Consider the following 62110-nt stretch of genomic DNA (forward strand, 5'->3'; position numbering starts at 1 on the left):
TCACTATTCTGCAAAGAGAATTTTGTTGACAACGTGTTTCTCCTACTTTCTACTCCCCACCCTTAGTGTTGGGATTCTCTTCCCCTTTTCAAATTTGAGTTACTAGAAAAAAACCTCAATTCACAAAACCTGTGTGGCGCTGTTCTCTCTCTCCCAGGGCCCTGAGAGGGAACACATCCAGTGTTGAGAAAGTGGTAGAATCAGAAACTTTAGCTGTGCAAGAGTCCTGATAGCTCCTGTCTGCCCTCCTCCTTTCCCAGATTAACCCTGGGGGCTCAGGGATGGCCTCAAGGATCTGAGGGGTCTGTTCCCATGCTTCAGCTGAGACCAGGTTCCTGAGGAACACACCCAGAGGCTCAGAGAGGATTCCAGACTGTGGAGCAGAGCAGAAGTCCCGGGTCCATTTTCTAACCAGCCTGACCTTGGTGAATTCCACAGTCTGGGGAGATTCCCAAGCCTGGAAGCTCACTCATGGCTGTATAAACTGGAGAAAATTTCTGGCCCAGAACTTCATCCAGAGGTAGAGACACTAGCTGTCTTTTAGCAGTGGTAGCAGGGTTGATAGTGTCCAGATTCTCGGCTAAGTTGAATCATCAACATATAGCTTCTATTTGCTATTTCTTTCATACAGAAATCCAATCTTAAAATCCTCTGAATCTTTCTGCTCATGATCTGTAGGAAAGCCAGCACTAGCCAGAAGGGAAAATCCAGTATGAGAAAACGAGAGTCAGTTCTGGGCAGCACTATAAAAGTTCTCCGTAGTGAGAACTATGTGTCAGCTGATGTGTTTCATATGCTGTATTTCTTTGAACTGTTGTAAGAGCACTAGGAGGTAGGTACAATAATTATGCACATTTTATGAATGAGGATGTTGAGATTCAGAAGGGTTAAAAAGGATCACACTGACAGTGGTGTGACAAGAGACTAGAATCAGACCCATTCTGTGTGATTTCATTTTTTTTATTTATTTATTTATGACAGTCACAGAGAGAGAGAGGCAGAGACACAGGCAGAGGGAGAAGCAGGCTCCATGCACCGGGAGCCTGACGTGGGATTCGATCCCGGGTCTCCAGGATCGCGCCCTGGGCCAAAGACCGGCACCAAACCACTGCGCCACCCAGGGATCCCTCTGTGTGATTTCAAAGCCTGTGCACTGGGCCAAATGTTTCCAGTTGTCTCTCTCTGACCCTCTCGTTTTCCAGATTTCTTCTATTTCTTATTCTGTCATTTTCAAAACCTCTATTAGAAAAGGCATTTGCCATAGACATTTGAGCCTTTGTGTGAATTTAAGTCAATATATTGCAATTCCAGGAAGATAGTCTCATTTTAAGGTCCTTCACCAATTCTGAAATAAAAGGCTTTATTTCATTGAAGGGGTTTGGGGCACTATTCAGTAGGTAGGGAGGGATGCATTTTTGGAACACTGCTCCTGAAATAATAATTCTTACTCCAGGGCTGGCCTTGCTAATAGTTACAGCAACAACAACAGCAATTATAATAGCAATGATTGCAACAACTATCAAACTGGTATGTGCTAAGTAAGGTTTAGGGTGCTATGCCATTGGTGTAAATCATTCCATTCAATCCTCACCACAACTCTTATAGGTGGGCCTTATTATACTTATTGATTTATAGATGAAGAAGCTGAGGTTCAGAGGGGTTAAAGAACTTGTTTAGGATCATACAGCCAATGGGGGTTAAACAGCTGGGATTTGACCTTAGGTAGGTGTGTCTTCAGAGACTGTGCCATACTGGAGAAAGCTAAGCATTGGGGGGGACTCTTGAACTAGGCCAGAGGTTCTCCTACCCTTCTTGCTTTCTGCAGATTTACCTGCCCTTCTGGTGCAGATGGGCCATGTAACATGAGGTTAGGTGGAAGCAATGCCTTGGCTAAATCTCCATCGTATAGAGGCAGCAATGGAATGATTCTGTTTCCAGCATTCTAGCATAGGGACTGCCAAGTCCTGTTATCACTGGAGCATTAGTTTAGCCATTCTATACTCTTAATTCTATATGTTGTCTCAGTGAGATGAGAGTCTCAGGCTCTTTTTCTATCTACATGGGGATTTATATTAAATAAATATTCCAAGGAGAATTAGGCCAAGGGCTGTCTTTTGTACATGCTCAACTAAATGACCCCAAATTGGAGTTGAAATGGTTTGTGGTCCCCGTGACTTCATTGGATAATCAGTCTTCTTTGTTTCAGGTCAAGCCCCTAAGACTGATACTCAAAATACACTTGGACCAATTATTCATGGTTTCTTGGAAGGAATCAGTTTGTAAAATATGAGAGAAAGCCTCAAGATCATGCTGAGTGTTTCACTGCCTCTTGAGATATTCCCTGTGGGTTCTATTGTAAGGCACAAGAAAAGGTTTGTATGTAATATACATTTGCTATACCACTTGTACAGTCTATATTTAGTTTTGTCTGTTTGATACTGTATATTTGATTCTTCTGTGGAAGATAAGAAAGCAAATGGGAAAGTAAAGCTCACAAGAAATGTTGAAAGTACACAGAAAGTGAGCCAACAGCTTTTGAGATATTGGTGAAACTCCTAGGATGTTATCTTAGGATGGTAAGTAAAGATACAGTGTAAGGAAATAGCTTGTGAGACAGGCAGAAATCATGCGATGTGTTCCACATAGACAGTAAATTAGCAATCTATAAAATATAGTAAAAAAAGAATAAGTGAAATATATGATGGGAAAAGACACGAATGTTACCTATAGATAGAAAGGAAAGGAGAGATCAAGTCATGATCGTGTCACCTCTGGGCCAATAGCTATGTCATCCCTAGATGGCTACCCATCAGTGACACCCATTTTGGTCCCATGTATTCTTCCCCCCAAATGAACATCAAAGCCAGAGCTTCTGTAGACTAATTGGGAAGCTATAGCTGTGGCCAGGTGAACTTGCCTGTGTGTATCTTTGATAGAACACGTGTGTGTCATTATCCCAGGGCACCTTCTCTCTGTTGGCCTCCTTGGTGCAACCTTATCTCTGGTCTTCATAAGCACACCATTTGTGGGATAGGCTGATGTGGGAGAGAGGGAGAGAAAGAGAGAAAGGAGAGAAAGGAAGAGAGAGAAGAGATACGAGTATGGTCCTCCCACCCACTTGGGTGGCCTTTTTCTGAGTGTGTTCAACTCTTTCCCTCTGTTTCTCATGATGTATTTTATTTTATTTTATTTTATTTTATTTTATTTTATTTTATTTTATTTTATTTTATTTTATTTTATTTTATTTTATTTTATTTTATTTTATTTTTTAAAGATTTATTTGACAGAGACAGAGAAAAAGAGAGAGAGAAGGAGAGGCAGAGAGAGAGAGAGAGTCTTAAGCAGGCTCCATGCTGAGTGCAGAGGCTGATGCAGAGCCTGCTCTCATGACCCTGAGATCAGGATGTGAGTAGAAACCAAGAGTCAGATGCTTAACTAACTGCACCACCCAGGAGCCCCTCTCATGGTGTATTTTAAATATATTTACTAAATCGTGCAATTTTCAGCATATTCAATTTTGAGGCTTTGAGCCTTTCTGTCTTGTGGCATCAGGGATGATTTGCTTGGTAGTGTTCTCAGAGGTAAATTCCCACCTGGCAACCATATTAGATTATTACCATTTGGATCTTTTTCACTCACATCATCTGTTTCCTTGGATAAGACTCCAATGGTGGATACTTTAACTCCATCAGAGGACCTAGGAAAAGAGCTGTGCCAACAGAGTTTGGAATAGAGGCAAAACCAATTTTGGAGAGCTCCAATGTGTCTTGAAAAAGAAAGCAATCACATAAATGTGTTGTATCACATCCTGAATATGGTCTCAGGCCCTCTGCCAAGGCAGTCAGTGAACATTTTTTATGAATTTGATTTTTTTTTTCATTAGGAAAATTGCTGAACCTCTAAATTACCCAGAGTAGCCAAAGAAGGACAGCATGGGCCCTCTGTCATTCATTCAGAGCACATTTGGGAGAAAGGAAGAATGGTGGTTTGTAAAAATCCATTAAATAACATAAATAACAAATGATTTTAGTGACTCTAAGTGACTTAGCTGCTCACAATCAGTGACGTCCTCGATATATTATTTATACCTTTTGTGTTTTTTCTCATATAACATCTTTTATATCCCTTCTGCTTACAGTATTCTGTTGTTCATGTATTGTGTTTTAACCACAAACTTTTTGCCACTGTCACATGGCTCTAAAATGAAATATAGATTATAAAAGGAAACCCTTTCCACACATTTATGAAATGGTTTCCAGCTGGTCTTAAAAGTGTCTCTGATTCCCCCAGGATGTAAGTGTTTATCTGCTAATGCTTAGCACTTGGGACTTCCCCTGCTCAGTTTCAAAAGTGGGAACATGGAGATAAAGCCAATGTTTTAAGAGATTAGTATCTGAGAAACATAAAATTGGATGAAATAAATATCACATATGTATAAGAAGAAAGTTTTGAGCACTATATAGTGAAATTATGCCTGCCCTCAAAAAAAAAAAAACACACACACACACACACACACACACACAAAAAAAAAAAAACTAAAGCAACAAGAACAACAAACTCACTGTGTCAGAAAATACAAGGCTCGGTCGTTTTGTGATCCAGAGGAATGGAGTGTCTTCAGAATGTAAAGATTATAGGTGTGGGTGATGAAGTCCCAAGTGATATGCCAATTCCTGCAGAAGACCCTAGAGAATCTTATAGGATTCTGAAATCCCTATAGAAAATTGTCTGTGTGCCAAAGGAAAAAGGACCTATCAGGTACCCTGGGTCCACTCTAGGTGCTCTGCTGTGTTAGTGGTTCCAAAGGTTTTTCATGCTGCCACATGTACTCAGGCCTTGGAGATGACTCCTTGGTGGCTTGCTGACAGGAAAGGAGTTAGGGAGTTGTCACTTCCAGGTAACTTTAAGGACCAGGGAGATCCCAGTGCCTGAATTTATAGGTTTAGATAAATGTTCATTTCCTTTTCATTACACAACTTGCCTTTCCTGCCTGTGGTAACAAGCTTTCATCAGTTATAGTACCCATTTAAATCAATCCAACTTTGGACTTCAACAAGATGAATGGTGGCATCTTCCAGGAATATAGTGGAGAAATCACTCTCAAAATGATAAAGCATTGATGTGCAAAGTAAGAAAGTCCAGAAAAATGCTCCATGTGATTACTTCAAAAAGTCCTCTGACTTCAGTGTATCCACCAATCATGGGCTACTTTTCCTTTATTTTAGCTATCTCTGGTTAAAATGGGTGGGGTGAGTCTCTTTGACAACAGTAGGCAGTTTCTCCATAGTTAATGGGAAAGTAGAAAGATTTATGTCAGGAAGACTCTCTGGAAAGAACAAAATGGCTTCCCAGAGACACCTACTTCCTTAGCATTAACTTTCTGGTTGAAGTCAGAGTGTACTTCTCAAACAGGATTCCCCCAGAACAGCAATAGTTGCTTAAACTGGTCAAAAAGAAAGTGTGAAAAATTCTGGGCTGAACAAATTTCAAGGAATTACTTTTCTTAAGGGCATCAAAAAATATTTAATGAATCACATGTCTTGGAATTAATGGTTTGCAGAACACAGTTTGCAGACACTGAACAAGGGATGACCTGTAGAGAAGTGGTCCATATCAGACAGCATGACTACGGGCATTATTGACTTCTTGACTGCTGGGCATTAGGTAGTGCCACTGAGCATCCCCAGGTGTGACTGGGGAATGGGTATGAGAAGGAGAAAAGGAAGCAAGATAAAAAGAGATGGCTAGGTAGTAGAGATACTCAGTGACTTAGGTTTCTACTTCTGTATGTCTAAGATTAGAGGCCCTTTTGGGTAAAAACCATCACTACTACTCTTGCTGTAGAGCAAAATTGACTTGATCTCACCAGGGGAGGATGGCATTGAATGCTATAGCTCTCTGTGTTCTCATTGGGGTTGAGTTCCTTCTCCACGATGGCTTTTCTTTTTCCAGTTATGTGTATGTTATAAAAATGTGTATATTGTAGAATTGCCATGTTTTATTTTGGCCATGAACTTATCTCCTGGATAGCACAGGGTTGTGGATATTTGAGTGTAAATCCATAGCAGAAGTTCACTGAGAAGAAAAACAAGGGGAATAAAGATATCCTGAGGTCAAGATGATGTGGTATGAAGTGAACAAAATTGACAGGAGACTTTTGAAGGCAGAGATGGTGAAGAAAAGGGCACACCAGAAGGGGGGAAGGGATAGGATAGTGTGAAGAGGCCAAGAAAGAAATTCATTCAAGATTTTCTGGAGGTAGAATCCAGCAAAACAGCTTGTGCCAAGTAATGTTAGAGAATGAACCCTAGAACTAGTTCGTTGTCATTATGAATGATAAAGAAGTATACAGCAGAAAATAAAAAATTCCTCCTTCATATCTCCAGAGCTAGCTATTGTTAACTTGCAATATGTCTTCCATTATGTGTGTGTGTGTGTGTGTGTGTGCGCACACGCGTGTGTATGATTATGGTCATTAGGTAACCATATATATCTTACATGATTAAAATCATACCATATATATAATTTGATATTCCACATTTAAATTTAATACTTAATACTTGTACTTTATTTTTTTAAGATTTTATTTATTTATTTTAGAACCTGGGGGGAGGGGCAGAGGGAAAGGGAGAGGGAGAGAACCTCAAGCAGATTTTCCATCTTCCCCACCAAAGAGGGAAGTGGTGCTTTCCCTTGACTTCAGACCCCAGGAGGGATTCAACAAGACCATTTAACAAGCTTGGAAGAGGGACCCATGGCACAATTCCTCTCAAGATACCTTCAAAAACCCTCCTGCTCCTCGCTCTCTCAGCCCTCTTTGAATCTCCATTGTGAGTCAGAAATTTAAGAGACTTGTATAACCAATTTTCAGCTAAATCCCTGAGAAATTTTGCATTTAGACTCATATCTCCTTTGGAATGGAGCAACTGCTGTGTCTTTGTGCTTCAGGTGAAGCATCAGTTTTTGTTCCTGTTACAAAGATGCTTGTACATATACCTCTGAATTTCTCTTAGGATGGTAATTTACCTTAAGATGGCTTCCCAGAAGGGGAATCATTGGCTCAAAGGATTTGGAACGAGTATTTTCATTCTAAATGCCTGGTTGTTTTCTTCACCTGTGAGACTGAAGGGGAAACGGCTGGGCTAACTCAGGGATGAAACAGGTTGTTATGGGCAAGCTAGACCCTGCGTTAAGTGGTGCCAGGGTGGGAATTGGAATTTTTCTATGTGCCTATAATTGGCTTATCAAGCCGATAGCTTGAGGTTCTTCATACGGTAGTTCTTCTAAGCAACACCCAATGCGGGAACAGTTACAAAGGGACCAGGCCCATGCCTGCAATAGAAATAGGAGACTCCTGGGTGCCAGTGATTAGTAAAGATTTAACTAACAATAATTAACATTTATGAAGCACAGAGCATGTGCCAGGCCCTGTTTTAGCTATGTTAACATGTTAATTGATTTAGACCTCACTCCAACTCTATGAAGACGCACTATTATTATTCTCATTTTACAGATGAAGAGGCTGTGGCACAGCCGAACATTGAACGCAGGCTGTTGGGATGCACAGCATATGTCTAACCACTGCATGGAACTGCCTCTGACACCAAACAAAGCACTATTATCCGCAGAGGTTTTCTTACCTTCCCATGAGAAAGACTGGAAACATTCTCAGAACTAACCTGATTTCTAGGGGTGACAAGCCTGAATGTGGATTCAAAATGAGGATTGCAGTCTAGTTGGCTGGGTACCAGCTCCACCTTGGTGGTGTCTGGCTTTGTTTCTCTTCCCCCTGATGGGGAAGTTGGGACCCACGACACAGCTGTGCTTGGTGCAAACGGGATACTCACTAAAGGGTTGTTGTGTGGCTGAATGAATGATACAGGGTCCACAAAGACAATGACACAAATGCCTGCTCTCTGTGTTTGTTTTTTACCTCATTATCATATTGAATCATCATAGCAAGGGTATAAGCTAATATGATTGCCCTTGTATCACAAATGAAGCTGAAGTTTAGGATAAGGGCTTTCACTTGTCCAAGGCTGTGCAGCTGGTTTCCAGACCACATCTGTCATGTTCTGTTCGCTGAATATTTGTCACTTATGTCCTATGATCTGTCACAAGAGTAACTTTAGGTATTAGCTTCTGTACTCTTAAAAGAGCCCACTTAAGAGATCCAACTAGTGTATCTCCATTTAGATTCCTCAAACTCAATCTTCCTATTAAGATATTTCCTTGTGTCTCCAAACTGATTGTTCATATCCTTTTCCTTAAAATTAAACCAGAGTAATTTCTACATAATTTAGAACACTGACTTTGTTAGAAAATCCCTGTACTTGCATCTTCCTTACATGGCATATTTTTAAATTAATTGTCCCATCCAATTTATATTCTTTCTGCATACAAGCCTAGCAGCTCATGGAGACATGTCCTGCTTCCAGCATTGCAAAAGCAAATGGCAGGACCTGGAGTCAGAAGACCTGAGTCCCAGTGCTATCCTGCTCCTCTACTAGACTGGAAGAGTATTTTAGCTGCTCTTGACTTTAATTTTCTCTTACATCAAATGAAGAAGTGTGATGGGTCAAGGAAGGTGTTAATTGTGCCCATCACTAATCTGTCCAGGAATTCCTCACCGCTGGCTCTCAATGCAGTTCTCAAGCATGCTTGATGGGTGCACTGGAGGTGGCACCCAAGGTGAAAGCTAGTCACTGTCTTGGTGAATGTGAACACTCAGCTCCCACACAAGCCTATGCCTAATGTTTGTGGTCTGGGATAAGAGAGCAAATGGAGGCTACATACTTTATGTCTAAATATTTAAGAGTTATAGCTCAAGCTAGAAAGGTCTTAAATAATGTACTTTTTCCTTTCTTATCTTGAAAAATATGGCTTCATTGTAATTGGAGTTCTCTTACTCCTCAGAATTCCATGCTGGAATGTGGAAAAACGGGGAGATCAGCCACTGGCCATGGTTTATCACTTTCCTTCTGAGACCCACAGGCAAATTATGAAGGACCTTGTGTGCAAGTGTGTGGTTGTATGCACTCCAATCTGTATGTCTAAGTTCTGCCCACACTGTTGAAAACAGCTGCTTCCCTGCCATCCCTCAGTGTTAGGTGTGATCACCCTGATGGTGGGCAAGAATTTGGGTAAGAGGATTGTCAAAGCCTTGGAAAGCTATTTGGCAAAGTATGCTAGGATCCTGGTCTTGGGCCTTGCAGACTCCTTACCCTGAGAGAAGGAACATCATTGAAAGGGGGCCAGAGTAGTTTCTCCAGAGTCCAAGTTTCCTCTGACATGATTGTTTTCCTCTAGCTACCATTACGGGTGAATTCATTCTTTTCACCAGTGATCATTTATGGTCATAAGTACTGATTATCCCTAATTTATATTTCCACAGAAATCAAAGGAGTACAGAGTTTCACAGAGGCAGAGTAGTCAACAGCATCAAATGTAGCAGAGAAGTCCAGTAAGCTAAGACCTGGAACATGTCTGTTGGGACTGGGAATATGGAGGTCATTGGTGGCATCAGATAGACAGGTTTCTATTTAAGAAAATTGAAAGGTGTTGAGAGATGAGGAAATGGAGGTAGAGAGTGAGGGCATATAATGAATTTTTCCAGGGAACGGATGTTTATTAAGACTCTGTGTTAGAAATTTCACATATTCTTATTTAAGTCTCATGATAATCCTGCAAAAGAAGCACCATTATCCTCATTTTACAAATGATAGGTCTACTTGCCTGTGACATGATGTGAATTTCTATATGAATGCAAATTTTCTTCCTGAATTCTAAAACCAGATAATGCATAAATAGAAAGTCAAATCATACAGAGGAATAAAAAGGCAAGTCAATAAGCAATAAAGCCTTCATAGCTGCCTTTAGTTTCTAGGCAATATTTGATTATACTTTCCCTGTCTCCTTTGTTTAATCTTGGCTCAGGGCCTATCTGTTTTATCACTTGACAGGTTTCAAAGTTCTATTTCTAACCTTCACCAGTAAAAATATTCAAATCATATGTTTTAAAGAAGAATTCATTTCAGATTGTCTCTCTGTGGGGAGGGAGATCTGATGAACTGGAAATACTGCATTGAAAATTAGAACCTCAAATTCTGGTTCTGGGTCTTGCTATTGACAAGCTACAGGATTTAGACAAGACAAAACAGCCAATCCTTGAGTTTCCTACCTTTTAAAACCGAGATAATACCTGCATTGCTTACCTTATAGGATTGATGCATAGGTTAACTGAGATGATGTGTGTGAAAAGGACTATAAAATGCTCTGCAGATGGCAAACACTGGTGCTTTTGAGTCAGGGGAATTCAGAGGCACATGTCATTCCCTCGGGCAATGTGGACTTGAAACAGGTTTATAAACCTTTATGTGGCACCTTTGTAGTCAAGCAAGTTTTAGAAGGGAGTAGAGTTTTTCTGATTTTAGAAAGGAAAGATAGTGCCTATAATGCATTTTACCTAACTCCCCCATGAGGTCTAGGGTAGCACCATAATGATCATTCACATTATGAGAGAGAGAGCCTTGTTTTCACGTGGGTCGTAGAGCAGGCTGAACAATGGCCACCCAAAGATACCATGTCCTAATCCTCAGAACCTATAAATGCTCCCTTACAAGGAAAATGGATCTTGGTAGATATCCTTAATTGAAAATCTTGACAAGTGACATTATCCTGGATTATCTGAGTCCGCCCTAAATACCACCAAATGCATAGAGCCACAGGAGAGAGTACAGCCTTGCTTACACCTTGATTTTGGCTCGGTGAAACGGATTTTGTACTCTGGTCTCCGGAACTGTGAGAGAATAAATTTGTCTTGTTTAAAGCCACCAAGTTTGTGGAAACTAATACAGTTAGGTTTTGCTGCAAAATGAGTTATGAAAAAAAGGCTAAGTTTTCAGAAATTTTGCATTTGGATATTACAAATAGATTGTGGACCTATATCTAGGACTGGTACCTAAATATCTTTCAAAATGATTGTTATGCCTGAAAGTGATATAATACTGTATGTTAACTACACAGGAATTAAAAATAAAAGTGGTTGTTACCCTGTCTTGCTCATTCATAGCCAGTCAGAATGGTGGTGGTGGAGGATCTGGAACTGCTGCTGGCACTGCTCACTGGGGCCACAACATTGAATGACAACGATGGCCATTGAGGTATTTGGGGGGTTAAGGGGGTGGGGCTTATCCAATAACAAAGTTCAAGCTGGGGTAGCAAGGTATTTTACCTAAAGTGCACAGCAATTTCTTGCCATGGATCAGGCAAATGGTTGGCTTCAGGGATTCAAGAAGTAGCAGTGTGTCTCCACTGGTTGATGATTCTCAAGGGTCCAGGTAAATAAGCACAGGTAATAGAGTCTGAGTCTCAGGTATCAGGTGAGATCAAGACAAGGGCAAGGGTATCAAGGAACATTGGTAGCAAATAGATTAAGAGAAACTTGGAAAAATAGCAACTGATGCAAAACTCCGTTGTATCAGTGTGTGTGTATGTGTGTATGTACGTGTGTGCACATGCAGGCTGCATCAGCTGGCTCCCAGCACATCGAAATATGTAACATTGAAGCACTTGTCATGGCCCAGAATGATGGGGACACTTGCTCAGTACTCAGCCCAGGGAGATTGGTGCTGAGGCCCCAGAGGACTCACACCAAGCTGGGCCGTAAACTGGGAGGAGCGGGATGTGAGTGGGCCCCGTAATAAAACCACAGGCCAATGAAGGGAAAATCTCTGGGTGGGTTGGGGACAACAGCTGCTGACGTTGTCAACATCTTTGTCTTTTTGTTTGTTTTAAAATCAACTTCCTGATGATAAAATGGTCCTTGTATCATAATGCAACCAATAGTCTCTGATGAAATTGCTTGAAATCTCCATTTTAAAACTCATTAAGTTTATCTGAAGGCAATTTAAGAAGTTATGATCTAAACTAAATGGCCAACCCAGGGCTTGGTTAAGTAAACTATGGGCATCTGTGCAGCCAAACATTTTATAGCCATTAAAATTATGTTTGTAGAGAGTTTCTAAAGGCCTGGGAAAATGTTTATGCTATAATGCTGTGTGAGAAAGGCAGGATACAAGATTGTTTATAGAGTACGGAGAAACAAAATAAAAACTGCATGAAAAACAATCCAGTAGGCAATCCATCAAACTATATTAATACAATGATAGATTCTGGGTAGCGGGGCTAAGAGTATTTTTTAAAATATCATCTTTCCAATTTTCCAAGTTATCTGTGAATCACCTTTTCTCTTAGCTGTTTTCGTGTTTTATATATATTACCAGTATAATGGGAAGGACCCAATAAACTTTTCATTCTGAAAGAGCTTGCGCCTAACTTTCTTTGATTTAATTCAAAGCATTTTGTGTTTTCAGGCCAATCATATCCACAAACAAATAATGGCATTGCACCAGTGTTTCCAATTAAATAAACTCTCGTTACAAAAGGGGAAAAGAAAAAATAAAAAGGATTTCCCTCTCTACCCTCATCAAGCTTAAGAAGAAATGAACTTAATGCTTTTTATTCTCCCATAAAGCCAGACTGGTAAGAAGATCCAGGCTGCAGAAAAGCACTTGGGGAATCATGATGTGGCACAACATGGCTTGAATTTGCCCTTTAAACACATTTGCTGTAGGAAGAGGCTGCTTTCAGAGATGGGTGTGTGTGGAAGAGGAGAAGCTGTCTTTTCCATTCCAGCCGGCAGACTTCCTCTAGGGAGTGAAGCCTTTAAGGTTCTTCCCAGGCACTATCTCTTCCAGGATGCCCTCCCCTCACCCGGCTCTGGAGTAAGTGTTCTCCTTGTTCTCTCAGCACCCTGTGTGTGCCTCTGTCACTGTACTTATCATATGACATCATTTCTCTGACAAGGCTGCACAAAGGTCTCAGGGGGGGCAGAGACTGTTTCACTTACGGTGGTCTTCACAGCACCTAGCAGATTGCATTACATATAGTAGGTGGTGAATAAATATTTGTTAAGTGAAAGGAGGGATTCTCTCAAATTGTGCAAGGAACTGTATTAGCTCCCTCAGGGTATCATGACCAAGCACAGTGGCTGCAGCTAAACACAACAGAAATGTATTCTCTCACAGTTCTGGAAGCCGGAAGTTTGAAATCAAGGTGTTAGGAAAGTTGGTTACTTCCCGAGGCCCTCAGGGAGTGTCTGTCCCATGCCTCTCTCATAGCTGCTGGTGTATGCGGGCCATCCTGGGCAGTTTTCTGGCTTGCCGCTGTGTGATCCAATCTCTGCTTCTGTCTTCACATGGTGTTCTCCATCTGTGTGCATGTCTTCTGGGTACTGTGTCCCTATGGTCGAATTTCCCTCTTCTTGTGAGGAGACCAGTCATATTGAATTCAGTAGGATCCTTATTCAGTATGACCTCATCTTAAAGTGATGACATCTGCAAAGACTCTATTTCCCAAAAAGTCACATTCATAGGTACTGGGGTTGGGATTTGAACATGTCTTTTGGGGGGACATGATTCATCCCATATCAGAAACTATAGGGAACCAGTGATGCAGCCAGCATAATACAATGACTAGCAGAGCAGGCACCTGAGACGGACTAGCCCTTGGGAGCCAAGAGCAGGGGGCTGGGTCAGCCTGGGATCCACAAAGCGCAACTGGGCAGGAAATGGAGCATCAGGAAGATGAGTGCTAAAAACAAGAAAGGAAGAAACTGAGTCTCAGAAGTTGGGCAACATTACTAGGCCAGGGAGACAGGAATTTCGGGTTTGTGAGGGAGGAAAGCAATTTGCCGAAGCCTACTCCCATCTTGTCCTAGGCTATTTCTCACATAACATCTGATGGTCTTTGACCATGGTATCTACTGAGCATCTGACCCCAGATGCACACAAGGAGTTCTGGCATCAAATGAAGTAGGTGAGAAGAAAAGTCAAGCATTCTTCTCTTCTGAGTTGTAAAAGGGAAAAAAATGTGTTGGCCCCAAGTATCATAACAGCACATGTGGGAAACACACTGAACTGCATTCTGCTATTGTCTTAATCATGCATTTTCTGACAAATAAAGCCCATAAATTGGTAGCATATTTGGCAAAGATTCCATTCTCATAAGTGGCTGATTGGTAAATTTTATGTACAATGTATGTATAGCACTGGGGTTTGAAGAGCAAAGAAGACATGCTGTCATTTCTCTTTGAAACTAAAATTAAAAAAATGTTTCCAATTCATTGTAAAGAGCAATTAATAATAACAAATGGGAAAGTATTTCAGTAAATGAATACCTCTGTGTGGAATGATTCCCATAAGCTACTCCTTAGTGAGAGTCACTTTTTCCTGAAGTCTCACATGAACTGTTCACTATTTAATCTGAGAAGACAGACTCTTAACATTTTCCATGATGAGAGACTTTACTCCTTATGTTTGTTATCTCTTACTACATATTTCTTGTCCAAGAATATCCAAACTTAAGATTTTCAGTCTTGAGCATTAGCAAGTGAAATAAAAAACCGATGAGTTTGAATGTTCTTGCTTTGATGAGGACCATGTCCTTTGAGTTTAGTATGGTTGAAGTAAACATATTATAAGTCGAGGAGAAAGACAAAAAAGGAGGTGGCATGCTAGAAAGCTGAACCCAAATAAGGGAGAAACCAGGGGTGTAGTTCTATTAGGATTTCAGGAAAGACCATTCACTTCCCTGCCTCTTGAACAGGAGACTGCAAAAGGCAAAAAAAAAAAAAAAAAAAAAAAAAAAAGAGAGAGAGAGAGAGAGAACTGTGCCTTGTCATGTGCAACAGTGGTTTTCAGTTACTTCATGCATGCTTTGAGTCCGTTTCGATAACCAAGCCTATCTTTTGTAAGCCGAGAAAAAAGGAAATATTTGTCCTACTGAAGGAGCTGGACTGGATCTAAGCATTCCATCCTGAAAGATAATTGAGACTCAAGAAGTTTTCTTCTTGAGCAAGAGTTCAAGAGAAGTTTATACTGACTTCACAATTGGCTCCAACCAAAAGTTTCAGCACCCTTTTACATAAGGTATTAAATTACTTGACCCCTAGTTTTGTACATGACACTAGTTAAGCAGAAACGGGGCAATGTGAAAACATATTTAAAAATCTGGTTTTGAACTATGCCTGGTATGCAAAATAGTTAATTCTTCAAAACTTGGCATTTAGAGATGAGGGTGGATTTAAATAGAGGTTGACCAGCTGGCTAATTACATGTTGCCAACATTTCCCTCTGGCTACTTACTGGATGAGTCCTGTTTATGTCAAAGGCTGACTCTATCCTTTATCCCCCTTCATGGCCAAGAAATGGAATGCCATGCATTTCACTTAAGATGAAATGTTCTGGTGAAACCCAAAGCAACAAAGCCTGTTTCACTTTCCTGGTGGGCCAGACGAGGCAGGTGGTACTAGAGAAGCAGTTGTGGAGAGGTTTCAGGGCAGCCAGAACATTATAAACAAGATTCCAGTTTACCATCCTCTCTGTGTTCTTTTACAGAAAGTAATTTTTTATCCTTAAGATATTATGAAGCCAGAAGCTATTGATGGCGGATTCAAGGTGGGATTTTTCAGCATGAAAGCAGAAATGGACTTCTTGAAGCCCCATCTGCCCAGCTGAGCCTGTGGATTAGGTAAGGATTGAGGAGTGTGAAGTAGGGGCGGCTTCTTCTCATTGTCTGATTTTTAAAAAAATGAGCCTCCACGGATCTCTGCAATGGATTGCTCAGAAAGAGAACCATGTATAAAATTGACAGAGCCTTGAAAAGAATGAGGTGTATAGGTAGAAGGCAAATGAAGGTATGTGTGAGGACCATGTGCTGGATGTATCACCTAAGCCCATCCATAAGAGGTTTATCAAAGAGGCCAACTCTAGTAGGAATTGCAAACTCAAATTCCTCTAGAATCTCCCTCCATCTCCCACTCTATCCTCAGGGGTTATTAGCATACCTCTCCTTAATCCCAGGCACACTGTGCTTGCTCTCTCCTATGTCCTCCCCAAACCCCAGTGGCATCATAAAGGAAGAAAGCCATCATAACAGTGAGCTTTAAGTCAGTTTTGTGAATAGGGCCGGAAGTTTTTGTTGATTAGAAGGAGAGATTACTTTGTTGCTTTGTATGAATAAATCAAAATAAATTCCTCCTAAAGTAAGTGCCCCTGTGGGGGAAAGCCTGAATGAATAAGATTTACAGTTGGGATAATAATATTGAGCCACGAACACAACTATGGTTTTTAAAATCCTCTAAGTCTCTAGAGCCTTATTTTTTTGACCTCTCACCTGAGAATTTCTCTCTACATCTCATTAGGGATATTCATTTTAAATAGCTTACCATGGGATCCCTGGGTGGCGCAGCGGTTTGGCGCCTGCCTTTGGCCCAGGGCGCGATCCTGGAGACCCGGGATCGAATCCCACATCGGGCTCCCGGTGCATGGAGCCTGCTTCTCCCTCTGCCTGTGTCTCTGCCTCTCTCTCTCTCTCTCTGTGTGTGTGACTATCATAAATAAATAAAAATTAAAAAAAAATAAATAATAGCTTACCATATGGTATATATTCCTTGAGCACATCTGAGGTTAAATGTAATTGTAGCTCTGTGCTACTGACCTTAGCTTACCCCTGTTACTATTGCAGAGTTTCCCAGGGTCCATTGTGGTCAGGCTGGAGTTTCCATGCATACCTTTCCCCTGGTTAGACCACAGCCTTCAGGCCCTCTGCTGCAGTTACACATAAACATCCATACCCCAGGCTGCCAGAGCAAAAATAGTGCTAGCAAGTTGTTACTAACCACTTGTTGTCCATCAAGTAGTTGTACATGAAAAGTGAAGTAGAAATATGTATCAGATGGCTAATGCCAAAAAGGAGGGCCATCAGCTGAGCTGGAGTAGAGGGTTGGAAAAGTAGATTGGAGCCGGCTACAGGCAGTTTTGCTAGCTGGGCTAAGGAGGTCAGACATTTTCCCAGATGTAGGGAGCCCTTGAAAGTTTTTGAGCAGAGAAGTGAAATGTGGAAGAGACTTTTTAGAAAGCTTAACTTGGCAGACATTCCAAGGTGGTTCCAGACATTCCAAGGAGGGAGAGACTATAGGCTTGGAAATCAAGGATAATAAATTCAAGCATTAGACCATCTAGAGAGTTACACTGACAATGAGATATTGAGTTATGAGGATGAATAGCTAACATTAACTGTGTGCTCTCCATGTGCCACTTACCTTTATAGCATTAATATTTGCAACAACACTTTGAGGTAGGTATTATTAAATATCCCTCTTTTTTAGGCAGGGAAACTTAACCTCAGAGCAATAAAGAAAGTTTCTCAGTGTTACCTGGTTAGGAAGTGTCAGAATTGGTATACAAACCCAGGTGGTCTGGCTGTAAGCCTTCATCTTCAGCCATGCTCTGCACTGCCTTTCAACAATTAGTAGGTGAATTTCTTGCTCCCTGGCCTTCCCCTGCCATTGTGACATGACTTGGGACCAAGCCTAGAACCATTGGTATGACTCTGCCTCATTGTTTGTTATGTTTGTACACAGAACTCTACCTCAGACAGCATGCTTGACCAGTTGTTGACTTTGAGACATTCTGAATGCTTGCCAATGCTTGTGTTGATTTCAAAGGAGACTTGTGAGCAAAGAAGGGGAATATAAGGCATGGATACTACAAAGATGTCACCCATGACTGCTCATCATATTCTAGCAGCAGAAGAAAGAGATCCAGATCTTTCTGCCCTGTTGCTTTCCATTAGATGTTAATGATGTTACCTGCCTGTCCTTGATCTTGGGTCAGTGGTTTTAGGATGCATTTACTTCCAGAATGGGAGTTTTGGAACTTACTTGTTTTGGAACTTACTCACATTAGATGTGAAAAATCTATTGTGAACTTAAACTGACTACATGTTTTTCTCAAAGCTACTATGAAAGATCCCCAAACATTTTGAGCCTGCAGATGTTCCAGGCGAACGCAGCCTTCTAAGAACAAAACTGAAAATGAAGGTTTGCCATTTAAGTTTCTTCTAACACAACTCCTACAAATCAAAAGCTTGATGCACAGTCAACCAGAAGGTGGCCTAATTACATCATGTTTAAATTAAGGTAATTCCATATAGGCTACATAGAATAATTTATGTATTTTTCTCATTATGAAACTTTCCTATATAGAGATAGCCATTAATTCTGAGAACATTAATTTTGGCTAGGGCTCTAGATTCATGTAGTATTACTTTTTAAAACACTATCTTATAATAAACACTGCAGTAGTAAAGGAATTCTGTTGTAGAAAAACAGATAATACTTAATTGCAGACCTAAACTATTTACAAATGGTTCTGATCATATCATACAATGGAGGAACTTACACATGTGTTTGATTTGACATCAATTTCAATAAACACCGATTGAGGACTTACATATTACTAAATCCATATGATGTAGTTTTAAAATTTTTTATTAAAGATTTATTTATTTATTTGAGACAGAGACACGGAGAGAATACAGGAGGTGGGGGAGGGGCAAAAGGAGAGGGAGAAACAGACTCCCCACTGGGTAGGGAGCTCAATGTGGGGCTCGATCCCAGGACCCTGAGATCATGACCTAAGCCAAAGGCAGATGCTTAACTGACTGAGCCAACCAGGTGCTCTGATATGATGTAGTTTTTACTGCTATGTTGGTTTTTCTGCACGGAATTATATCAAGAATAAGTTGTTTATTGTTTTAGCAGGTTGCCCTCTGGTCAGGCCTACCTAACTACAATCAACTGCATCAGCAAATCAACCTATTGATTATCTCTTGAGTCTATTTTAAGTTGAAACTTTGACCAGGCAGTTATTGGAATAGATTTATTTTTGCAAACAAGCAGATTACAAAGGCAAGCAGGCTTGCAAGGACTATCTATTGAGAAATCTTGAAAACATTTTGTTTAGAAAGTTAAAGCAATGTCTTTATTCCATAAGATAAACATCTAAATCCGACTGGCTGCAAATTGAGGTTCTCTAATGTCGATATTTAAAGATGCATTGATAAACTTGTCAGTTTTCTATACAAATACATTACTTAGATATGTAAGGGTAAAGTTATGAGAAAACTCATGAGACAAGTATTAAAATTTCAAAGTCATTCTTATTTGATTTAGTATGGGTCCAGCTTTAGTCAGAATTGGTAATGAAAAGTAGGACATTTATTTTTTAACAGTAGAGAAAGTTCATCAAATCCTTGAGGAAAAGTTTGACATTTGGGTCACTCCTCCTAATGATATTGGGTTTGTAGAATTGATATCGATCAAGAACTAAGAATTCTATTTCTGCTTAGGAGCTTTAAAAATTGATTCTGGGAAATCAATTTTTAAAGCCAACTTTCCCCAAATCCACATTTCTTATTAAACTTTATTTTACTGCATTTTATTTAATATTTTGCTTGTAGAACTGAGACTTTTTTTCTATTAAACAATAAAATTCCTTAAAATGAGTCTTGGGCAGATGACATGGTAACAATGTTTTAGTTTTTTTTATTTTTATTTTTTTTTTGGTAACAATGTTTTAAAATTTTTTAAACCATATAATATGCAAATGTCTTATAATTTGGGTGGTATTGTTTGGAAATGTACTTTATTTATTTTTATGTAGGCTCTATGCCCAACGTGGGGCTCAAGCTCACAATTCTGATATCAAGATTGCACGCTAGGAGAACTGAGCCAGCCGGGGCGGGGGGGTGCAGCGGGGATGCCCCTAGGTGGTATTGTTTGAAAGAGCCCCTCCTTCCCCCTTTCCCAGACTAGCTCTGGCCACAGGTTTGTCCATCCTCTTTCTAGGTGTTTATACACATATATAGCTGCACTGGCACAAAGACACATGACTTTTGAGTTTTCCCCTAACATTTTAATTCTATTTTCATAACATTAATTTTCTTGATAAAGCAGTAACAGATTTAATAGGACAAATGTTTAGCTCTGCCAAATAATTTGTAGTAAATTAACAGTTGAAACAACTGATTAGGCACAGGTGTCTCATTAGAGAATCTGTTCTCTGGCCTGATGACTCCTAGTCACAGTTGGGTAATTCTCTGTTCGTGTCCAGGGGAATGTAGGAAGTGTGCTACACTCTGTCAGGACCATTAAACAGTTTATTTCTGTCTCACATTATTGCTTTTACGATCAGAAAGAACAGGGCACTTGAAAACCTCACCAAGGGTCACCTGAAAGAGGTTCTGCTGACCTTCAGTCATGCCCTCTCTTCATTCCTCTCTGTTCGTCTTGCCCTGTCTTTAACTTTCATCTTTTTTTTTTTTCCTTTTCCTAAGTTTTTCAGGCACCCATGATTGTTGTTGATTTTGGGGATAAAGCATACATACACTTTACAAGTGGAGTTGCATTTGCTAAGTAGGTTACACCCAAATGCCAATGAGCACCAATTTTCTGGCCTTGTGCGCACAGCCAGCACTACAGTCAGAGAGACCCAGGTTTGAATCCAACACCTGCTCTGCGACCATAACAGACTACATAATCAATAGCTAACTCAGGTCCCTCTTCAACAAAATGGGGGTAATAAGATCTGCTTCATATGGCTGTTGTGAGGAAATAGTGAGTGACATACACAAGATTTCCTAGCTTAATCTCTTGGTGAAGGGTGGTTATTATCACTACAGTATCAGCACTTGCCTGGGGATGGTGTGAGGGAGATAGAGAAAAATCTCAGTAGATCTTGATCAGTGGCTTAGCTTCTGGGAAGGCACTTTTAACATTGGCAAAAGGTTTTGTGAAGAAATGGAGAAAGTAGGGATCAAAAGTGAAGTGACCTGGACAATTTGTTGGGTAAGATATTTTGAATTAAACAAAGCTCAAAGGGGTAAGTGCAAAAAGTTTACAGGACAAAGTCAAAATGCTACCATGCCAGACGGGGAAAGGTGGACTTCAACTCAGTATAGCAGCCCTGCTAGAATTAGTTAAATAAATGCTGTTTATTTATAAAGCCAATAAGATAGTGGGATGCATGAAAGGCAAAAGGCAGGAAGTGGCCTGTCAGTTCTTAGCACTGGTCTGACCCCAACTGTGGCTACTTGTGTCTCCCCTTGAAGGAGGATGTGGGGAGCTGACATAGCTCCAGAGAAGAGCAAAAATGTAATTAAGGTTTGGAAAATAAGGGCTAAGAGGAAAGGCCAAAGAGCTGTGGGGTTATTTAGTTTAAAAAGAATAAAGGTCTAACAGATTTGACAGGTCATTGTAAGAAAGACATTGGTTGTTTCCCATTTCCACAAATAATAGGGCAAGAAGAAAGAGGCTTTACATTGTACTTCAGAAAGTTTAGGGGCAGAGAATTATTAACAGGGAGGCTCCCGAGTCTTCCTGGCAACTGGGGGGGGGGGAGATTAATGTACAATTGTGGGTGTGTCCACTCATTCACATTTACATGTGAAGGAAGAATGAACGTGGTATTTGAATATGAGCTTTTTGATTATTTTGAAAGCAAACCAGGTGCTCATTGCTTGAAATCATTTAGTTGTTACCTATTTAAATCCAGTTACTAACAAAAAGTTAGTTTGAAGGTATAGACACAAATCAGATAGGTTCCGGATTTGCTTTTCTTTTTTTAAGATTTTATTTATTTACTCATGAGAAAGAGAGAGAGAGAGAGAAAGAGAGAGAGGCAGAGACACAGGCAGAGGGAGAAGCAGGCTCCATGCACCGGGAGCCCGACATGGGATTCGATCCCGGGTCTCCAGGATCGCGCCCTGGGCCAAAGGCGAGTGCCAAACCGCTGCGCCACCCAGGGATCCCGCAACATATTGGTTCCGGATTTTCTGAGACAAAGCCTTGTCCCATTAGATTGCTTTTGGCTGGAACCAACTAAAATGCTCTCCGAGGCTGTATCTATTTACTGAATCCCAGAAGAAACTACATTTGATTGTGACTTTTAGGGAGAGTTTGATGAACCCCAGTGCTGGTGTCCATATCATTGCACATTGAGACTAAAGGGTTCTCTGCCTTTCATTTATCCACTTAGGATAGAGATGGAGAAGGTGGGGCTCCACATGCATTTCAGCTCGGGATGTGGTAGTGTCCAAGTCCGAGGGAGAGGAGCGCATTTGCTTTCGTAAATATGTGGTCTGTCAATGGTTCCCACTGTCTTCCAATTTAGGTGACTGGTGGCCAACTTCAGTCTAGATGCTTCCTCTGCAACTAAGCGAGGCCACACTGGTGAGGATTTCAAAAACTCAAAATAGTTTTGCTTTTCATGTTTCTCTTCTCCTTTCCATCTATCAGTCTTTATATCATCGTTTCTATTATTAATTTTGAATTACATCAATAATCTAGAACAATATGTTTTGGGATTCTCCCATGTTAGTATGTATGATCTACTTCCCTCATTTTAACTACTGCATTTTATTCCTTGATATGGACATGCCATCATTTATTTTTGCTCTCACTTAAAGATATTTAAGAGTAGTAATCATAATGAAAGTTGGGATAATAGTTACTTGCGGAAGGGTAGTGATTAGAGGTGGCATGTGGGAACATTCTGAGGGCCTGTAAATATTCTACACCTGGCTCTGAGTGGTGATTACATGGAGTGTATACATATAAAAATTGTCTCATTTGTGGACTTCACATACTTTATTGTATGTAAATTATACCTCACAGACAAATTTTAAAAAAGTCATCATTCTTTAAAAATATTATAAAGTATTCAAAAATTATAAAGTATTAAATTATATTTCTGAAGAAATAAGACAAGGGTGTAGAAAAGGAAAGTTGGGAAGAAAAGGAGCTATCATTTAGAAAGCACCTGTTGTTTTCTAAGCACATTATGTCATTTCTCATTTAATTATCAACAAGTACTCTGTGGAGTGGGTATTCGTGTTCTATTTTCATAGATGAGGTATCAGACTCAAAAAAGGTTAAGTAAAGTTCCAAGTTCACAGGTGCTTGGCAAGTAGCAGAGTCAGGATTTGAACTAAGATCATTAGGACTCAAGGTTTGAATGCAATTCTAAGGAGAGGCTGTTAAATCGAAGAAGGCAGAGCTCAGAAGCTGAATGCATTGCCCAAACTTATGCTCAGGGTGAGTGGCAGATCCATCGACCCAGCCCGCTGATTCTTTGGTGCAACAACTTACTTCCTTTCTGTTTGATTTTCAGAGTATTTAACAAAGTTATTCTATTTTATGTCCTAGAAGAAAATGTGGGAGATGAGGATTTACTGATGAAGAAACTTTTAGAAATTTCCTACTGCCAAAGATGCAAACATGTGACATTTATGAACATGTCCTAGAAGAAAATGTGGGAGATGAGGATTTACTGATGAAGAAACTTTTAGAAATTTCCTACTGCCAAAGATGCAAACATGTGACATTTATGAAAGGGTAAACAAAACTATTTGGGAGTCTGAGAACTTTCTTTTCATTTTGGTCCTGGGAAAACTTGGAAATTATATGCTTTTGTAGAAAATGATTTGGTTTTTAACCTAAGAAATGTGTATGAGAGTTAGGGATTTTCCTTGTTTTGGAACTTGTGAATGATATATCATTTGTTTAAAGATGGTAAGAATAGTTTAAATGACAAAATGATCTGGGACAATTTAGGAATACTCATTTTTTAAAAAAGATTTTATTTATTTATTAGAGAGAGAGAGAGAGGCAGAGACACAGGCAGGGGGAGAAGCAGGCTCCATGCAGGGAGCCCGACATGGGACTCGATCCTGGGTCTCCAGGATCACACCCTGGGCTGAAGCCTGCACTAAACCGCTAAGCCACCGGGGCTGCCCAGGAATACTCATTTTTAAAAAAGATTTTATGTATTTATTTGAGAGAGAGAGAGAAGAAGCAGGGGGAACGGAAGAAGGAAAGGGTGACACAGACTCCCCATTGAGCAGGGGCCAGATGTGGGGCCCCATCCCAGGACCCGGGGATCATGACCTGGGCTGAAGGCAGTCACTTAACTGACTGAGCCACTCAGGTGCCCTAGAAAACTCATTTAAAAGCATAAACTGTGTAAACTTCCATGTAATAATTTTGGTTATAGAGACTAGTTCTCTCTTTTCTGGCTACGTCCTCTCAGTTTAATTCATTAGACTTTAAAAATTTTCCCTTTTCTATAATTTTCATTATTAAAAACTCTTTTTTCTTTTCTTTTAGTGCTCCTGGTTCTCAATCACACTGCTTCAAAGAATGAAGAGGTAGACCAGACAAAGAGTGGTGGGCAGCAAAGCAAAGTTTCTGACAGTAAAGTTTATTGAATGATTGTACAAAGCTCCCAAAGAGGGAAGGGACCGGAGAGGGTTACCTTATACTTTTTTCTCTTCATTCTCCTCCTCTTGATAATTTTCTTCCACTTCTCATTACTGAGTTATATATGTTTTTATTATGTCTCAGCACTTGGCATGAAGTTGTTGACGTCAAATCCACTTAACCATATTTGAGAGATTGATAATTGTGCTCTTTTAGTAATGACGGAATGCAGCACGAACACATACTCCTCATATAATCAGCTCACTCCCATAATTGCAATAAACTCTATTCTGAAATGTTATCTATTGAGAACCATAAAACTTTTAAACCGCCAAGAGGACATTTGCTACACTTGTAAGTAATAGAATCTTAGATTGTTAGCCATGAAAGAGGTCTAATTTTGTACAGGAGGAAACAGCAGCCCAGGGATCTTTGTGCAAATTGATTACTTTCATCATAGCAATCTAACTTGCGTAACATAAAGTCAATGATATCATTTCTTTATAGCGTTTATTAAATGAGTTTGTAATGCCTACTTCCATAGTTGATTTGGTTTTGGAGGCGTGTATTATAATGCATGCAAAGTTGAAAATGCCTTTTGCACCTTTTAGTCATGTAGTTTATAAACATAGAAACACTAGTAAAGAAAAAAGAAAAAAAGAGCAAAGATACAGCATATTTCTTCCAGATACTTGTGTTCCCTGGCATGAAGTGTGGTTACAAGTCAGTGGAATCACCTTAGGCCCTCAAAGTTATATTCCTAGAGTGGACATGAATAAAAGGCATAGACCTATGCTTTCCCTGTTAGAATATGCATTATATGCTAAGTAGAATCTTTGGCTATTTGTGCCTCTCTGCATCGAAGAACAAGATAGCCAAGCCCAACCGCATGTCCACTGTCTTTGACATGGTTATGGTTTTCTGATGATGACAAGTCCACAAAGCAAATTCCAGTCTACGATGTGACAGAGAAAAGGTTTTGTTCAAGGTGAGTTACAACTACATCAGTAGAAATATATTTTGAAATATTGTCTCTGGAATCTATCATTTTAGGAGATGTAAGTCTAGGAGACATATTCCCCTTTTCCCCAAATAAAGTAGTTTTCTTGTTTTTCTTTTCCGATTACAAAAATGATAGGGTAAGACAGACAATCCAAGCCATACAGAAAATTACTAAAAACATGAAGTCATCCTGGCACCCAAGAAATGTTAAAATTTCTCTTGACATCTCTCTATGTATTTTATCCATCTCTGTGCGTGCATATGTGTGTGTATACTTATATAAGTGATACCATATACTTGTATACTTTGTTTTTAACTTAACCATCTGTCATGGAGATTTTCTTTCCTTTAATGAGTATCAGGTTCATAGTGCAGGTAATGAGTAAAGGTTCATGATAGCCCATTATATGGATATATCAGAATTTAATGAATCCCCAGTTGACAGACTTTGGGTTGTTTAGTTCATTGGTATAAGCAAGGCGGGAACATTCTTGTGCATGTATCTTTAACTCAAGAACTTATCAGGAAAGTAGATAAATTGCTAGAAGTCTGGTCCCTGTCACCGGTTTGCTTTCCAGAAACTTTACTTTTTAAATTTTGTCAATTCCCATTGCTGCAACAACGTTTGAGAATATAGAAGCAGATTTTTTCGGTTCAGTGACTTGAAAGTCTTCAAATATTCAAAATTAATATTCATTACTTTTGGCAAACAAATGTCAAATGTTCCTAATGACTAGATTAAAACATGTGCTATTTAATGATTAGTAGACAAAACAAATCTTTCCAACTGTTGTCCAAGCCATCAGGAAAAAAAAAATCCCTTCTTCTTCCGTGTTCTTACACACAATACTTTGTGTATACGTCTATGGAAGCACTTATTTGATTTTAACTTTTATTCTTGGGTGCTTTCACAATTAAAATGTTAGCTCCCTGAGGGCAGGAACTGTACCACCACCCTGCAAGGATCTTACAAAGTGTGTCTGAACCTCAGGAAACTTTGTGGATGAATAAACAGCCACAAAATTTTCCATTTGCTTCCCCCCCATTTAGCAACTTCCACCTCCCTCTTTTTCCTTGGGTTTTGAAATATAAGTGTAATATTTGCCCAGGGCAAACAGACTCAGGGCTTGGGAGGTCGCATTGTGTAATGGATGTTAAATCAGCCTAGTTTAACTCTTGGCTGTGATTTATGAGCTTTGGGATACTGGGCAAATTGCTTAACTCCTCTGAATCCTAATTTTCTTCTCTGTAAAATGGAGATAAAAGGCTCTCTTTTGAAAAGTGTCATACAGATTAAAGGAAGTTATGTTTTAAAGCCTTTAGCAAGGTGCTTAGGGTCACACTTGATAAAAAGGAGCTATGGATGTTATTATTTCCTCAAAGGTACAGATATATATATATGTATATGTATATATATATATATATATATATATATATATATATATATATATAAAAGTCAATGGTTATTGCTTGCCTTCCACTCCAGTGGATGCATCAACTTCTTGATTGGACACCAACAAAAGCTCCAAGTTAACGGAGATTAGGTCTGAGACTTGTAATAAAATCAATCTAGAACATATGTCAGTGATGAAAATTTATGTTTTTAAAACTGAAAGAAATTCTCAGAGTATTGAAATAGGGAATGAATAGGATTGGGCTAGGCATTAATAACCATAAGAGTATTTTGCTAGGGTAAAAAACAACGTCGGGCAGTCCCTAGCCCAAAGCATCACGTTATACAACTCCAGTGAATAAAAAACAAAACAAAACAAAAAAATGAAAATGTAAAAGTTGAACTATAATGACCTTTGTTCTTTCCTAACAAGCAACCAACCTTTTAAAATGACAACCTACTTTCACCTTCTTGGCCCTAGGACCACTATTGGTTTTCACCAGATTTGCCTTCCTACACTGGAGCATAGGTGGCTGAACCTACTTTCCACATAACAGTTGAGCCTTAAGAATGTGGGAACACCCTGTGAACTGCTCACTAAATTTCGTTCAGGTTTCTGCACTTTCCTGCTGGAGATGGCTCAGGGAAATGCAGCTTCATCTGTGTGTCACATTTCCAATACTGCTTCCCTCCACTTAGATTTTCTGTGTATAAAGCCAGTTATCATGAGTAAGTGCACTTCTAAAAATCTATGGAGGAAAAGACTGCAACATCTTCTGCACTTAAGCAGAATTTAAATTTGAGCAAAAGATAGCTTTCTTTGAAGACAGAGTTTTAAAAAAGATGAGCAAAGTGTGTACTTCCTGAGACCAAGTAAATATCCTCTTCTAAGGAAGCAAGGACACTTCTTCCTCTTCCTCTAAGGAAACCCGACCCTGATTCTTTTTTTTTTTTTTTTTTCAAGACTTAGCAGAAACACAATGCTTCACATTATAAAGGCTTATTACAACACAATGACAGCACTATAATTTCTATCAGGGTGAAGTGCTTCACTTGGCTTTAGGCCAGTGAGGCTCAGGGTCATTTAGCACTTCTATAATGTCTGACACAGGCAAATACCTTTATGTTAATGCAATCTGCATTTATTTAGGAAGCATTTTAAAAACGTTATTTTAACAGAATCTCATTAGAAGCAGCAGCAGCAGCAGCAGCAGCAGCAGCAGCAGCAGCAGCAGCGGGATCTTGCACGTGACCAGATTTGTTTTCCCTGGTGTGGATAGACTTTCAGATGGTCTATAAGCCATTTTGAGTGATGGTACCACCCACTTCTGAGGCCCAAGCAGTTGTAAAATCTGTTTGGTGGGCAGAAGGCCTTTTGGTTCTTTTGTCAAAGAAAACCTGTAATTGTAAAATTCCTTCTTGATTTCATTGTTTACATAGACATAAATAATGTTCCCTTGTCTTTTTTCTGGTTATGTGGTATGTGGTCATTCTCAATGTTTTGAAGAAGTTAAGTAAGACCTTTAAGTAAACATCTTAGGGAAATAGCTAAGATCTAAAGCTAGCACCACTTCATATTTTTGTCTATTAAAAGAAAGACATAGATTTTTTTCAGAAGGCTTCCACCCCACTGCCCCTGCTTGTTTCTTGTCGTCATTGTGGGCTTTGGCCCCAGGAGACTATGTCTCCACATAAAAGCCGTGTAATCCTTACTTTCCAGTGAGAACTACCTGAGTACTTACAAGTAATACTTCCTTCCCACGTGGACAGGCATGGTGGCTGCTTCCTTCCCACGTGGACAGGCATGGTGGTGTGACCGGAGCCCTGCAGTGCAGCTGGGGACATGGGAGAGGGGGTGAGAAGATGAATCCTCCGTAGGGAGCAAGGCTGTGTAGCAGGTCTTTGATCCAATAGCAACATTGGGTCTAGCCAATTAGAGTTGTCTCAGTCTCCCTTAGCAATCTGACATGGCAAGCATACTGCAAGTACTTCCCAAGACTTCTCTCCTTTTTGCTTAGACTGGCGGTAGGATAAGGATAGACTGTGGGCGGTCTAAAAGGAAAAACAAAGTATTTGTTTATTCATCCATTTATTGATAATAAATGCAAACATTTCCTAAGTGCTCTGTATGGCCCAGGCACTGTGCTCAATGCTTTTATTATTTTTCTTTTAAGATTTTATTTATTTGAGAGAGAGTGAGAGAGAGCACAAGCAGGGAAGAGAGGGAGAAGCAGGCTCCCCACTGAGCAGGGAGCCGGATAAATGATGCGTGGGGCTCTGAGCTCCATCCCAGGGGTTAGGTTCATGATCTGAGTTGAAAGTAGACCTTTCACTGACTGAGTCACCCAGGCTCCCCTGTGCTCAATGTTTTATGTACATTATCTCTATTAATTCTTACAATAACCACAAAGCAGGTAAATGTCAACCTTCATTTAGCAGTTGAGGAAACTGAGCCTTAGGAGAGTGTAAAGAAACTTGCCCAAGGTCATGCAACAGTAAGAGGCAAAGCTGGGACTCTATCCTGCTGTGATGCCAAGGCTGTGTTCTTAACCACTGTGCTATACTGCCTCCCTGTGTTAGAACATCTTTTATCTTTTATCCACAACAGGGTGGAAGATAAGTAGAAGATAAGAAACCTGCCAGATGCTAGATGCCTGGAGATATTATTATATACGCTTGTCATTATATTAACATAGTGTTGGAAGTTATGTTAAATTGTCATGTTTATACAAACAATGAGGAAACTTAAATAGGCTCCAGCAAATGTAATTCAAGCTGTTTGATCTCTAAAATATGATTATAATGATCTCTTTCTGTTGGCCTCTGTCTATCTCTGGTTTTCTGAAGTGATCTTTTGTTTTGCATGAACAGTTGTTGCTGAGCAATGCCAGCTGCAGGGGAACGATTCATGATTACCTCCTCCCCCCTCTTTCTTCCCTCCCCATCACCTCTGATCCTCACAAGTGCTATAATTTTAAATTTATTTATTTATTTATTTATTTATTTATTTATTTTAAATATTTTATTTATTTATTCATGACAGACACAAAGAGAGAGAGAGGCAGAGACACAGGTAGAGGGAGAAGTAGGCTCCACTCAGGGAGCCTGACGTGGGACTTGATCCCCGGTCTCCAGGATCACACGCCAGGCTGAAGGCGGCGCCAAACCGCTGGGCCATCTGGGCTGCCCTAATTTTAAATTTATATGATTGACAGAGATGGGAAGCTCTCATGTGTATTTCTCTTACAAAATTTATTAAAGCAAAAGCATCTCCAAAAAGGCCCCAGCATTGTGTCTGGTTCAGACACAACCCTTCAGGAGGGAACACGGCCAGCAATATAATTTAGTTGGAAGATGGTGAAGCAGAAGGAGGAGGAAGAGTTTGGGGAATTTTAAGTGCTCTGATTCTCATAGTCTCCTATTTTGGGCACCCAGAGGGATAGTTACATCTCAAAGCACAAATTAGAGTAAGGAGAACTTCTGAGATTATGTAATGTCCTCTGTTAGAGACATCAGATTTAGGGTTGGTCTAATTTACTTTGACTACTCATTTCTGAAAATTGCCTCTGGGATGCAGCGTCATCCTTAAATTAAGCCGCCCCCTTGTTCCATATTCTGTGTGAGGGAGTATATGCAGATAACCCTACAGATATCCAAAATCTGGAGGTATTCCCTGGGTCATCCATACAAGTGTAAAGCCCCTGGTAATATTGGAGGTTCTCAATCTTCTGTGTTATGCTTTCAGCTGCTAGAATTACTGGCTACACAAATGAAGGGCTTCAAAGAACCAACTACACCACCATCTCCATGGTGAGAGAACAATATTTCTAGGTGTCCACAAAGGTAACTCCAGCAAGAGCACCACTTATGTGCCTGTCTTTCCACACTATGTCTGTGTTTGGGGAATGGCCGGTTTGGCCCTTACTATTATGCCTATCTGCCCTTACTATCTGCCCTTACTATTATGCCTTTCATGTTCATGGAACAAAGTGTTTACATGTTTCAGGAAACCAAACAATCTATCTTTGTTGTTGATCTGCCATGATGCTGCATCTTTTACTCTTGGCCAGATGAATCCCAGCGGACCTCAGTAACAGTATATATATCTCAGTTGCAGCAAAGATACATTTTACAAAATTTGGTAAAATGATCAAATGCTAGGGTGTCCTTAGCATACTGTTTAAAAGATACTGCCAGATACACCTGAAAAGTAAATCATGATAAAAGAAAGGGCAGAATGAAAAAAACTAGAAATGCACGTGAGGGTGCTTGTCCAGGTGGCCCTGCACAGGCATTGAAAGCAGCCCTGAGCAGCTCTGGAGGCTCAGTGGTTTAGCACCGCCTTCAGCCCAGGGCATAATCCTGGAGTCCCGGGATCGAGTCCCACGTCGGGCTCCCTGCATGGAGCCTGCTTCTCCCTCTGCCTGTGTCTCTGCCTCTCTTTGTGTGTCTCTCATGAGTAAATAAATAAAATCTTAAAAAAAAAAATAAAAGCAGACTCGTGGACTTCTCCTTGAGGGTCGACAATGCTTGGTGAAGCCTGGATAATGAGTCAAGAGTTTCAATGCATTCTTTAATTTGATGATTTAGAGGTGGGTATGTTGGAAAACAGCATTAACATATATATACTTAGAAGTTGGCACTTGCTCAGTATTAAAAGATCAGGTTGGCAAGTGCCCGCCATGCATTTATAGAAGCTTGTGGTGTCATCACTCTCTGTTCAGAACTACTCAAGTGATTTGAGGGAGATTAGGCGAGCTTATTTTATTCTTATGCACATTAATTTAGGAATTTGGCTGGAAGACTCCTCCCCCCCCTTTTTTAAAGCAAATGTCTAAAGTTAATACCTTTTAAATACTGCAGAATTCATTTTCCTCAACTTTTTTTTTTCTTAAGATTTTATTTATTTATTCATGAGAGACACACACAGAGAGAGAGGCAGAGACACAGGCAGAGAGAGAAGCAGGCTCCATGCAAGGAGCCCGACATGGGACTCGATTCTGGGTCTCCAGGATCACGCCCTGGGCTGAAGGCAGACACTCAACCAGTGAGCCATCCGGGGATCCCTTTCCTCAACTTTCTTAGTATCATAGCCAAATTAAATCCTGAGTAATTTTGAGAAATGGACCTGAAAGAGAAAGGATGAATAAAACCCAACGAATTTCATTCAGAGTTAGCCTGTGCTTAACGTTTATATGCAATGTGGCTAGGGCAAAGCTACCTGGTTTAAATATTTGTTGATAGCCTACCATGTACCAAGTCTACATTCTAGGCTCTAGTGATAATAAAACAGTGAACAAGACAGCTAAGTTCCTGCTGTACTGATCCTAAAGTTTAGTGGGAGGGGCAAATCATAAAGAAGTGTTCAAATAAATATATAACATTTCAGAAAGACAGGAATAGAGAATGATAGGGTGCGAAGGCAGTCATGAGTGCTAATTCATAATGAGTATTTAGGGAAGTTGTTCGGATAAGGTGACATTTGAACAGAGGATTGAGGAGCCATGTAGGTATCTATGACAACCATATTCCAGGCTGGGAACATGGAAGGCAAAGAACCCGAGACAAGCTTCTATTCTGACTCTGGGCTCATCCATGCATGAACACAACAGCAAGCAATGACTTGAAAAGCATGTGTGTTTCTTCTTGCTGTCTTGCCTGATTGGGTGTATTTTCTTTTTCAAGTCTGCCTTGTCACGAGGACATGCCCAGGCTAACCTACTTGAGATGTATGAGAAATGTGGAGAAGAACCAATGCCATATTAAACCAGCTGATGGCGAGCCAGTGAGAATGCTCAGCGAAGAGCAGCTGAAGTGCTTCCTCAATGCATACTTTTGATTACAGACATATAAGTGACTCAAGTCGAGACTAGGAAAGCCATCTGCTGACCCATAGACTTATGGGCAAATATAAATGTCTATTGTTTTAAGCCACAGAGTTTGAGGATGATTTGTTATGCAGTACCATTGTGGTGATGGACAACTGATACAGGCACTCAGGGTTCTTTGCAATGTGGTCTTGCCCATGTCTTTAGCTTCATGTCCCACCATTTCAGTGCACTTTAAATTCCAGACAACTGATTTAACTGAAGTTCTTGAAATGGGACATGGTCCCTTATGAATTTCTATAAGCTATTTTCATTTCAGAAATGCACTTCATGCCCATCTTTGCCCGGACAACTATCCTTCTATCAAGACTTAGGTTAGGTGTTGCTTCTTTGAAAAGCCATGCTGATGTGCCATGCTGGGTTAAGTGTTCCTTCTCTGTGCCTGCATGGGCATCTCTAGTACAGAAAGGCACGCTTATGATTACAATTTAGTATACTAAGTGTTCTCTCTCCTCTATGAGCAGAAGCTTCCCAAAGTCAGAGACTGGCTATTCTCTGTATCCTGAATGTAGTGTTTGGCATAAAACAGAATCTCTACACACGCTTGTAAGCTTATGAAAGACATTTATTTACCTTATTGGAATAGAGTTGTAAATCTCACAAAGAAAGGGAAAATTCTAAGAGAACAGGGAAGCCTTCATGGAAGAGGTAGAAATTGAAATATTCTTTAGATTTAATAGGTGGAAAGGGATTGGGAGTTAATGAACATTTCAGGCCGAAATAGTAGCCATGAACAATGGCAAATTGTTACACTAGCGGTTGAAGCATCCAGTACTATTGTAGTAGAAGATTCATGGGTAGGTGTATTGTAATAAAGGCAGGGGCAGAGGCAGCTCAGGTGGCTCAGTGGTTTAGTGCTGTGATCAGTCCAGGGCCTGATCCTGGAGACACGGGATCGAGTCCCACATCGGGCTCCCTGCATGGAGCCAGCTTCTCCCTCTGCCTGTGTCTCTGCCTCTCTCTCTCTCTCTCTCTCTCGTCCCATTAATAAATAAAAAAATAAAAATAAAATAAAGACAGGGGCATTTTGTGGGGATTTGAACAGCATGTTAAGACATTTGGGCTTCATTTTGCAGAATAATGACACTGTAAGAACCATCCTTTAATGGGTTAGTTTGGAAACAGTGAACAGTGTATAGGATATTTTAGGGGTCAGAAGAGAAAGCGACTGGATATGTGGAACTATCTACAAGTGGCATTTGGAACAATTCAGATAAAAGACAGTGGGTAAGACTGGGAATGTGTAAGAATATATAAAACAGAAATTAAATGTGGGAGTTGGGAAAGGGGAGATAACCAAAAACTACTCTTAGATTTTTCTCCTAGAATCTGGGGAAAAAAGAACAAGCTTAATAAGAACTTTGAAACCAGTTTGGACATACTAGGTTTAAAATGCATATAGGTTAAAATATCTAGGAAGAAGAGAGAAACCTGGACTTGGAGCTGAGCTAAGAACTGGCACATTTGAGGATCTTCTGTCCAGAAAGGATTGTTGTAGGAACGAAGCCCAGAGAGATAAGTTCAAGGGCTGATCCATGCAGAATGCCTTTATTTAGAGGACAATAGGAGAAAATGGGGGCACATAAAAGAAACATATAGTAGAAAGTAGATTCAGATAGAGTAGCTGGTGGACAGTGCAAAAGAGGAGCCTAAGAATGGAATGAAGTACCAGTTTCAGATAGGAAGAAAAGTTAATGGGAAAGAGGACTGAGAAGGGGATAGTGGATTTGATCATGTTGGTGTCTTTAAGAAAAGAATGTTTTGGTTTATGGTTGTGGATTTTGAAGTCAATTAAGGATTGAGTTGGGATAAATGAGAAAGTGGAGACAGAGTGTAGATTCTAAAAAAATTGATAAGGGGAGGAAAAAGATGAAATAGTAGTTGAGCATTGGAAAAAGACATTCATATGATTTGGACATTTGTATAGGTACATGGGTGGGGTGGGGGTGGAGCTGGAATAAGAGATGGCTCTAAAGCTCCCAGAAGCCAATGTTTATAGCAGCAATGCCTGCAATTGCCAAAATATGGGAATATATATATGAATATTATCAGAAAGAATGAAATCTTGCTATTTGCAGTGATGTGGATGGAACTAGAGTGTATTATGCTAAGTGATATAAGTCAGTCAGAGAAAGACAAATACCATATGATTTAATTCACGTGTGGAATTTAAGAAACAGATGAATGTAGGGGAAGGGAAGGAAAAATAAGAAAAAACAGAGAGGCAAGCTATAAGAGACTCAACAATATGAAAAAGACTGAGGGTTGCTGGAAGGGAAGTGGGTGGGAGGGATAGGGTAATTGGGTGAAGGACAATAGGAGGGCATTTTATATAATGAGCACTGGTGTTATATGCAACTGATGGATCCCTAAACTCTACCCCGAAACAAACAAAAAACAAACAAAAAAAATGTAGACTTGAGAATGCATAAGGAGAGGTTTGCCTTTAAATAGGGGGGACTGCACTTCTTTTTCCACTATAGAAAACAGCAGAGGAAATATTTATCCTTCACCATTATGTGGCATAACCACGGCTTCACACAGTCCATATTTGGACCACACTCAAAGACAAAATATCATAACTGATCAGTCACTTGACATGTATGGCAATGATCATTTTTAAACTTGTCTTAGAGTTAAAAATATTTTAAAAACTAAATGTGAGTGTATTAGTCCCATCAACAGCCCACTATTTTTTACATATAACAAAGAAATATCAAACTGTTAAGGGATAAAACAAAAATACGTGGCTTTCTAAATAAAGGGTGGGAAGCCAAGCAGATGATATTTATCAAATGATAATTTATTCATAATAATTAGCTTTGCTTATGTCTCCAAAATTTGGGACATTGGGAATGAATAGTAATTTTGGTATAATATAGACACAACTGTTAACTACTCTTTAGGTGGGTCATTCTCTCATTTGGATTTAGTATTTTGTAAAATAGAAAAGTGTTTTCTTTTTTAGAGCTAGTTTCAAAAATAGACCCTTAACTGTGTATATAACTAGTATAATTAAACCTGCAGTAGGTATATATTTGTATTTGTATTGAAGTAGTAGAAATTTGAAGTAGTAGAAATTTATAGATAGTTTACAATCATTCAGGAAAATTCCCTCCAATGTGATTAATGCTTAATGATAAAAACCACTTTCAAGAATTGATCTTTGATGGGGTTCCCTGGGTGGTGCAGCGGTTTGGCACCTGCCTTTGGCCCAGGGCGTGATCCTGGAGACCCAGGATCGAATCCCACATCGGGCTCCCGGTGCATGGAGCCTGCTTCTCCCTCTGCCTATGTCTCTGCCTCTCTCTCTCTCTCTCTGTGACTATCATAGATAAATAAAAAAAATTAAAAAAAAAGAATTGATCTTTGAATGAAGTCTTTTTATAAGGAGGAGATGAAGTGGGGTTTCTAGTTGCTATGTTGATTTGGTTTAAGGTAGTTCCAATACTATAAGTCTGCTCTATCTTTTATTAAAATATTTGGGTGACTTACAATTTTTTTTCACTGAGGTTGTCAAGTTATGGATGAAAAAAAGACTAAGGGCAAACAAGGTTGTTATAGGTGGATAGACATTCTGTCCAGTGGTTTTCATGTCATTTGCAAGAAGTGAACTATCCATCCTCTGCCCCACACTTCACCTCTTTCCCTTGTGCCCTCACAAAGAGCCTGATGATTTTCTGTGAGGAACAGCTGGGGAGTTGCTGGGCTCCTCAAAACGAGGGCTGCTTTGATCTCTGCTCAACCCTGATCTCTTAGGTCATCTCTCTCTTTTTTTTTCAGGGGAAAGGGCATGTCTCTTTTGTGGATTCCTGGTTCATGGTGGTATCTGGATAAGGAAGAAAGGCTGTCCCTGCACTTTTGACTGTGGGGTGCTTGGCTGCATGTCCCAGTTCAGATTCCAACACACCCTATGTTGAAGAAGAAGCTTACAAGTCTGAACTTTGGTTTGGGCAACTGAGAATGAAAGCATTTTTCATCTGAACTTTCTGTGCTTTATGAACACCTCAAGGGAAACACCTTTAATACTGGAGCCCTAATAAAGAGCATAAGAAAATTTGTTTTTCTGGTGAAGAAAAATCTTGATGCACAAAACAGATGATACAAGCAACCCCGTTTCCCTAAATGCTTGTTATTTAATCTACTTAATAAATTTTGAATTCTTTGGAGATAAAGCAAAATGTAAGCAAAAATATGAGAAAAAGGAAGATGAGAGGGTTTTTTTTGTCATTGTTGTTTAGAGACACCAAGATATAGAAATTATTCCTTTTTTTTAAAAGAGCTTATTTATTTATTCATCACACACACACACACACACAGAGAGAGAGAGAGAGAGGCAGAGACATAGGCAGAGGGAGAAATAGGCTCCCTGCAGAGAGCCTGATGCAGGACTCCATCTCAGGATCCCTGATCATGCCCTGAGCCAAAGGCAGATGCTCAACCACTAAGCCACACAGGTGCCCCAGAAACTATTCCTTTTTAAAAATTATTTATTTATTTATTTGAGAGAGAAGGAGAGAGAGCAGGGGGTGGAGCAGCAGGAGAGGAAGAGAATCTCCAACAGACTCTGCACTGAGTACATAGCTCAATGCAGAGCTCCAGCTCACAACCCTAAGATCATGACTTGAGCCAAAACCAAAAGTTGGACCCTTAACCGACTGAGCCACCCAGGGGCCCCTAGGGTGTCTATAATTCTTCATGAAAGTTCTAAGAAATCTGATTTTTAAAAAATAGTGTAAATGAAGCTTAAAAAGCGAAGAATTCCACTTTCTGGGGGATTCTTAGGGACAGGCATCTTAGTAGGGTGTTACTAAGTGTCAAAGAGAAAATTGGTATGTCACTCAAATTTAGCTCTCCTCCATTTTTTATAACTTCTAAGAGCTGACACTGGAACTAAAGGAGGGCTTCCCATTTTTTTCTTTGATGGTTCCCAGGCAAAGTCTCCATTTCTTCCAGCTCTTTTTGGCCCTTCTCACTCATCAGGCAGCTAAGGGCACTAATCCCTTTCTTTCCATTTCCATGTATAGGGAGGTAAGACAGTGGGAAACCATACAATCCTATCCTCTGATGGGATATGTTTGCTAATAATCTAAAGCCTGTGGTTTAGTTTTATACCTGACGTTCCGATGGCTTTTTGGGGAGTTAAAGATTCTTGATATTTAAAATATATTGTATATAACTGTTTGTGAATATATGCATTCACATGTGTCTATCTGAGTTCATATCGCCTGCTTAAATTCCTTAGTCATTTTCCATCATCCTCAGATAAAGTGCAAGTTCTTTAGCATGCCTGGAATCTCCTTTCTTTCATTCTTGGTTGATCCTTCCTCTGTGTATGGGTTCAGCTTAGCATACATCATTTACAGGAAGTGTCTCAGGTTCCATGCTGTGTACAGGCACCTCATCTCTGTTCCTGTATCATTAGCATATTATAGTAAAGTCATTCACGGATTCTTTGGTTCAGCCAACTCTTTTTGAACATTTATGTTACCAATCAATCTATCATAGCCTCTAACTCTAGAAATGAATGGGGGAGTGCCGGGACTCTGCTCTGGCTGACTGCTCTGTCCCAAGGAATCCCAAGAGGGCTGGACAAATCAAAAGCATAATCGCTGGCTGGATTTGCCAACATTGTTCCTGAATAAACTTTGATGAACTAATTGAAAGAAAAGTTAACAACTCAAGACCTAAGGGCTTGGCAAAAGAAAGTGAGAAATTTATTTGGGGTGCTGCAGCCAGGAGAGGTGGCAGGCTCAGCCTTCACAACCCACCTCTCTTTCGCAAGATGGACACCTATAGTTTTTATAGAGAGTGGTTTGGATGAGAGGGGGTGGTTATGTGCAAGACAGCAGGCAGAGAGAGCATGTGATCATAGGTGGGGGTTGGGATGTGTTCAGCATGTGATCATGGGTAGAGAAGGGAATGTGGTCTAGGCATTCCATTGCTATCAGGGCTTTTCTGGCCTGGTGATTGGAGTATTCCTGGTCATTGCAAAAGGTCTTCACCAATGCCTCAAAGTGTGATAAGAAATAAGAACAATGGGTTTCAGTTAGAGCATGAGTTAAGTGGTCTTGTCTATTTCTGATTTTAACTGTTTTGGTCTATAGTTTAGCAAGAGGGCCCACTGACACTTTCATTGGCCTACTGCTTTAAGCCCCACCAAGTCAGGGTTTGTTATATAATAGACTTCAATAAATGTTTATGCAATCAAAATGGATATATGTTATTTCTAGTTTTAGTAAAGAGCTTAATTGGTTACTTATGAATGAAAATGCCTTTAGAGAGGCAATGTAATGTAGTAAAACAAACAAATTCAAAACCAAACCCTACTGGAGTTACAAGAAGAATAGCTACAGGTGGTGGCTAACAGCCTAGATTTCAGAGTCAAACTACATGCATGTAAATCCTGACTCTTCTGCAAGCTGGCTTTGTGATATCAGGCCAATTATCCAGTCTCCTTGCATCTCATATGTAAGAGAACAATCACAACAATGTTTGGTTGTTCTTTGAAAGAAAGGTTTAAGCAAAACGATCTCCAAAGGCTAGAGGAGACTCATAAGAGGAAAGAAAAAGGGCAAATCCAGCTTGATGAGAAATGGTTTGTTAAAGGGACATGCAGACAGAGTTCTGTCTTGGGTGGCTGCAAGATAAGTAGATCTCCACACCCCACTTCCTGTAAAACCTGCTTTTGTACCCTAAAGGCTGGGAAATACGTGCCAGGAGACCACCCTGGAGGGAATGTTTGAAGATCATAGTCATATCTCCAGAGCTGACCAAAGATGTTATGCTCCAAGGGTGTACTTAAGGGTGTGGTTAAGCAAAACAAAAGAGTTTGGGACAGTGGATAGCTATGCTCAAGAAGACTTCAGGTCACAGAGTGGTCACTATAGTGGATCTGTCCAAAAAGGCATTTGTCTGGTTCATACACTGGTCCACAAGGTTACTGAGAGGTTTAAATTAAAAGGCACAATAAAGGGCACCTGGGTGGCTCAGTTGGTTAAGTGTCTGACTCTTGATTTTGGCTTAGGTAATGATCTCATGGGTCTTAAGATCTAGCCCTGCGGTGGGCTCCACACTCAGTGGGGAGTCTGCTCAAAGATTCTCTCCCTCTGTCCCTCCCCCCACATGCACATGCATGCACTCTCTCTCTCTCAAATAAATCTTTTTTTAAAAAAGAAAGCACAATGAAAAAAATGAGGTACTCAGATAATAAACATTTGGTAACAATCAAAACAATAAAAGAAGACAGAATGAGGAATTATTACAATGTGGTATAATTAACCAAGGAAAAGTACATTATAAATTCCATAGTGTTGTATTTATTTTTTTGAGATTATTAATTTTCTCAATTTCATCGTTGGTCATACTTCTCAAGCTTTGATGAATTTACAAATCACTTGAGGATCTTGTTAAAATGGAATCTTTGATTCAGTAGGTCTTGGTTGGGGCCTGAGATTCTGCATTTCTAACAAGCTCCCAGGGGATGCTGATGCATGGGTCCACAGACTACGCTTTGTTCTAATTTTGAGCAATTGTTCTCAAACTTTATTATGTGCCAGAATCTCCTGGAGGGCTTGTTAAAACATGAAAGGTGGGCCCTACCCTCAGAGCTTCTGCTTCAGTAGGTCTTGGGTGGTGCCTGATAATTTGCATTTCTAACCAGCCCCCAGCTGATGTTAATGCTGCTAATTTGGGAACTTCATTCTTTGAGAACCATTGATTTAGAAAACAGAAGATTGTTTTATTTGGCAAGCAAATTACTTCACCATGCTATAGAAATTAGGAATTGGAAACTTTAAGACTTAGATTCTGATGCTTAGATTTTAGTTCTGGTGTCTAAACACATTTGTATTATTTTAAACAATAATTAGCACTAACAAGTCCTATGGCTTTGATCTAAAGCCTAAAGCCTGCTATAGCTATAGTATAACAATCTACTTCTAACCTGGGACCCCTGATTGTACTGACAGCCAATCTCATTAGGCATCGTGAACACTTGCCCGAGTTGCAATAGACTTTGCCTTCAGAAATAAGTACATTAGGACAATGGACTCGCTCCATGGATTAATGGGACAGTTAATACATTTTGAGGACAGGAATGGGTTATAAGACTCCTTAAGTATTTACTCATAGCAAATTATTAGAAAAGAGGAGAAAGTGGTCAAACTTGCCTCTAAGCAAAAATTAGAGAGATGCAGTGTCAAAATATACTGAACTGACTCGTCCTATATTTGTTGGTATTCCAGCTCTTTTGAGTAAAGAGATATTATTGTACAATCTGGAAGACCAGTCATCCTCCCATGCCAGCGTGCAACCTCCTTAGTTTAATGGAGAGAAATAAAATGCTCATGGAACAAAATCATTCTTCCTTATCCCCAAAATGGACCAACTGTCTGCATTCAACATTTATTGTCCTTTTTTTTACAAGATTGAGTACTATATTCTGGGAGAGAGATCAAGAATGGTTCTTTCCTCAAAATGTTTATAATCTTAACAGAGATAAGGACTTATGAAAATAATTATAAGCGGAATAGGATAACTGATATATTAACCATTACTTCCAATGTGAAGAGGGAATGCACAAGAAACAATGATACATTCTGTTTGAGGAAGGTGGAGAAGGATTAAAGAGGATGTGGCATACTGGCCAAGACCTTAAAAATTAAAAGAATTTCAGTAGATAGAGGTCTATTAAGGGGTTTATAGCTATATACTTACTAAGCTGAATCTAGAACTAATGTTTCCACCTACTGTGTCCTGTAAACATTGAAAGGGTTGTTTTCCCTCAAATTAGTGGTATATGACTCAGGGGGAAAAAAGTGAATATTAACAAACTAATGTGTGTTTCATTTGTTACATGAAAGATCAGTGGTTGCTTAGATAATTTTCAGATTTCTGTGTCCCAACTGCCATGATAGTCAATGAAATTTTGATTGTTGACCAGATGACTGGTTTTCCTGCGGACCCATCTTGGCAACTCTGAAACAGAATTCAAGGCTGACTATAGTTTAAAGATTTATAACTTCTTGAAACACATTTCAACTTTGAAGGACATAGCTATGAATTAATTCTTTATGTCTTGCAGAGCCCTGAGGATTATTTAAATAAGAAAGTTGGGCAAAGTTAAAACATGAGCGGATGGCCTGGTTAGATCTAAATTTAAATTTGATGGAAACCAAACTTGTTCCTTTGTTCTTAGTGCCATTATACTTGTTTTAGGATCCCATTAGACTATGGTTTCTTTGAAGATTTTCTTCCCTGTTATATTTCTGTCACATTTGTTATGTTTTCTCCCTATCAGTAGTCTTCTGCCATCATTTTCTTATGAGCCAACCTAGATTATGTAGCTAGCCTATCACTCTGACCACTCTCACCATTTTATTTTACCTCTCTGACCCTTTGTCTTTCTACTGTACTCACCCAACAAATCCTAAACTCTAGGTCAATCCAACCTCAGACTAGACATCTTTATTATTTTACTTTAAACATATCAGGAAGGGAGAAAAACCATGAGAGACTCTTAACTCTAGGGAACAAACTGAGGGTTCCTGGTGGGGAGATGGGTGGGGGGATGGGGTAATTGGGTGATGGGGATTACGGAGGGCACATGATGTATGAGCACTGGGTGTTATACACAACTGATGAATTATTGAACACTACATCTGAAAAATATGTTGGCTAATTGAATTTAAATAAAAATAAAAAAATAAATACATGTTACTAGGTTTAGGTGTGTTTCTTGTAAGATATTTGTAGCTGCATTTTGTTTTGTTTTTAATCCAATCTGAAAATGCCTATTTTTAAGTTGGTGAGTTTAGCTTGTTTATATTTATTGTGATTACTGACTTATTTGGGCATATTTATATCACCTTTGTGGGAGATTTTATAATGCTTTTTCTTTTTTTCCATTTTTTTGGCATAAACTAATTTTTCTTTATAAATGTTTCTCCCTCAATTTATGCTAAAAGTTTATATATTTCTCATTTTTAGTGGTTATTTTTACATTTTAACATATATACTTAACAAGATTTAACAATAAATATTTCTATTTTCCCTCAGAATAATATAAGGACTCTAGCATATTTGAACTATGGCAATCCCATCCCATATTTCAGGTTATTGGTGTATAGGATCTTAGTTCAACTTTCTTTCTTCCCTTTTTTAAAAATACTTTACTTATTTATTCATGAGAGACATAGTGAGGGAGGCAGAGACAAAAGCAGAGGAAGAAGCAGGTTCCCTGCAAGGAGCCCAATGTGGGACTTCATCCCAGGACCCCGGATCACGACCTGAGCCGAAGGCAAAGGCTCAACCACCGCATCACCCAGGCATCCCTTAGTTCAACTTTCTTTTTATTTCCTCCAACTAGTCATTATTATAGTCACAAAATCTTAATTTTATATTTAATGTATGAATAATATATATAATTTATATACTCATATTTACATATATAGAGAAAAGTGTAGAAATGATAATTTTACAACTTGATACATTTTCACAAATGGAATGTAACTGATGTCACAACCACCTAGATCAAGAAATAGAATACTACTAGTATCCCAGTAGTCCCACTTGTGCCTTTTCTCTTAGTTATTAACCCTCTGAAAAGTAATCATTATCTTAACTTGTATCATCATTGGTTAGTTTTGTTGAACTTTATATGGACTCCTATGTTTGGTTTCTTTCTCTCAACTTCATTTTTGTGAGATTCCTCCATGTTGTTGAGTGTGGTCATAGTTTGTTCCCATTGTTGTAAAATATTCCCTCAGATGAATATCTATATCTTGTTTATATATTCTTTCTAAATTTATTTTTTAAAAATATTTTATTTATTTATTCATGAGAGACACACACATAGAGAGAGAGAGGCAGAGACACAGGCAGAGGGAGAAGCAGGCTCCATAGAGGGAGCCCGATGTGGGACTGGATCCTGGGTCTCCAGAATGACGCCCTGAGCCTAAGGTAGACGCTCAACCGCTGAGCCACCCAGGCATCCCTGTCTATTCTTTTATTGATGGATATTTAGGTTGTCTCTAGTTTGTCTATCACAAATAGTCCACTATGAATATCTTATATGTTTCTTTTCTATTTATTTCTGGGAACATGTTCTGTGTATATGCTCATAAGTGCCCATTTCTGTTGCATTGCCGTGTTATAAAATACACAAGTCACCCTTTCACTAATAATGTGTGAGAGTTTCAGTTGCTTCACTTTCTTACCAATACTTGGTATTGTTAGTCTTTTAAATTTTAGCTATTCTGGAGGCTATGTAGTTTATTTTTCATTTTTAGTTATTTCTTGATGACTAATGAGATTGATCACCTTTTCCTATGTTTATTGATCATTTGGATATCTGTTTTGGTGGAGTGACTGTTCAAATTCTTTCTGAGATTTGTACTTGTTGATTATGAGCTCATTTCTAGCTTTTGGCCTATGGAGCTTTTGGATTTGCTTTTGGCCTATGGAGCTTTATGTGATTAAGGTTGTGGAAGTGCACTATGGAGATGTTCTGAACTTGATTCTGCTTGGACTTTGTTACGTTTTTGAGTTGGGATTACAGCACATGTGGGTAGTACAGATTTGAACCTCTCACTTTAGAAGGAGCATTTGCTTGGTGTATCAATTTCTTTTTTTTCTTTTTAAAAAGATTTTGTTTGAGAGAGAGGGAGAAAGAGAGAGGGAGAGAGAGAGAGAGGGAGAGAGAGAGAGATCATGAATAAGGGGGAAGGATAGAGGGAGAAGTAAACTCCCTGCTGAGCAGGAAGCCTAATGTGGGACTCAATCCCAGGACCCTGGGATCATGACCTGAGCTGAAGGTGGATGCTTAACTGACTGAGCCACCCAGGTGCCCCCGACCACTGATTTCTTAAAGTAGTTTCTTCTCTGGTTTCTTGCAAAGCACCACAGTTTTCTTTATTCTTATATTAATTCTCCTTTTCAGACTCCTTTTAGGATTTTTCTTCTTTTTAAATTAAAGTATAATTAATGCACAGCATTGTATTAGTTTCAGTTGTACAATATAATGACTCAATATTATATATATTACTTAGTGTAGGACTTTTCTTATGCTTACCTTCTTCTCATTATCAAGAGGAATCAGTCCTCAGTCTTAATTCCTTTTTTCTTTTTTTTTTTTTACTATATATTATCTTCCCATGGTGATCTCTTTCAAATTTATGGCTTCAACAATATATTATAAGCTTATGACTCCCAAATTTATCACCATTTTTGAAATATTAGCTAATGTATTTCAGTATTTTCTTTTCTTCATTGCTTTACTGCTCATCCTTGCAAAAACAAAAACAAAATCCAAAATACAAAGTAGCAAATTTTTCTGGGCTCACAAGTTTCAAGAGGAAGTGACGAGAGTCCAGTGAAGAAATAGCTGCTTAGTGTATCTAGGCAGACATGGCTTGGACCTTTGACTCAGTGTCTCCTTGACTTGTCTCCAGTGAAATTGTAGGGGATTGCAGAATTGTGGGATGCTGGCATTAGAAGGAATTTTAGAGATATTCTTGGTTTATTTACCAGGTGAGTAGTAAGTGGCAGAGCTAGGACTGGAACCCACGTCATCCAGAGATGCTGTATCTACAGCTCTATCTCAGGACTAATGAAGTGGTACTCCTTCCCCAAGTTTGAGTTAGTTTAACTTAAGGAAACTAGAGGAAATCACTGTTTCTAGATGGCATAATAACTGATGGGAAACTCCAGCAAATTTCAGTTATATCAGTTGTTACAACTAGTATATAATGGTATAACATCTTAATATGTTGTAACTGAAACAGCAAAAAACGCGGTTCTATATATACTTAAAGATATACATACATATACTTAAAACCCTCATATTTTCTTTTAGTGATCATTTAATTGTGTGTGTGTGTGTGTGAAAAAGACACTATTAAGAGAAACTTTGAAACTTTTTTCTTTAATCACATGTCTGCTTCAGCCTGTATTTATGGGGGCAACATTATTCCTCCTCAGTAAATTTTTTCCCTATTTACTTTAAGGGTCATGTGAAAGACTGTGTATAATTCAGAAGAGATATTTCTACAGTGAGGAAAAAAATGCCTCAGATTTAAATCAGTTCAAGCCTCTTTCTGACATCTAGGCTGTATCTAGGACACATCTGGACATTGGAAACATCCAATTTTGACTGGATTTTTCAATTTTCAGCAGAACATTTGGCAAATAAAAGAACAAGGAACTTATAATAACTTTAAAAAAAGGGCCAACAACATTTCAGTGGGGTTTGTCTCCACATAGCACAGCCCTTATTTCTTGCCTTTTGCCAAACTTGCCTCACATTGGTGGAGAAAGCTCACATTCAAAGGGTGTGGTTTTTGAGGTTGCCACATGGCCTTGCCATGACTTAAAATATCTCTCTCTGACTGCCACATGGCCTGGGGAAGCACCAAACACAAGACTCATTGACCTCAGAACTTGGTGTCTTATGATTGAAACCTTCTTCAGAATACTCCCTAAGTTTCTGCTTCAAAATATCTGGAGCACTCCAAGCCTTATACCAGCATCTTGATCCTCTGTTCCTCTCTTTAGTAAAGCAGAGGGTAAGAATTAATTTTGGGCACAGAAAATGAATGCTGACTTTCCTTGTTCCCCTGAGAATACTAATCTTTACTTTCTAAAAGAAAGACTTCCTTCTTCAGCCTAATCCTTTGGAGATTTTGTGAATAGAGGTAAGGACAAATGCCATGGGGAACTATTCTGGCAGTCTACTTGTATAGGCCTGATCCTTGGGGTACCTCAAATATACAATTCAAGTCCAATTCTCTACTATGTGTAGATGCATAAAGGGCAATTTACTTCAAGTTATTAAGTGATAATGTCTTTAAGCATTTAGAAAAACAATCATCTTGAAGGAAAAGGCAAAGAACATTCCTTAGGGAAAGGAATTATTATTTTATTTATAGAAAGGAAAAATGAGATAAATTAGTTTGAAAAGAGGAAAAAATATGCTGCAAGGGAAAATTTATTCATCAAACATTTATTAATCACCTACTATGTCCCAGAGATAATTCTAGGCTCTAGAGTTATAACAGTCAGTGGACTGTCAGACATATTTGTTGGCCTCATGGACTTCTCACTGCAATGGGAGTGTATGACAGGAGACCTAACCTAGTGTGTGCATGTGAAGAGGAATCACCAGTGTGTGTGTGCATGTGTGTGTGTGTGTGTGTGTGAAGAGGGATCAGAGGAGATTTCTTTCAAGACCTGAAACCAAGACTTGAATAGAGTTAGATGGACAAAGCCCCCAATTTAGTTTGGGCTCATTTTCAATGATCCTGTTACAAAACAAAACAAAACTTCAGTTCAAATTTATTTTTTCCAAAAAAACCAAAAAAAAAAAAAAACAAATTTATTTTTTCCACCCTTTACTGGTTGCCTGATGGAGATGCAATTCTGATTTCAATAGGAGACAATTGGATTGCTATCTTTCTCTCTCTCTCTCCCCCTTGTATGGATACGTATTATTTCTGGTATCCTTCTGTATTATGATTAATTGTTTTAAATGTTGGTCTCCCCCTCTGAATTATGAGTCTCTTAGGGTCAGGGCCTGTGTCTTAATAGTCTCTGTTCAGGCACAGAAGAACTCAAGAACTCTGTGATGAGTAAATAAAGAAATCAAGATGGGCGAATAAAATAAATTTTGTGATGGCAGCATCATTTTGCATTGAAAAAAATATCAATATGTCCTTCCCACCATACAATTTATTCAATCCTTAACAAATTTACTGAGCATCTACTATGTACAGGTCTTGTGTTTATCATAGAAATGTAATGGTAAGCAAAATAGACATGGCATTGGTTCTTGTGGAGTGTACGTCTGATGGAGAAAGACAGACTTTATACAAATAAATGATTAAGATGCATAATTTCTATAGGGAAAAGGGCAAAAATTAATATTTATTCTAGATATTTCAGCTGCTGGGCTTGGTTCAGTTGCTAATGGCAAAAAACACTTTTTGGCAAACAAGTCTGATTTTTCCTAAAGTTGTTTCTCAATGGTTTTGATACTTAGTGAGTCAGAACCTTGCTTTGCATGGAAGTTTTAGAGCTCAAAAAATTACCTACATCTATAATCAGGGTGTACATTCTTGCATATTGAGTTTATGAAAGGATAAATGGTTACAGAGATAGAAGATAAGAGAAATGGTTACAGAGATAGAAAATAAGAGCAGTAGTCATTTGCACTGCTCTCCAAATGTCAGGAAGACTACTCTTAGAAGCTTATGAAATAATTATACATGACACAGCATATTTTTATTTCTGGCTCCAGAACTAAGAAAATAACTTAAAATAACTCAGTATTAGAAGGTGGTCATTGGAGGAACAAAGCCACCTCTTTAATATAGTAAGACAACACACTACTATTAAGTTGATGTTTCATAGCTCCTTTTTAAAATTGTGGATATAAATAGGGAAAAAAACCCAGCATTTTTTTCTTTTCTAATCTTTCTCGTTTGTCTTTTTTTCTTTCCGTCCCCCTCTCCACCCTCCCCAAAGCTATCATGTTGACTTCTGGGCTGTGTTGCTAATATTGATGATACATATGCCCTGACGTAAATAAGTATGGAGCGAAGGGGCCATAATGAAGTGGTATGTGATAATACTGGAGAGTACTTTTCATGGGTACTTTATTTCTCTGGTCAAGGAACTGCTGATAATTTGAAAAGGAAAGGCGTATTTGTTGCTATTGCTTAATATGGTATCATTCTTGATGAAAATATGATCTTTAGTCCTAGTCTGGTATTGAATTGTTTGCCATTTTAATAAAAATATGAGAGTGGAATTGGTAAGAATAGGATAGCTAATGAAGATGGAATAAAAAAAATGAAAAAATAAGATCATGAAACACTAATGGCAGCGCCACAACTAAAATAGACCACTTCCCCCAAATCCATGGGCCCTGTGTTCACCTTGTCAGCCACAGATAACAGCCAAATAAGGTTTGTGTAATAGAAGCAGAGAGTAGAATGGGGGTTACGAAGGTGGGAAGGTGGGGAAGGTGGGGCGACGTTGGTCAAAGGTTACAAAGTTGCAGTTATGTGGGACGACTGACTCGAGGGATGTAATGTACCACATGATGACTATAGTTAATAATACTGTATTGAGTACTGAAATTTTGCTATGAGAGTAGATCTCAGATGCTCTCAGCACACACACAAGAAAGATAACTGTATGAGGAGATGATATGTTAATTAGCTTTACTACAGTAATAAATTCACAACACATATGTATGCCAAGTTATTGTGTTGTATACCTTAAATATATATAATTTTTAATTAAATAGTCATATATAGGATGCACTTCATATTCCCTAAATCATACATTTTTAGCAGTGTGATAACTGTCCCAAGGAGGTGATAATGGGTTCTTGTGTGTGTAAAATATTACTTTTTAATATATAAGCATATGTGCAGTATATGAACAGATATAAAATATATCTATGATATTGATTTTCATGGAGTGGGGAGTAAGTAGAAAAAATGTCTAAAAATGTTCCTGGGTGGGGGGGCGATAATAAAAATAAATAGTTGAGAGACACTGCCCTTGATGTTGTCTTCATACTGTGCAGAGGAGATAATCTACTTCTGTGTGAAACTACTTTATCTTAAAGAATTGGTATTTATGTTATAGCATTAACTAGGAAATGACCCTGACGGGAGGAAGCCCAAATGGTCACATGGTTGATAAATTATGGAAGAACCTGAGGCAAACTGATTGGCTTCTCAATAGTTTTACTATAAATCTAACAAAACTGGGCTCAAGTAGACTCTCTATTGACAATAACGAAGTGGTAAGAAGTAAGTCCTATTTTTGCTCATTTACAGAATCTTAGTGACAGGATCTATAGTTTTCATGTGTACATGTATAGTAGACATTCTCTTAACTGACCATCACTATATTTACTTGCCAGATTAATAGAGGTTCTCCATACTTTCTGTAATACTCTCTGGCTGAGGTCCATGAGCCTGTTGAAAATTCCAGAGTAGTAGGCTACTCACTATTAGATCCCACACTTCTATTCTTCCCAGCTTACTAAGAGACAGCTTGGTTTATTCCCAAACCTGTTAATACCACTTGCATTTTTTACTATATTTAGTTATTTAATGAAATAGGTAAGCCTAAGAAAGCAAAAAGAAAGAAGTTTATTGTTTCCACAAACACCAAGTTGAATACTTTAGAATCAATCAAGAGAGTCTCAAATTTAAATTGAGAAAATTGAGAACAAAGTGGTTGTGTGCTTATCCCCAGCCATGTACAAGTACAGGTACAGAAAAGGTAGGAGCTTGAATTTAACCAGACTTGGGTTTTTGCCAGAGGAATATGTAAGAGGGAGAGAAGGTTTAGGGAGTTGAGGTGCTTGTGAGTTAGGGAGTATGGTAATGGATCTTGTCTTTAAGCTGGATAAGGAGGAAAATTAGAACACAAAGGGAAGGAAAGGATAGTAGGCATTGAGTGGAGGTGTTTGAGGTATTGAAATCATCTGAAATATTGGGGGTTGTAATTGATTGGAGAATGAATGCTTGAAATTGAGATTATGGAATGGGTTTTGCCAATGGTAATGACAAGATAGGATTGGGGGGCTGAAGTGTTGCAGAGGATGACTCAATAGGAATGAATAAAGAGCTTATGAGAGATCACATTATCTTGGAAGGAAATTGAAATCACCAAGAAGTACTCCAGGAATAAGGTTGGAGGGAGATAGTGAAATGGGTCAAGGAATAAAGAAGTGATGTGCCATTTGTTAAGTGACAAGCTATTAAGTGTGGGAGGTGCTCAGAAGACAGAGAACATTGTGGTCAGCCATGCTGCGAAAAGCATTGTGGAGCAATGGGGATGAAGGTTGAAGAGTCAGGTTGGGATAGATAGAGGGGATGGGGAAGGTGTTTCAGGGGTTAATAATAGAATGAGCAAAGGATAAATGGCAGAAGGAACGTGGTATATTTCTGAGGTCAGTGAGTTTACTGGGTGTGGTGGCTTTGGATTGTGAAGGGTTTGAAATGCTGGACTGAGGATTTTTGTTGTGCTTTTCACTTTTTCTGCAGAGAATTAATTATTGTTTGGCTATTGCTTTCTCTCAGAGTTCTGATCTTTACTGATGCTATCTTGTGAGCCAGAATTTATTCTTGCATTGAAGTTTAAGGTGGTGAGAAATTGCCTATACTTGTAAACACTGGTAAATAGGCAATGCATTGAAATATGAAAGGGTAGATGGAAATAAGAGAGTTAGAAAACAAAAATTGAATCTATGCCCAAGTTCATGTAAAGGCTACAGTTGCAGAAGCTTGTGCCTGGTAAACCTCAGATTCTTTATCTTTGAACACTGATCTTAGAGTTCTTTATCTTATAATGTCACTCCTTCACTTCTGTGATTTTTTTTTTCCATAGAAGTAAAAGTAAACTAAGTTAATGCTACCACCTCCGCTTCCCTTTGACTTTCCATTCACTATTTTTATAAAGAACAATAACAATCTTCTGATTTGAGAGGAGATACTGTACTATCCAGAGAACCTGTACGTAGATGCAGCCTGACCAGAGACTTTATTTATTTATTCATTCATTCATTCATTCATTCATTCATGAGAGACACACAGAGAGGCAGAGACACAGACAGAGGGAGAAGCAGGCTCCCTGCAGGGAGCCCGATGTGGGACTCGATCCTGGGTCTCCAGGATCACACCCTGGGCTGAAGGCAGGCACTTAACCACTGAGCCACTCAGGTGTCCCAAGACTTCTATTTCTTTAGAACAGCATGGAAAGCTATGTTATCAGAAAGTTTCTAGGTGAGGTGTTATCAGAATAAGGGAATTTTTTTTTTTTTTGGTTAGTGACATTAGGCTATGCATGCCCAATGTGTCCATCTCCAAAAGGGTCTTTCTGTTACTCTTCATCACTTATTCCAATCAGCATCTGGAGGGCAAAGAGATGGCATACTGAAAGTTTTCCTTGAAGAAACTTTAACAAAGGGACTCTTTACAGGGGTATGGGCAGGGGTAAGGGTACTAGCAAAGATGATGGAGCACCCAAGAAGCTAGCAATGTTGGGGTGCTGTTACTGCTCCTAGGCCTAAGGGGACGCAGAGAGCCCTGGTGCTAGAGAACTCAGCGTGAGTGTAGCCACAGGAAGGGAAGCCAATGGGAGCTGCGGCCATAAGTAGAGGAATGCAGCCACTGCCCAAGCCTTGCCCGTCGTCGGGGAAGAAGCAGTCAGAATAAACACCCCAATCTCACGGTCTTTCCACGCTCAGGCTTCTCCAATAGCTGGAACCCAACTGGAAAGCCAGAAGGCGAGAGTCCAGATGATGCAGCCAAAGGGGCCAGTCTCTTGAGATCCAACACAGAAGAGAAGAGCCAAGACTGATCTGGAGTGGAAAAAAAAAAAAATCAAACAGCTCTCTCCTCTTTCAACTCTTCAATTCTCCAGAGTTTCATGTGTTTTCAGTTCCTCACAAGAATAGCACTTCATTAAGATTCTGAAAAAAAAGGAAATACAAATCAAAACCACAATGAGACACCATTTTACACCAGTTAGAATGGCTAAAATTAACAAGACAGGAAAAATAAATGTTGGCAAGGATGTGGAGAAAGGGGAACCCTTTTTACACTGTTGCTGGAAATGCAAGCTGGTGCAGCCACTCAGGAAGATGGTATGGAGCTTCCTCAAGAAATTAAAAATAGAGCTACCCTACCACCCAGCAATTGCACTACTGGGTATTTACCTCAAAGATGCAGATGTAGTGAAATGAAGGGACACCTGCACCCCAGTGTTCATAGCAGCAATGTGCACAGTAGCCAGACTGTGGAAGGTGCTGAGATGTCCATCGACAGATGAATGAATAAAGAAGATATGGCCTATCTATCTATATACACAATAGAATATTAGTCATCAGAAAGGTTGAATACCTACCATTTATATCGACGTGGATTGAACTGGAGGGTATTATGCTAAGTGAAATAAGTCAGTTAGAGAAAGACAATTACATGGTTTCAGTCATATGTGGAATATAAGAAATAGTGCAAGGGACCATAAGGGAAGGAGGTGAAACTGAATGGGGAAAAATCAGAGAGGAAGACAAACCATGAGTCACTACTCTTAACTATGGGAAACAAACAGGATTGCTGGGAGGGAAGTGGGTGGGGGATGGAGTAACTGGGTGACGGGCACTAAGGAGGGCATGTGATGTGATGAGCACTGGGTGTTACACACAACCAATGACTTATTGAAAACTACATCTGAAACTAACGAAGTACTATGTTGGCAAATTGAATTTTAAAAAATGAAAATTAAAAATCTGAAAAAACTCTTTTTGTTGATAAGCAGTGTTAGGGTTTTGAAGAGGATTTCAGTAAATGGAATATACTAGAAAATAACCCAAATGAATGGGAGATGGAAGCCAAAATAACGTGTTTGTGATAGGTTGGTCAAGTAGGTTGGAGGGAATGAGTGTGAGGGCTATGACTCTACCAACTGAGCCCAGAATTCATCAGTCTTCTCTGGCACCAAACCATGTAGGGGAAAGCCTGTTTCTGGAGGAAAGAAGAGAATGCCTGCTTACTGTGGGCAATTTGCCTCCCCTCCCCAAAGGAAGATAAAGAGGAAAGAGTCAGTTCTATTCACCAGGGCTGAGCTGGAAGCTTCAAGTTGAGCATGTACCGCTTGAGGGCAGCTCTCTCACAAGGGGAAGATGGGTGAGATGGCTATACACGCCTAATTTTTCTCCCCAAATTTATCAGAGAATTCTCTGTACTGCCTGAGAGCAGAGCGAGTTAAGAATATTAGAGGGGACCGCCTTTTTTTGACCACATTTTCTCATTAATTGGTTCTTTCAACTTACATACTTTCAGAAGTTGGATCCCCTATCGATGCTGGGAATGGAAAGATGAATAGGATGTGATTTGTCCCTGGATGGTAATCAGAAGAACAGCTAGTAGTTATTGAAGATATACCTTAAGGTGGGATATATTTTTCATTCGTTTGTCATGAAATATTGACAGCTATCATATTAGATACCATTGTTAAATTTATTTTATAGAGAAGAAGTTGAGGCTTGGCAATTTCAGGGACTTTCTCTAAGTCACAGAAATTAGTGGCAGAGCTGGGATTCAAATGTAGGCAGTTTGGTCCCAGAGCTAGTGTTCTTACCCCTTCCCACGTCACAGGCCAGGGCTGGAGACAGGCCTATGAATAAGTAGTCACCGTGTAACAAATGACATAAGTGCTCCTGGAGGGATGCACCATGTCCTAAAAGAGAAAAGGAAGGAGTGACTAAACAGGCCTGGGTGAATGACATACATTTGTGCAATTTCCCTTGTCCATTGCCAGAAATTTACATAGTGGAGTCTTTTTAGGGCATACTTTATTATTATTATATACAGATTCAGCTATAGAGCTCAATTCATGTTGTCCCGCTGCCTCTCCCAAGCATAACAGCACTTAAAATAATTTCTTCCTGACATCTTGGATCCCTTCCAAGAGTTCTGTTCCAGCTTTTGGAAAAGGCAGAAACAGGAAGAGGATGTCCCAATGTTCCCTGACTAGAGATCTAAGTTGGGATTTGGAATAGTTTCATGATTAAAATCATTGTTAAGATTTTATTGTCCTATACTGTACATATGTGAGTATTAACTATATTATATAATCAGCCATGACACATGTGCTATATAAAATCACTAAAATCCACTGTAGGGGTACCAGAGTGGCTCAGTTAGTTAAGAATCTGATTTCAGGGTCCTGGGATCGAGCCCCAAGTCAGGCTCCACACTCAGTGAGGAGTCTGCTTCTCCCTTTCTTCCAGCCTCTCCCCACTCTGGTACTCTCTCTTTCTCTCTCTCTCTCTCATAAATAAGTAAATAAATAAATAAATAAATAAATAAATAAATAAATAAATAAAATATTTTAAAAATCCACTATAAATTATTATACTTTCATACTTTGTCTTATGTCAAACGATGGTGATTTTCTCTTTTAATGTTGGATTTTCTCACCTCAAAGACTTTTTTTGGCTATGACTTTATTATAATTTACTAGTAATATATCACAATTTCTGCTAATAACACAAAACAAATTCACTTTTTGCTATCATCTCTCTAGGTAGTAATTCTTACAATTTGGCCCTCTTTAATGAATCACTTTATAGCTCATCTTTAAAATATTGAACACTCATATCTTTGGTTTTTATATCACTTGATACTGGAGTAATATTGTTCAGTTTATATGACCAGACTGCATACTGTAAGCAGGTGGTATGGTCTGCCGCCAAGTGATGGCCCATTCATGTCAGGATATTAAGCACATCCTGCAGTTTGGTGTAAACACCAGGTGGGATTCTAATCCATTCAGCACAAGAGCCCCTCACCACTCTTTCCTCCATGATGAATGAAAATCTCTGGGAAGTCCCTGCTCAGGAATTCTCTATCCTTTTTGAAGTCCATGAATTCAAAATAACTCAAGAAAAGGGCTAGATCAATTACTCCTTTACCTCCTTTTATTCACAACCTATTTCTTGGAGTGATCTCAGAAACCCACGGAGAAAAGTTCAGATTCACATGTAGCCCTTTCTTGTTCTAGGTTACTCTCTCAGGGTTTCAAGGTTGGAGAAATATTCCTTCCTGTCCAAAGTTGAAATTGCCTGAGAACTTTGTGTCCCTGACTCATGATAACATTATTTACCTACTAGAGCTGTAGAGAAGCCAGAGTGAGACAAAGTGACCCTCACAACCATGGGATAACCTGTAATTCTTAAGATAACACAAGTAGTGTCTTTGATTTATAGAATAAATGATGACAATAGAACCAACCAGAGCCATCCACAGAGGAGTTTCCCAGAAGGAGGTCCAAGCCTGCATACTGATTTAGTCAAATATCACCACACTAATGCACAGATGCTGCAGTTCTACTCCCAAGGCCTTTCCTTCCTTAGGCCTACTGGTGTACCATACTGGTATGGGTGACCTGACAGATGGGCTAATTTTAGAGGGGAGCACAGTATACAATAGATTTGCAGGAAGAGACTGTGTCTTCTGATGACTTACTCATCATCAAAGGAATAATATGAAAATTGACAATTGTAGAAAAACCACTGGCTGCCTCTTGGTATTGATTCTCACTTTATGTCCCCATAATAACAGAATCCCCGACATGTAGCTGCTAACAGCTTTGAAGCTCTGTTGGTCATACAACTAAGCTTTGGCCAGTGGGAGATAAAGCAGAAGTAGTGTTATTTCTGGTTTGTGCCCTTAAGGGGAAGGGACAACTCATCCTTTTCTTCATCACACTTTCTGGTTGCCTGTGATGTTGGTGTGAGAGTGATCCATTTTGGACCATGTGGGTCCAAGGATGCGGAACTACATGAGAGAAGGCATCTGGACCCTGAGCTTTGAGCTGTCATTCATGCCAGTCCTGCACTGCTTACTCCCAGACTGTTAGCTGAGAGAAGAAAAACCGTCAATTGTGCTTAAACCAACATTAATATACATCTCTGTCGAAGCAACCAAGACTTTATCCTAAATCAATGACTTTAGATTTTAGGAGAATAGAGTCAATTTTAGTTGAGAACATTGCTTCATTATTGCAGTTCATCTGTTTCAACAGGTAGTGTGATTCTTCTCAGAGCTTTGTAGCTTTCATGTAGGGTGCTGCCTTTTGGGAGAAACACAGAAAAAGAAAGGCCATTGAAATTAAGCCTCAGCTAGAATAGAGAGTGGAGATGTGGACTTTTCACTTAGACTCAAAAATCTTGCCCAGAACTGTCACTTACTCCAAATGTTGCCATATTTCTCTGGCACTTCCTATGATTGATGTCTCTAAGAGCAGGAGTACTTTCTCAGACAGGACTATAGTGTTTGAATTTGTTGCTAGGACATCCATGGAATTTCCATATTCTATCCCAGGAAAGAAATCTAATTTCTCTTTGATGCTACATTCTGCTTTAGCCAGAAATACAAGGCAACCACTGTTTGCTGTAGTGTTTTGGCAGAACTCTGAAGCGTGGCCTGGATCTGGGAGCCCACAATCCAAGAATAAGGCACCATTTACGTACAAAATTATTGAATTTGGGTAGAAACTAAGCTCAGCTATGCTTGTGAAGCCACTGTCTTATAGGGTCAAAAAAGAGCTTATTTTTCAAGTAAGTGTGTTTCACTGTTTACTGGCGACTACCAAAATAATTATTTCCTGTGTGGGTCATTGGGAGTGAGGTAATTCCAAGGAAAATGTTCCATTGTGCTTACTGGGCTGGGCAGTGCTGCAACTGCAGTCATTCCCTTAAAGCAACAGTAATCATGGGGAATGGTAAAGTCTGGTTCACATGCCACTTAGAGGGAGATACGCTCTCAGGATCTTGTGAGAGATGGCAAAAGTAAACACACACACACACACACACACACACAGTTACATGAACATATCTCTGGTGCTTCATTTAAATGGTGTTACAGATGTTTTGGAAAGAGAATATCTATAGGAACTCAGATAGTGCTCCCTGCCCCTTGCAATGTAAAAACAGAAGCTTACTTTGTACAAGTTGCTGATGGTTTTCTTGTTCCTCTTGAGCCATTTGAGGGCATGTTTCATTTGCTTTTGTCTTTTCCAGCCCGCACCAACAGGCGCATCCATCTCTGAGTGTAATGCTCATTCGTTGTCTGTGCATGAAGATATGGCTTGTAAAGGAAGTGAATTTCAGGGAGAGGCCTACCATTCCAAAACTGATTGCCCTGGAATCATGATAAGAGAGTTTGCCAGGAGGAGCCCCTGGCCAGCTAGGATTGGGGCATCCCTAAGGCACCAAGCACTATGGTCCCAGAGATTAAATAACTCTGTAATTCCTACCATCATCTTCCCTGGGATCAGAGAAGTAAGGCACGGAGTTATCCATACCTGTTAGATATTGGCACAGCAAGTGCAGTGAACTGTGGGAGCTGGATCAGCAGGTGACAGGCAAACCAGGCCAGATGGGATACCACTACTGCCTCATAAAGCAGAGGAATACTTTTGAATATGTACCATCTGACACTTTACTCTTCCCTTACCTTCCATTCATGCTCTGGTATAGGAGCTCAGTGTGTACGTGACAGATTAGAGAGCTGTATATTGTAAAAGGGGATGCTCATTACTGATTAATGAACTCACCAATTTTTTTTATTGAGTGCCTATTATGTTCCAGGCATTGCACTGGTGTTGAGATATAAAGGTGAGCAAGCCAGATATGGTCTTCACCCTTAAATTTTTTTTTTTTTTTTATCGAGCACCTATTATGTTCCAGGCCTTGCACTGGTGTTGGGATATAAAGGTGAACAAGCCAGATATGGTCTTCACTCTCCACCCTTAAAAAAAGGCTCTTCCATTAGCCCCTTATGGAAGAGACAGACAAAAGCACAAATATATAAAATAAGTATAAATTGTGGACCTAAAAGAAAATAAACTGGATATTGAGGTAGCGAATGAAAGAAGTACCTGATTTATATAAAGTGGCCAGAAATGACTGTCAGGAGGGAAGAGAATGACTTGATGCCTAACAACAATTAGTGTTTCAGAGGATTAAAAATAATTCTCATGGGTCTGCAGCAGAGTGAGTGGTGGGAGTGCGGGGAGGAGTGTGCTCTAACTGACAGAAGTCCTCCAAGGAATTTTTTGATCTATGGTCAAGGACAATATCGAATGGAAGATGTGGAGTGCTTGCAGAGTGGTCAAGGGACTTGAGGTTATCATGCAAAGCAAGAGGTGGGAGCCTGAATGTGGTCCTTGCACTGTGTGTTGAAAGTCTCTGCACTGTATGTCTTACCCCGCTGAGGAACCAGGGAGCAGAATGGAAAGTTGGAATTCATCTAAAACGCAGGAGAAAAACAAGTACAGGTAGAGCTGGAGAGCTTCTGGTTCTGGCCAAGTATCAGGCCCACACGAGAAAAGCATGGTTGGGAGTGGCCATCCACGCCTGGTCCGCATTGGGAAGTGGGGGCTGAAGAGAATACTGACGTTGAAGTCTCTAATGTTCGTTGCACTTTCTGCTCCTTGAGCTTTCAGGATATGAGACATCTGGGAAGTGTCCTTTGAATGTCATTAAGATGCTGTCAGATTTCAGTTGAGAGTGCAGGACATGTAGTGCTTGGTGTGTGTGTGTGTGTGTGTGTGTGTGTGTGTGTGTGTGTGTACCACAAGTTGGTAGATGAGTTGCTGATGGCAGCCAGATGCAGTAGCTTATTCTGGGGTTCTTAACCAGGGGTCTGATGTAATCTTGGGCAGAAAAAAAAATTACATCTTTGTTTTCACTAACCCCACTAGCTAGGATTTAGCATTGCAACAATATACTTAGGCAACAAATCACAGTAATTTTAGCAGTACTTGTGACTTTGTCATCAGTTGAAATCACAGATATTTTCATATCACATAGTTGTTGCGGATATCTCAAAATATCACTTACGCATATCACTACTTGAAAATTACAGTAGTTATCATACCATAGCTAGATTCTTGTTATTTAATGTGTTAATAAAGCACATTTATTACTATATCATGTTTTAAAAATATTTGAAAACTGCATTTCAGTACGTCTGGCTTTCTTTGCTATCCTATGTATTTTATTGTTTTGAATTTCAAATATGATTGAGAGAGGGTTTTTCAGGCCTCCAGGTCCTCAGTGGGTCCCCGACACAGAAAAAGGTAAGAACTGCCAGGCTTCATGGACACAGTCTTGCCAGTTGGGTATAATAGGAATGTTGGGGCAGAATGTCCACATGTCCACCTTCAAATGAAGTGTTCTTGTCTTCTGACTGAGGCAATAAGTACTTGTCAACTCTGTGTTTGTGCAGAAATGCATACATATTTTTATTCAGCCTGTGGATCAATTTTGAGTCTGAGTTTCTGAGAAATAAAAAGAGAGAGACTGGTCTAAGGAGACTAGAGGGAGAGAACAATTGTGGAGGGAACCCCCATAATCTTGGGTACAGAGAATGCATTTTCACCACTGTTTCCTAAGTAGAGAGCCAGAGAAGGGTAGACATAATCTTAACAACTCTGACCTCCTGGAAAAAAAACCTACTCAGCCCAAGTTTTCCCCATTTCCTTGGGCTGTAGCCTCAGGGTCCTCAGAGGTGACACCACAAACAAGCACAATGCAAATTATTAGCCTGTCTACCACCTACCACGGCTTAGCCACCTGATACGTGCTATTTTTAGGAAGTCTAATTTCTCAGCAGAGACAAAACACTGATAACAAGCCCTGAGAAGTCAGCCTGGTTTCCCAAAAGTCTGAGGTGACACCTAGAGATAAGAAATCCTTTTATGCCCCTTTGCTGAAATTAAAATATTTCCATTTCTGCTTTTTTTTTTTTTTTCTTTCAGATAGGCTCCATGCCCAGCATGGAGCCCAGTGCAGGGCTGGAACTGACAACCCTGAGATCAGGACCTGAGCTGAGATCAAAAGTCAGATGCTTAACTGACTGAGCCACTCAGGTGCCCCCCTATTTCTGCATTTTGAAGAGAGGGAGACAAGAGGCAAAAGGAGATGTTTGTTCACTTCCTCAGAGATTTTAAAAATCGAATTTAAAGGTTAAAAGGCCATGCATGTGCTCCATTCTCCACTCTCCATCACACAAACTGAATGAAGGTTTCTGAAAATGCTTCTCCTGTTGATTTATGGTCCTAGCGGAAGCTCTTTCTAAAGGGATGGCTTAATGAAATGACGGTGTAATGGCAAAGAACAAGGCATCAGGTAATTCAACTTTCCCAAGATTAGTCTCAGAAGCAGATCCATGTGTTCCAGTCCTTTTCTTCTCCCTAGTGGTCTTCTCAAATGTGAAACGAACCAATAAAAACAGTTCCTGCGCAGGGCTTCTAGGAGATGAAAAGTGCCTGGTCAGTGATGTTCATTGATTGGATTGCTCTAACAGATGTGCTAGTCTCAAAGAAGGGTCCTCCTTTTTAATTAATGCTGAGGTATTAGATTATGACCTAGACCTATTTCCTATCCCCTCCTCTTGTCTCGTCCTTCCGTTTTACCTCTTCAGTCTTTCCGCAGTGTCTTCCTTGCCTGACTGTGAAATGGTGCTTACCTCCCTGTATCTGCAGCCTTAAACAGACCCTCCTCCTGACCTCACATCTCCCTCTGGCTCCTGCTGCCTCCTCTCCCCATGATTGGGACCCAACTGCCTGCAGAGAGCTGTGTTCTTCACTACCCCAGGGGTAGCTGAGGGGTAAAGACTCTGCTCCTGTATATGGGGCCTCTGGTTTTTAGCAATGCCCCACCTGGTGGGTATGTGCCTGATTCTGGGGAGCTTCTTGTGGCTGCCCGTCTTCACCACATTCTCTAGTAGTACTCAGTCGGTGATATTTGCATCTCTACCAGCCTGACTCCTTTGTCTTTCTTATTTTATTTTTTTCTAAAGATTTTATTTATTTAGTCATGAGACACACAGAGAGAGAGGCAGAGGGAGAAGCAGGCTCCCCGCAAGGAGCCCAATGGGGGGACTCAATCCCAGGACCCGGGGGTCACGACCTGAGCCCAAGGCAGACGCTCCACCACTGAGCCACCCAGGCGCTCCCTCCTTTGTCTTTTTCCGTCAGACTTGATTTAGAACTGAATTAGCAAGCCGGAGGGAATAATTTGTTAGCCTCCTCAAACTCCAACAATGGAGAAATGCCAAGATTCAAGGGACAGGTGGGGAGGAGTAGGCTGCAATCTGATCTGTGTTCATGGCTTTATCATAATCCTGGTCAGGAAGCCACAGAGAAGCTGTTCCCATCCCTCGCCTGGCTTTTCCCATGCTCCTACTGATCTGGTGTGCTGTCTCAGAAACCCTGCTCGCCCCTGTGATCCAGGCAGCTGATATCAATCATTGGAATTGAGGTAAGAGATGAAACCTATCTGAAGTCTGGGTCCAGCATGCTAATGCTCCTAGATCTGTGTCGGCAGCCCAGTCCTGCAGGCTGACCCATGTGCTCAGGACAAGAGCAACCTTCTTACCATGGCGTGACTGCCCTGCATGCCTGTGACTTCTGTTCCCTCTTCTCTCTCTCCTTTCTGCTCCAGCCACAATGAACTTCTTGTTGATTCCTAAAATAAGTCATGAACTTTTGGGGGTTTTTCAAATAGTATATACTTTGCCCAGAAGGAAGTTCCCATTCTTCTCCATTGCTGATTGGGCCAGTTTTGCTTATCCTTCAAACTGTAGCATCCCTGCCCTGAGAAGTTTCTCTAAGCAAGTTAGGAGCTTCTTCCTCAATATTTCTTTCAGACTTGAGTCTCCCTTGGAAACCTCGGGGCATAGAACAAGGCCTTCTCTGTCGTGGGCACCAAACATGAGTTTATTGGGTAAATGAGCGCCTTTTCAAGGTCACTATAGATTTCCTACCCTTGTTTGTTCTGCTTCAAAGCCCACCAAATAATTCTCATTTCTCTAGGAAATTCCTATAATGGTTTGGCATAGCAAATCTGGATAAACTTCCCACAATGAACAGCAGCATGAGAAATCAGGGTAGATTGGATTCTTGACATGGATGGGATTTCCCTATGTTTCTAATATAGATTCTGGCCCCTCAATGAAAATGATGAGTTAGTTTTTAGTCACTTCAAATCTGAACAGCCTATTATCTATCTATCTATCTATCTATCTATCTATCTATCTATCTATCATCTATCTATCTATATCTCTC

General features: G+C 39.8%; 1 long non-coding RNA gene across 1 annotated transcript; it reads left to right on the forward strand.

Moving 5' to 3' along the window:
• The first annotated feature begins 22853 nt into the window (after window positions 1-22853).
• LOC129522706 (uncharacterized) lies at window positions 22854-36640 on the forward strand. The gene is made up of 4 exons (XR_008666960.1): window positions 22854-22999; window positions 23111-23299; window positions 24071-25151; window positions 36230-36640. It is a non-coding gene; the product is annotated as an uncharacterized LOC129522706 (long non-coding RNA).
• The last annotated feature ends 25470 nt before the right edge of the window (window positions 36641-62110 follow it).

Source organism: Nyctereutes procyonoides, unplaced genomic scaffold, assembly GCF_905146905.1.
Source record: "Nyctereutes procyonoides isolate TBG_1078 unplaced genomic scaffold, NYPRO_anot_genome, whole genome shotgun sequence".
NCBI classification, from domain to species: Eukaryota; Metazoa; Chordata; class Mammalia; order Carnivora; family Canidae; genus Nyctereutes; species Nyctereutes procyonoides.